The 60,948-nt window shown below is 33.3% G+C and overlaps 5 protein-coding genes and 1 non-coding gene across 7 annotated transcripts; 4 read left to right on the forward strand and 2 right to left on the reverse strand.

The window, feature by feature from the left end:
* The first annotated feature begins 12,073 nt into the window (after window positions 1-12,073).
* LOC105768081 (homeobox-leucine zipper protein ATHB-15) lies at window positions 12,074-19,009 on the forward strand. Its single transcript, XM_012587820.2, has 18 exons — window positions 12,074-13,481; window positions 13,707-13,866; window positions 14,073-14,173; window positions 14,265-14,355; window positions 14,554-14,649; window positions 14,738-14,851; window positions 14,933-15,016; window positions 15,118-15,273; window positions 15,380-15,454; window positions 15,607-15,713; window positions 15,798-15,990; window positions 16,278-16,463; window positions 16,611-16,691; window positions 16,827-16,961; window positions 17,054-17,379; window positions 17,752-17,857; window positions 18,401-18,550; window positions 18,686-19,009. The coding sequence occupies exons 1-18, from the start codon at window positions 13,273-13,275 to the stop codon at window positions 18,830-18,832; spliced, it is 2,517 nt and encodes an 838-aa protein (XP_012443274.1). The 5' UTR covers window positions 12,074-13,272; the 3' UTR covers window positions 18,833-19,009.
* Window positions 19,010-19,411: 402 nt separating this feature from the next.
* LOC105768084 (uncharacterized) lies at window positions 19,412-20,735 on the reverse strand. Its single transcript, XM_012587823.2, has one exon. It carries the CDS (start codon window positions 20,580-20,582, stop codon window positions 19,971-19,973), a length of 612 nt encoding a protein of 203 aa, XP_012443277.1. The 5' UTR covers window positions 20,583-20,735; the 3' UTR covers window positions 19,412-19,970.
* Window positions 20,736-24,870: 4,135 nt separating this feature from the next.
* Window positions 24,871-25,485, forward strand: LOC105768083 (uncharacterized). The gene has a single exon (XM_012587822.2). The coding sequence runs from the start codon at window positions 24,871-24,873 to the stop codon at window positions 25,483-25,485; it is 615 nt and encodes a 204-aa protein (XP_012443276.1).
* Window positions 25,486-32,666: 7,181 nt separating this feature from the next.
* On the reverse strand, window positions 32,667-32,739 carry TRNAK-CUU (transfer RNA lysine (anticodon CUU)). The gene has a single exon. It is a non-coding gene; the product is annotated as a tRNA-Lys (tRNA).
* Window positions 32,740-35,383: 2,644 nt separating this feature from the next.
* LOC105768082 (casein kinase 1-like protein HD16) lies at window positions 35,384-43,103 on the forward strand. The gene is made up of 16 exons (XM_012587821.2): window positions 35,384-36,129; window positions 39,300-39,431; window positions 39,531-39,604; window positions 39,693-39,762; window positions 39,870-39,925; window positions 40,031-40,102; window positions 40,324-40,418; window positions 40,502-40,568; window positions 40,658-40,787; window positions 40,901-41,119; window positions 41,295-41,437; window positions 41,677-41,851; window positions 41,984-42,074; window positions 42,160-42,317; window positions 42,405-42,593; window positions 42,681-43,103. Exons 1-16 carry the CDS (start codon window positions 35,701-35,703, stop codon window positions 42,738-42,740), a joined length of 2,160 nt encoding a protein of 719 aa, XP_012443275.1. The 5' UTR covers window positions 35,384-35,700; the 3' UTR covers window positions 42,741-43,103.
* A 5,884-nt stretch (window positions 43,104-48,987) lies between these two features.
* On the forward strand, window positions 48,988-57,981 carry LOC105769919 (ABC transporter G family member 35). 2 transcript variants are annotated; one of them, XM_012590882.2, is made up of 22 exons: window positions 48,988-49,137; window positions 49,407-49,802; window positions 50,579-50,788; window positions 50,938-51,022; window positions 51,114-51,273; window positions 51,383-51,459; window positions 51,600-51,653; window positions 52,095-52,185; window positions 52,596-52,897; window positions 53,030-53,628; window positions 53,756-53,916; window positions 54,057-54,166; window positions 54,419-54,572; window positions 54,679-54,825; window positions 54,925-55,097; window positions 55,203-55,535; window positions 55,630-56,004; window positions 56,100-56,233; window positions 56,322-56,549; window positions 56,671-56,842; window positions 57,014-57,268; window positions 57,360-57,981. In XM_012590882.2, exons 2-22 carry the CDS (start codon window positions 49,420-49,422, stop codon window positions 57,630-57,632), a joined length of 4,476 nt encoding a protein of 1,491 aa, XP_012446336.1. In that variant the 5' UTR covers window positions 48,988-49,137; window positions 49,407-49,419; the 3' UTR covers window positions 57,633-57,981. The 2 variants fall into 2 exon arrangements, with proteins under 2 accessions (XP_012446336.1, XP_012446337.1); XM_012590883.2 differs by having other exon boundaries at window positions 49,007-49,137; window positions 49,412-49,802.
* Window positions 57,982-60,948: the final 2,967 nt, after the last annotated feature.

Consider the following 60,948-nt stretch of genomic DNA (forward strand, 5'->3'; position numbering starts at 1 on the left):
AAAAACTAATGTATGATGTATTTAAATAACATAATTAACCATAATAGTATTATATTTTAAAATTGTATTAATAATAAGTTTACAAATATTGTCAAAATTTAATATTAAAATAGTACATCAAAATCAGATCTAATTTTATTTAAAATTAAGTACACAGAAAACAAAATTAAAATTACAACCGAAATTAAAGGAAAACAACAAAATCGAACTAAATTGACAAGCGATTCAACACTCAGGGACCAAAACAGTAAATAACCACAAAAATTCGAGAGTTCAAAATTGGTCGATGAAAACGGCGTCGTTTGCCTGTGGATTGCAATGAAAGTAGAATAAAATTTGCGGTACGATTTAAAAACCTTGAAGAAAAAACTGATTTGAAATAAAATCTAATTCAGATGGACTAATTACGGAAATAAACCATTGAACAAAAAGGCGCGGGTCCTACCCCGGGTCGGGTTACCGCGCGGATCTAAAAGCCTTGAAACAACGTCGTTTTGAAACCACCAGATTGGTATCAAACAGCGACGTTTCTTCCTCTGCATATAGACTAAAGAAAAACCTAGAAACAGCAGCCTCCTTTCATTTTCAAGAAAACCTAAAACTATAGTACCCTCAGCGCCATTCCATGCCCATGCCAACCAGAAGCCCTTCAACCTCCATCCGACTTCGATTGCGACAGAGTAGAATGAGAATAGGCCATCCGGTAAGCTTTTCTTCCTCTTTTCTTCTATTTGCTTTATATATATGCCTATATGAGGTTAATAACAAACGAAAAAAAGAAAAACCATCGGAGAAGAAAAACAGAACGGAAGAAAACCTTTTCTTTTTTCTATTGTTTTTCTCCGTATTTGATACAATATGCGTGTGTTAAAAAGGGGAAAAGAGCCACTTTTTACAGATTCAAAAACGGCTTTATATAGCTGGGTCCAGAAAAAAAATCCAAATACATCATTTTTTCTCTCTGACCTTTATACTATTTGCTCCTTTTTGCCTACTATTTTCTTTCTGCTATTTGCTCCTTTTTGCCTACTATTTTCTGTCTGCCTTTTCTTGTTTGCTTGCGCCCTTTGTGTGTTGTTGGTTTTCTGCAGGTGTACAGAGGCCGTACGGTGACGTGGAGGGCAGTACATGTGCCAGGGAAGGTCCTGGTGGCTACGGTGCTGGAGGCTCGCGTACGGGGAAACGGCGTTGGGAGCTTCTAGGGTTCCCAGCTTCTGATTTTGCTTTAGGCCGCTTCGGTTTTGGGTTAGGGGTATTCGGGTTTGGTTTTGGGTTGGTAATCTTATTGGGCCATTCGGGCCATTATAATTTTGGGTTTAAATTTTCTGTAAATAGATTGTTTTTGGTTTTTATCATTTGGGTTTGTTTTGCTGGAATGGGCCTGGGCAAAATGGGCTCGGTGCAGATATAATTTTTTTGTACTATTTAAATTTTGATTTAATTTAAATTAAATTTACCAAATTAAACAGATAATCTAACGATTGATTGCTAACGATGCTTTCATTGTGTCGGCAATGTTAATATGTTGAGCTTTTGATAGTTGAAGTTGAAGGCCACTCAATTGTCATGTGTAAATCCTTTTTATGATTATTTTAAATTTAAGTCTTGGGCATATATTTTAATTTAATGTAGTATTTTTTTTAAATAATTAGAAAAGAGGAATGTGAGGACTGAATATACCATGGCATTGAATTATTGATTCAAGAGTCAAGTCCACTTTGGGATAACGATAGTTTCCAATTTTCAATGCCAGTATAAGTGTGACGGAAGATTTATCAATTTCACTGTAATTTTCAATCTAATAGTTAAATAATTAAATTTTAATAATTACAATTATCCAATCTCATTATTGCTCCGAACATAATCAGAGTGGATGGAAAATATTTCTAAATTAATAAATTAATTAATCCATATGACTGAATTGTGAGCATTGCGACCCTGGTTAAACAATGCGATTAAGTCTCAAATCAAAATGTTTAAAGCCTATAATATATTTATTGGATTTCCCCAAAAAAATGCTAATTGGTATGGGTGTATAAATATATTATAATTGGGGAATGAGTTCTCAGTTTGTTGGCAATTGAGTACTCAAGTTCATCATTCACCTTGTGTTATTATATGCGTAGCTTTTAAAGCTTTATTATGTGTTGGTGTCAAGTGTAAATTTTAATTTGAATTAATCTATTTTATTTAGATTTTTCTATTTCTTAATTTATTTCGGCTGTAATAATAATTTAATTTTACTTGTTTTGACATTTTGTACCCAATCGTACTTTAATAGTTCAATTCTACTAAATCAGTATCTATATCGATATTCGTACTCTAATTGTACCGTTAGTGTAATTTTAAAATATATATTATAATTGGATACATTGTTTTATTTGATACAAAATAATGATAAAAGCAATGAATTAAAACAAAATTTCAAGCTATAAAAGATCACAAATAATAAATATAAGAATAATTATAATTAGGGCCTAATCAATATAATTAAAAATTCTAAATATATTAAAATATGACTCATAAAACTTATATCAAAATAAAATTAAAAATAACGCTCACACATTCTACTTAAGTAAAACTTAAATCTATGACCTCAAATTTTCAAATTAATTGAACCAATGTAAAATGATTTTTAAATATGTAGAATTATAAGGTATAATCGCATATTGTAATTATAAGTGATACACATTCGTAATTATGACTTGAATAAATTAATGTAAATTGTGATGATATATTTTGATCTTATATCGAATAAATCTAAACAAAGTTCACATGATTAGATTTAAACTAAATTAAAGTTAGACTGAAATTTCATGCATGGTTTACACAATGCGAGACTTTAAAATAAAACATTTATATAATTTTTGCTCCTTAAATTTGACAATCATGTCTACTTGAGTCACAGTACTATGTTAGTCCATTTTGATACTTAAATCGATAATTAAGTTTATTTTGATCCCTAAACTTGAAGAACATAAATTTTAATTATGTGATATTTTAAAATTTAATTTATAAATGATGACATGATACCATCTTAAAATGTTATATTTTTAAATTTTAACAAAATTCAAATTAAGAAATAAAATAAAGTTAATTACAACTTCAAATACTCAAATGAGCCTAATTACGAAAGTAAAAAAAAATCGTATTAACCCAAAATAAATTATCAAATTCGTTAATAACTCAACTTACAATTAATTCAAAATATCATAAGGAGATTTTTTAAGAAAAATCATAAAAACAAAATACTCCAATACCCAATACGGATGCGGTAAAAGTATGGAAGGGGGAAATTTTAATAGGTGCCACGTCATCGATTAGATCAGCGCATCAAAATTCAAATTCATGAACCCACCAGATTCGTTGTCGGATCATGCGTGTCTCCTAGTTCTTACCTAAAACGTTTGAAGTGTCCTACAACAGAACATTAATACCATGTGTGCATCACGTGCTGATGTTCTCATGTGCATGATTTCCGTGGATGACGATGACGCTGCTACCTTTTCACTTAAATTATACGACGGATGTGGTATGGATCAATGTACGTAGCTGATGTTAAGGGTCGTGATGATGATCCAAGTTTTGTCCGCATGATGGACGGTGGATCATGATTACACTCCCAATGTTGGGGAGAGTTGTGGGCTCAATTTAAGTAATTACTACTGCTACGTGTATAAATTAAAGAAACGCCAGTGGGTCATTAATGAAGTTATGTTATAAATTATAAAAAATACTTTGAAAATAATTGTATATATGTAAACGGTAAAGAGTTTAATAATTTCGGTCCTGGGTAAATATTTAAGATGTGTTTGATTGGGTGGAAAAAAGAAGGATGAGAAGAGAAAGTAGAAAAGTTGAAAGAAAATAAAATTGGAGTGCCTTTAGTTAAGAGAAAAAGCGAGAGGAAATATAACAGGAGAAGTGACCATATTTTATCCTAATGTATAAAAATTAATTTTCTAAATTTAGAATAATAAAAGGAAAGAAGATGAGAGAGAATTGTATATTAGTTCAAATTATACAATTTCCAATTGTTTTATTTTATTTTCTTCTACTTTTCAACTTTACAAAGTAATATAAAAAAAAAATTCTACTTTTCATCTTTACTACAAAACACATCAATAAAAAATATATTTTCATCCTTTAAAATATTTACTCTTTCAGTTTTCTTTCATTCGTGCCAAATAAAACTTCCAAAACGAAAAGGACGTGAATTCTAGAAGATATAGGCTGGTTTAATTTATATAAAAATCGATGGGGGGCTAAGTTAAAAATAAGAACTTCAATGGTGATGACCAAGCTGTGTAAATTGCGGCTAACTAATCATAGATTGACTTAATGTATACGAAGCATCATTTTCAATTTAATGATTTCCAATTCAAATACTATATCCGTTTTATCCAAATGGTTGATCACAAGGATATGCTGTTTTTTGGAGTCAAAATACAAACTAACAAACGCTGTTGCAAGTGCATAAAATTTAGATGTCTTTAATTAATTCTAGTAAATTAATAATTATACGACTAATTTCAAAGTACCATTCATACTTTAAATTATTAAACAATAAAAATAAGTAAAGTTTATTGATCACAAATTTCATCGCTCACACCGCTTTATAGATGTAGATAGTCAAAGCTCAATGAAAATACTTATTTTATTATTAAAATATTATATTTATGAAAGTTTTTCCGAGTCGTTGTCAAGCTATCATATTTTAAATAATTTTATTTGCTCACTCACATATTATATTTTAAATCGTCATATAAAAGTGTTTTATTTATTATATAACAATTCAACCATTAAAAATAATTATAATATCTAATTTAAATTTTGCAATTAAGTTTAATTGAAATTGAAAAATTGAAGGATTAGGGCCAAATATAATTGTGCTCCACATGCTTAAAGAAGAAGGCTTGTCTCAACGGACGGTGAAAACTTGCATGAAGGGAGAGCTTGATTGCAAGTTTTATTTATTTATTTGTTTATTTTTTATGGGGGGGGGGGGTTGTTTGCTACTATAACTAATGAACAAACTGATGGGTGAAAAAAAGTTGAAGTATCCATCTTTGATTTGCAAATAAGGCAAGGGGACAATGAATACTTGTGGGGCATTTTTATGTACGAAAAATACTAGTATGAATTATGACACTCTTCATTATTGGTTAGGTTGGTAGATTTTGACTTCTCTATCGTTACTACTATTACAGTCTTTTTGAAACTAAACCTACATTCACAACATGTACATATATTCCATTTTGTGAAATATCCCTTCAGGTTAATGTACTACATGTCATAAACCTTTGGTGTTTTTTTCTTCTTTTAAGCGGGAGCACAAAGTTTGATTCGAAGGTCTAATGCCAACAGCATGCATACGGTAGCTCTAAGGCAGCACACAGAATATAAATTAATTTATGATTTTTTTTAAATGTGGTTTTCTATTGGTGGTGGACGATAAAATTCATAAATAGAATATTCAGTATATTGATAATTGATTTTGTCACAATTTCACAATATATCTATAGACGTGATTGCAATCACAATTAAAATCAACAAAAGAATTGAGCCTCTACTGAATTAGAAAGATTGACGACAAATCTATCCTTAAAAATACTTGCAAAATCAGCCCTATTCAAATTTTAAAAATTACTTTGAATATAAATATAAATAATTTTAAGAAGTTATATGGTTAAATATAAAATGTTGTATATATAAAAATAATAATACTGTACCAAGATGAATGTAAAATTGGAATTAAAACTCTTAAAAGAAAATATTTAATTCAAACTATCATACAATAGATTTGCTATTTGCTCTTTCATATTAATCACAAAATTTTCAAGTCTTAGAAAAGTAATTCTTGATTAAAGAAAAGATTGATTCTTTTTCACATTTTTTATTAAAATCAAATAAATATATTATGAATTATCAAACTTATTTTAAAAATAGAAAATATTTTAATTAATTTAAAATTTTCAGCAAGCTACCGGTGTTATTTAGGGTACAGTTATGCTTTAATCACAATATTTTATTTTTCCGAAAATGCGATTAATCACAACCTTACATGTATTAAATCTATAATTTTGACCATTAAATTGTGAAGTACTGAAGTCAATACAATACAAATATTTTCTGGCTTTATATGGAAAAAAGGAAAATAAAATAAAATAGCAGAAGAGACAGAGACAAAGACGCATTCAGCGATAAGGCCTGGTAACGCCTTATTGTCCCCACTGCCTCACAAATATTCCATCACAGTCAGGCACCCACCCCCATCCCATCGCATCCCTCACGTCCATCATCCTTTCTTTTCCTTTTAATAGATTATTTTATACCGTATAATTAGGGTTATCGCGTAAATACGGTAATTAAGATGAATAAAATTTGATTTGATTTGAAAAATAAAATATTTAAATTTAAATTGATTAATTTGAGTTATTTGATTTTTTCCGAGTCAACTCATTTCAAGTTGAGTTAAATTTTACAAATCAAATAACATATTTGTATAAATATCACTTTAATCTCTCAATTTTAAAAATAAACAATTTTGTCTCTTTCTCAACAAAATTACAAAATAATCAAACTATTTTTCAAAAACTCAAAATAATTTGTAACTTTTAAAATATTTATAAAACTCCAAATTTTATATTTTTTAAAATATATATTTAAAAAATCTAAAGAATATATAAAGAAAGTTAAGATTTTAAAAATTTTCCAAAATAATAATTTTGGGATCTAAATAAGTTACTTAATGATTCAAGTTTATCATATTAAACTGTCTTCTTCTTATTTTCTTAATTTGCTTCAAAAGTTTTCAAATATATGTTATTTCAAATCTATGTGATCTAACATGAAATTAGTTATAATAACGATATTTTAATTTAACATTTCTAATATCTTAATTTTTTCAATCTAACTCGAACAATTCCACTCATTCGACTCAATTCGAAAACAAATCAAATTAAGTTAGGATGATAAAATAACACCCATAAACTCAATTAATTCGAAAATTTTTCACTCGATTCGTTCAAACGATCACCTCCAACGATAGCCATACACCATACCATACGTATATATTATGTTCAGATGAATTTCATGGCTAAACATTTTATAATCACTGGAGTTCTTTTTTTTTTTAATAGTATTTGTATATGAATTTGTCTTCGATATACCGACCTATTGCTGAGGGGAGATTAACTCACTCAATGATAGAAGTTTTTGAAGTGTCGTTCTCTAAGTAGTTGACTTAGACTTCAAACAATTGGTATTTGCTGATGCATTTGGAGGCAAAAAAAAAACTTGTGACTATTTTTGTGGTTGAAACAATGGCCACATTTTCAGGCACCGTTTCATTACCGAACTTGTTTTTTTTTCAGAGTTGATAAAATTTAGAAGAAAAGCATTGAACTGTCTATTTTGAGAATATTTGGACAAGTTGGTTTATTGCGGTTTAAGTTTGGTTACTTGCGAGTCAATATATGTCACTTTCTATAGTTGAAGACATTGGATTACATTAGAACTCTTGTGGAATTATCATTCTATGCTGATTTTTAGCTTCACTTTACAAGAAAGTGATTAGACTATAACTCTTATGTAAGTAAAACTTAAGTAGTATATAAACTTAAGTTTTATCTAGGTTAAAGTGAATGGAGAGACCTAGAGATTGAGAGTGCATAAATTTGTTGAAGTTAGGAACATTTTATGCGTGCATTGTTTTTGTAAGCAAACAATGTTACAATAGAGTCTCATGGATTGCAAAACTAAATTTTTAAGAGGAAGATTAGAGGGAGAGTGATATAGTATTTGTACAATAGTGAGTTTGCTAAATTGGTGAGAGTTAGATTAGTGTTAGAACTTAAATAATTGATTGTACTATAAGAAATGTAATGAATCATTGCTTTGGGCAAGACCCTATAGATGTAGATTGAGGTTAATTTACATAAACAATCTTGGTGTTCATTATCAGTTTTGTGCACATTTGATTTTGTGGTTAAAATTGTGGTCACGGTTCCAAGCACCATTTTTACCATAGTTTTTGATTTACAAAGCAAGTACCCCCTCGTTTCTACAGCATTGTTCTCGGAGAGTCTATACTTGGTTTTAGCCTCGATTTTTTTTATCTCTATACTCCGAGTAGAGCTCAAACGGTCAAACGGGTCCAAAAAGTTTCAGTGCGCCTAAGTCTACCAAAGAAATGTTTTATCATTCTGGCGGCTAGTCAAGTGATAGTGTTCTTACTTTTTAAAGGTTCGAGTTTGAACCCTGTCGAGACCAAAATGATATAACATTTCCTTGGTGGACCTATATGCTCCCGTCAAAACTCCGTGAACTTGTTAGGGCTCTACTTATAGTAGAAAGATAAAAAAACTCGAGATTAAAACCGAATATAAACATTTCGGGAACAATCTAAATTATTCGAGGTTAAATTATCAAATACAAATTATAGTAATAATAGTATAAATAATATATATCCTGAAACATTAACTATGTTAACTTTTTAAAGTAGGAGTTGAGTACAATCTCCCAAGATTATCACTGTTAGATGCTTATAAATAGGCTTACAATTACAATTATGATTCTATCTGAACATATATAATCAGATTCAAATGTATGATTTCAAAATTCTTCAATGTTTTTCTCACAATTAAGTAAACACCACTGTTTATAATTAATAAAAATATTCCAAATCGGTGATTAAATTAGTGAAGTGATTCTTATAATTACAAATTGAAATTCAAATACAAATCACATCAAAAGGTGGCAATCGAGTATGACAGGTTTGGGTCACTTTGTGTCAACGAAATTTGTAATAATTTTACATTTATTAAGGTTTTTTTAGTTTAAATTTTCTGGAATCGAAATCCATTTACATTTAAGTTATTTCAAAATTTGAGAATTCTAGGATTCTTATTAGTCAATTATGATTTAATCTCCTATGTATATTTTTAACTTTTTTTTTTCTATTACAAATATGGGATTATAAAACAAATATAAATATATATTTAAATAATTATATCATGAAACACAATAAACAAACTAAGGGTGAGTTTGGATGGGCGGTGCTTTTACCTGCGGTTAGTGTAAAAACAGCGGTAGCGGTGAGATTAGATACTGTAGTGGTACTGTAGTGTGAGAGAAAAAGTAAACTAAACGCACCCAATCGCTCATCCAAACCCACTCTAAAAAAACCAAATATTATAGTTGGATATAGTGAGACTGAAACTTGTGTGCTCCAAAAGTTAATCACTAATGTGAAACGTTCATTCGCAAGTTTCCTAAAGCTATGCCATGTTATTAACAATGTTTTCAAGATATGAGATATTTTCTTCAAATCAAATCTGTCAAACTTATTAAATTAGATAATGTTAAAAAAGTACAGCACAAAAATAAATTAAATATGACATAAAAATAGCTAATTTTGTTTTAGCTTAATGAAAAGTTGAAGCAATAAAATTGAGTGGCATCATATATAATTCAGGTATGAATTCTCATTTTAAAATTTAGTTTATTTTAGAAAATAATATTATCTAAAAAATAAAGTAAATTCAAGTACGACGCCATATAAACAATGAGTAAATTTTCCTTTCTGATTCTTATACCACATTTATAAATATTTAAATGCACCTCTCCAAATTTATCAAAGATTAGGTTATAAAGAATAACATAATAATATCATGTAAAATATTTTTATAACAAAATCTCATGTCATGTTATGTGATGATGATTCGTGACCTTTAAAATTTAAGCTCCTTCAATTATTAACTAACTGGTATTATTTTCTTCGAACCCCTCCCCCAAAATGGTATTATTTCTTAAAATTATTATTATTATATATAGAAGTATATAAATTGAATATATATAAAAAATAAACAACTTATTAATTGTGGTGTTTTCATATAATAATGAAATAATTTAAAATAGATGACAAATATTGAATCCATAAAAGCAGTGACAAAATATTTACATTTAAAAATTCACCATTAATTTTGAATTCTATTCTTGAATAATTTGTGCTTTAAAAATTAAGGATTTTTGTGATAATAAAAGGAAAGAGGGTGTTTAATTATTTAGTTTTCCTTTTTAGTGAATTTTTTCTAGAGAAACAAAAAGAAAATGGTGGTGAAGTGGTTGTATTAAATGAAACAGAGAGGGGAGAGAAAGCTTGGAAATCGAGACGCATGCAAGACGCTCATCATGATGTCTTCTCTGACCCACGCCCCCCCTCCCCCTCTCTTCGCCTTCTTTTTTTCCTTACTGTATTTTTTCTATTGTTTTGTTTTCTTATATGTAAGCATTCCCTCTTAAGACTCTGATTTCCACCTGTGTTTCCTTTACCCCTTGTTTTTCTTATTTTAACGCTTTTGCCACTTCACTCTTTTCAATGTTTTAAGGCATAAGTGATTTTAGCTTTTGGAAATTGATTTTTTGAATGAAAAAAAAATCATCATTTTTATTATTTAAATATATTTTCGACGATTTAATTTCTACCACATTTTTTCATTGCAGCGTTTAACTTTAAGAAGTGTTTAGTCTTAAGAATATAAGATTACTTGTGATGATAAAATTACCGAAATGTAAATTTGTATAATGTTTTGCAGAGCATGTTACCTTATTCTTATGCATATTGGGTGAAACGTAAAACTTTGTTACTTGTTGGTGAAATATAAAATTACCAAAAATCTCATTTTATCGAATTAATCTTCTAACATGTAGATAAAGAATTTGAAACAACTTCAAATGTTATTAATATATATATTTTTCTTATAAATTCGCAAGCATTATAGTATATATATATCTTAAATATATATTTAATTTATTTCTAATAAATTACCAAAAATTATTTTATGCACTGTTGGTAAAACTAAAAAACTCTATAAACAATAGTGACACATTGCCATTTATCACGAGGGAATATTAAAACAATTAAAATAAATTAAAACGGGTGTCATACTAAATTCTATTTGTGAAGTTAAACAGTTTTATTAGTAGTGAACAAAATATTAACCCATGAATTAGTTGTACTTATGAAATAAAGAAAAAAAGTAATCCTATTCTTAGTTCAGCTATGAAGTTGTATCTATTAAATTTTTAAGTTTTTATAGTATAAATATTTATTAGTAAAATTTATTTAATAAATTTAAAATACTCTATATTCATGTCGTTTGAAGAATGTAGTATTTTTAAAGTAATATGAAGTTGTCATTGACATTATTGCTAGAGCAAGAATACGTAAATTGAGCGTGGTAAAACACATTTATCTTCCTATTTATGAGTGAAAAGTATTATTCATTTATTATGTTTAATTCAGAAAATCCAATCTTTTATAATGTTTTGTTAAAATCACCTTTTTTCGAAAGGAAAAGTAGCAAAAGATGTGATTTTATTTCTAAAGGAGGTTTAATGCTATTAGAAATAGTTTCGATAGTATGGGTATAAATGATGTATATATTTGTGTTTAGTTATTTCTATGGACTGTTTTCAAGGTTTCAAAAAACTCAATCCAAGTTTTTTAATAATTGTGCTGATTTAGATGATAAAATAATAATTTTAATTATATTTAAATACAATTATTAACATTTATTTATAAGTCTTCAAATATTTATTCTATTTTACTTATTAATTAGGTGACGTAATGTTATATCGAGAATGCATAACATATTATTTTATTGTTAAATTATGAGTACAATTATAATTAAATATAAATTCATATAGATTTCTACTTAGCTTTAGGTAAGTAAAATTGTTATTTGAAGCATATAATAAAATTTCAACTTAAAACCTAACTCTACCACCAAAACGAGACCTCATTGACTAGAGAAACAAACTTGAATGTCAAAAAAGAAGAGGAAAATCTGGGAAAGTCACATTTCTACTTTTTATGTCATATAAATGCAAGGGCAACATGGTAATCTGAAGCACATCTCCTGCCAAAAGAAGTTATAATTAGAAAGAGTATTCAGTATTGTGTTTGAAGCAATCGATAGGGGCAAAAACGTCATTTTCCCTTATAAAACAAATAAAAAAGAAACATTAAAAAATTTCTCATACATTACCGCCATTGGTCTGCACTTCTGCACAGTGGAGTAGATGACTCTCTTTCTCTCTTCCTCTGTTTCACTTCACATTAAAGAAGCCCAAAGTGATGAACCAATCAAAATCCTTGTTGATGTAAGAACCAAATAATACAAAATAGTTAGAAAAAAGAATAAAAAACCCTCTCAAAAGCAAAAGCAAGAGCCCATCAAAGCACTGCTCTCTCTCTCTCTGCCCATTCCTACTTTTTTTTTTTCCTTCACACACCACCATAAACCATTCACCAACAACAATATCTTCCACTGTTGTTTTTTCCTTTTTCTTAATCTGTTTCTGGTGTTGTTTTGTAAATCAATTTCTGCCTTTTTTTTGTGTGTGTGTGTTTCAGAAAAAAGAAGATAAAAACTGTGATGGTGAAAAAGTGAAGCTATGTTTTTTGGTTGATCGAATAACCCGAAAGACAGAAACTATGTTTCAGAGGTTAGGGACGGTTTGGGTCTTCACCGAAATGGAGACCGGTGAAACGGTTCCGTTAAAGGTGGTTCTTTGGATTTAGACTGGGGAGATCTCTGTTTTCCAGAGAGAGAGATAGAGAAAAAAAGAAGAGGTACTTTGAATCCTGAAAAAAGGTCAAGTGTTGAAACGTTTCTTTTGTGTGTCTTTAGGTCTTTTTAGCTTTAAAGGTGATGTCTTGGTGTCTCAGAATCGGAAGGCTGGCAGATTCGAATCGGTAACTCGCTCCAAGACCATAGCTTTTTATTTTTCTTGTTTGGCGGAAAGAAATGGTCGAGGGAATCAGATCGGTTATTTGGGAAAGGAAGCTCTGATCTCGAAAGATATTACGAGATTTTTCTCGGTGTTGGGGCTGTCCTCAAAGAGTGCCAAAAAAAGCAAGGTCCAAGGCTAAATCTATACCCAGTCAGGGTATCGTTGTGCCTTGTCGGGTTCTGTCATTCTCTTCTTTTCTCTTTCATTTCTCTTTTGCACCATCCTTAACATTTCACAGTCAAGCATTAAACAATTCCAAAGTGTTAAGATTTCACGCACTTATGAAGAAAACCTAGTTAAGAGCAAAAGAAGGGGAAAAAAAAACTAGGTTCAAGGAAAAAAATCGTTTTTTGCGGTTGCTTGCAGTTTAAGGAAAAAGGAAGTTACAAAGTTTGTGTGGTTTTAGGAAAGGGGGTGGCTTTTTTGGGGGTTTTTGGGCAACTGAAAAATTTTGAGGGTGAAGCTTAAAAGATGGCAATGTCCTGCAAGGATGGTAAACCTGGGAGCCTGGATAATGGGAAATATGTAAGGTACACGCCTGAGCAGGTTGAGGCCCTTGAAAGGCTTTATCATGAATGCCCCAAGCCTAGTTCTATTCGTCGTCAGCAACTGATTAGGGAGTGCCCTATTCTCTCCAACATTGAACCTAAACAGATCAAAGTTTGGTTCCAAAATAGAAGGTTTGTCTTTGGTTTTGTTTATTGTCATTGCTTTAAACAAATTTCTTTGCTTCAATGAGTTTGTTTTAAGTTTAATGATTCAAGAAATGAATGAGAAGCAAGTAATGAAATGTGGATTTTTTTAGTATTTATCTTGTTCTTGGTTGGTCAGATGTTTCTTTTCAGGTGAAATGCGAATTTTAACATTAATAATACATCTGGTTCTTTATGTGTTGGATTTGTCAGATGTAGAGAGAAACAGAGAAAAGAGGCATCACGCCTTCAAGCTGTAAATAGGAAGCTGACAGCAATGAACAAGCTTTTGATGGAGGAGAATGATAGGTTGCAAAAGCAGGTGTCACAGCTAGTTTATGAAAACGGATGCTTTCGCCAACATACTCAGAATGTGAGAATTTATGCTTTTGTTGTCTGCTGGGTTTCTACTTGTGGTTCTTTTCATTTACTTAGATTTTGTATTTTTTTATCTACTTTAGAAGTTTTAACTGTTTGCCAACTCATCTAAATTGGAGTTGAGTATGCATTTTTATCTACTTTTGATGAACTTCATTAACATCGGAACTGACAAAGAAGGGTCGGATTGTTTTCCTACAGGCTACACTTGCAACCAAAGATCCTAGCTGTGAATCGGCAGTGATGAGTGGTCAACAACGTGAAACACATCAGCATCCTCCAAGAGATGCTAGTCCTGCAGGGTTTGGTTCTTTTCTTTCATCATGCTTTTTGGCAATTTTGTAGTGTTTGTGTTTGTTGGTTATAACTGATGCTTGTATTTTCTTTTCCCAGGCTTTTGTCCATTGCAGAAGAGACTTTAGCAGAGTTTCTTTCGAAGGCCACTGGAACTGCTGTAGAGTGGGTCCAAATGCCTGGAATGAAGGTATATGATGACGTCACCACCCCCTAATATTTGATATTTTATTAATTACTTTCGTGCTACAAATTAACATAAAATTCAAGTAGAACTTGTTTTCAAGATAAAATATAAGCTTCTTTGTGGGCTCCCTCCAAGTTGATTCTTTTAGCAGCAATGTTTGACTTTTAATCATTCTTCTTATCTCGTTTTGACTTGGAACAGCCTGGTCCGGATTCCATAGGAATCATTGCTATTTCTCATGGTTGCCCTGGAGTGGCAGCACGTGCCTGCGGCCTTGTGGGTCTTGAACCTACAAGAGTAAGTATAACTGTCTTTGCAGTAGCCTGCTAAAACTTCCTCTTCATGGTAGTTGATCTTTAAAGTTCAATAATCAAATCCCTTCCAGGTTGCGGAACTCCTCAAGGATAGGCCTTCGTGGTTCCACGATTGCCGAGCTGTGGATGTTCTAAATGTGCTGCCTACTGCCAATGGTGGAACCATTGAGCTGCTGTACATGCAGGTCAGTGATCATTACTGTTGTGGTTGTCAGGCTTCATTGTTACATTGTTTTTTAATGATCACTTTACTTTTTTTGATACAGCTCTATGCGCCGACGACGTTGGCGCCTGCTCGTGACTTCTGGTTATTGCGTTATACTTCTGTTCTAGAAGATGGAAGCCTCGTTGTATGTGATTTGATAACCTGTTTTATTTTGGGTACTAAATAATGATTGACACAGATGCACCTACTTTTTTATTTTCTTAAATGCTTTCTTTTAATGCATAGGTCTGTGAGAGATCTCTGAAGAATACTCAAAATGGCCCTAGCATGCCTCCAGTGCAGCATTTTGTGAGAGCAGAAATGTTGCCAAGTGGATACCTTATTCGACCTTGTGAAGGGGGTGGTTCAATCATACATATTGTTGATCATATGGATTTGGAGGTATACATCTCTTCCCTTCTTTCTGCCTGTAAATTGTCTTCAATGTTTTAAGCTATATATGTTACCTAAACTTGATACTTAATTTGGAATGTTTCTTATCAACCAGCCATGGAGTGTGCCTGAAGTGTTGCGCCCACTTTATGAATCATCAACAGTGCTTGCTCAGAAGACAACGATGGCAGTAAGATTTATATTTTCAGTTAGCTTGTAACAGTTTTGCCTGTTTTTCTTTTGGTTGCTGTTGGATCTTTTTGAAGGCTTGTCTATTCAAAATTTCAATAGTTGTATCTTTAGAAAAAGGGATGAAGTTCTTTTTTTCTGATTTTTCTTTAGGCTTTACGACAACTGAGGCAGATAGCTCAGGAGGTTTCTCAGTCTAATGTGACTGGTTGGGGACGACGGCCAGCAGCTTTACGGGCTCTTAGCCAGAGGTTGAGCAGGTTAGTTTTGAAGTGCTTATTGTGAAGTGTTTTCTTTATGTTACAATTGATATGCTAGTGATAATTTGTTAGATGATTCAATAGGGGTTTTAATGATGCTGTGAATGGGTTCACTGATGAGGGTTGGTCAATGATGGGAAATGATGGCATGGATGATGTTACCATCCTTGTGAACTCGTCTCCAGACAAGCTAATGGGCCTCAATCTTTCGTTTGCTAATGGATTTCCATCTGTCAGCAATGCAGTGTTATGTGCTAAGGCCTCGATGCTTTTACAGGTGAGGATGCTTCAGATGCTTTTCCTGATGGAAGAACTATTTTTGGAAGTTTATACCTTTTTTAATTAATTCCCTATAACTTGTACTGTCTTGCGGTTTGTGCTTGTTCATGGTGTGATGCTCACTTTGGAGGGCCTTCCCCCTCCTCCCATCCATTAAAACTGAAAGTCTTGATAGTATCTGAATATTATATGACATTTGCGTTTTTGCAGTTATTATATCAACGTCTTTATTTGGCAAGTAAATTTCATCCTTTTCCTTTTTGCCCTCTGGTGTATCTCTTTTAGAATGTACCTCCTGCTATTCTTCTTCGTTTCCTGCGGGAGCACAGATCAGAATGGGCTGACAGCAGCATCGACGCCTACTCCGCTGCAGTTGTTAAAGTTGGTCCCTGTAGCTTACGTGGATCTCGAGTAGGAGGTTTTGGCAGTCAAGTTATACTTCCCCTGGCTCATACTGTCGAACATGAAGAGGTAAGAAGTTGAATTGATGGCAAAACTTTTTTTGGTTTGCATGTTATTAGTTTCAAATTTTCAGCTTTTGTGAATTGATTATATTGCCTTTCGGTTTGAGCTTATAATTCTTAAATGTTCCGTGACCTTTTTTTATACTATTATTAGTTCTTAGAGGTCATTAAATTGGAGGGAATTGCACAATCTCCTGAAGATGCACTAATGCCAAGAGATGTTTTCCTCCTGCAAGTAAGTGTTCTTATTTTTTTTTTATTCTGCTTGTCAGCGGCTTCTTGATTGCTGTTACTCTACTTTTCCTCGTTATCGTTGTTATTTTTAAGTTTTATCTTGCGTGATTTACTTTACTGTGGTATTGTTTTATAGCTATGCAGTGGAATGGATGAAAATGCTGTGGGCACCTGTGCCGAGCTTATATTTGCTCCGATTGATGCTTCTTTTGCTGATGATGCACCTCTTTTGCCTTCTGGTTTTCGTATAATTCCTCTCGATTCTGGGAAGGTTTGCATCTTTTCCTATGTTAAGTGTGGTCTTTTCTTAGTTATACTGTATCTTTTGTGAAGTTTCTTAATAAGCACTGGAAATTGATGCAGGAAGCCTCTAGTCCCAATCGGACTCTTGACCTTGCTTCTGCTCTTGAGATTGGGCCAGCTGGAAATAAAGCATCTAATGATTACTCTGCTGCTGGTGGCTGTATGAGATCTGTGATGACCATAGCATTTGAGTTTGCATTTGAGAGCCACCTGCAAGAACATGTTGCGTCTATGGCCCGACAATATGTGCGTAGCATTATATCTTCAGTTCAGAGGGTGGCATTGGCACTTTCTCCTTCATATTCAGGTTCACATGCTGGTCTTCGCACCCCGTTAGGTACTCCTGAAGCACAGACTCTTGCTCGTTGGATCTGCCAGAGTTATAGGTACCTCAACCTTCCTTTTATTTCCAGAATGAAACTTATTCCTTGTAATTTGTTGATATTAAGTTGAGTTGGGGTTTCAACCTCGAACGGGATATTGTCAAATTCTAGATCTTGACATTTGGTCTGGGGTTTTTAGTACCTTAACTTTTTCTTGTGTGGTTTTAGATCAGAAGTCGATTAATGTTGGTCTCTTATGGTTTCACCCTTATTAATGGTAGATTTGAGAATCCGACTTGTTGAATTTGGTTGCTATTATTGCACCGATGTATCCTATACCGTCGGTTTGGAAAGTGTTGCATGCGCTCGATCTTTGTGATTGGAATGACTGCCATTACCTTTTGAACAATGCATGATTTGTCTATTATTTTGCAGGGTCTACATGGGTGTAGAGTTGCTCAAATCTGGCACTGAAGGGGGTGAATCTGTCCTTAAGACCCTGTGGCATCACTCCGATGCTATCATGTGCTGTTCTCTCAAGGTATGTATCTGGTGTTATTGAAAAATTAGTTTGGTGGCAGACACCATATTGAATTGAACCTGTATATTTTGAAGAGGATGATTTTACCTTTATGGTAAACGCTGCTTGTTTTTGTTAGAACCGGCAGTTATTAACACTGCACAATTTTCTGACATGGAAATGATAAACACAGAATGACCGAATTATAGGAATGTGTCTAAATGACATGAAATATTAACGTGTCAATTTTTATTACTATATAAGACCTTAATCATGTTTGTAATCAATAAAAATGACAAACGCGGCAACAATTTATGATAAAACAGATAAAACTTGTTTTTTTTCTTAATGACAAGTAATATATGAAGAGGATGAAAACCCTGGAGCCTTTTTCCTTTGTATGATTTTTCATGTTAAAGAGGTTTTTCTTTGAATTAGCAGCCAGTTTTATCTATTTATTTATTTTAGTGTTGGTCTGGATACCCTTTCTCTTCGTTTGTTGGTCATTATGTTTTTATAAATGTCAGTCCTAGCATATATTTGAAAGTTTAGTTGTTTTTGCAGGCTTTGCCGGTTTTTACGTTTGCAAATCAGGCTGGCCTTGACATGCTGGAGACGACCCTGGTTGCTCTGCAGGACTTGACTTTGGAAAAGATATTCGATGAACACGGACGAAAGACTCTCTGCACGGAGTTCCCACAGATAATGCAGCAGGTCTAGCATTTTGTTCTGATTTCTAACTTGAGTGAACATCAGCTTCAAACACAAAAAACCAACTAATGTATAACTAGATTGAACCGACTTGTATGCTTTGTTTTGACATGGTTGTTTTGTTTTGGTGGTGGTTAGGGTTTTGCTTGTCTACAAGGTGGGATCTGTTTGTCAAGCATGGGAAGACCCGTTTCATATGAGAGAGCAGTAGCTTGGAAAGTGTTGAACGAAGAAGAGAATGCTCATTGTATCTGCTTTATGTTTGTCAACTGGTCTTTTGTCTAAAACTCTCACCCCAAAAAGGGGAGACAAATTATCCTATCATGTTTTGTTGGCTTGATGTTTATCTATCTGTAGTCCGTAAAACTTTTTATGCTAAATCTTCATGTCTGTTATTCCTCTATACTTTTAAGACGACTGCTTAATGTTATGACAATCTTATGCTCCAATCAGTTGATTTTACATTTTGTGTAACCGTTTTCACTGTCAAGGATTTTTATAGTGAGTGCAGTTAGGTCCGTTGTGGTTGGTTTGGTCCTATCCGATACCAACAAGTCCACTGAAAGAACCAATGTTCAAACAGTCAAGCTGAAATAAGCTTTTGGTTTTGGTTCTGGGTCGGGAGTCATGTCACAACTATTTAGGATTTGTTGGATGGTTGAATCAGTTGAAAATTTGTTAGCCGATCAGTCAGGCATCAAATCAGTTTTAGCAACTGGAAAGTTGGTTGAATGGTTTTTGGGTGAAGTCGGTCCGGTCAAAACAGAAAGTTACGATAACATTTAACCTTTTGTTTTATTCTTTAACAAAATTTCATTTACCTGATTTTGAATTAGGTAAAAGTAACAGCCCTGAGATGGAAGAAGCTTCCAAATGATACGGTACAGACATTTATTAAACATTTAAGGATTTATTACATTGAAACGAGATGCAAGCTTACAATTGCTTTGCTAGAACAAGTAGTAGTTAAAAAAAGCTTGAGCCTATATCAGTAAAAGGATGCCGACTCTCCACAAATATTAGTTAACAACAAAATCTAGCTCTCAAGGTAATTACCATGCGGTGAAGCGAAAGGGGTGCAAAAGAAGAAAAATTGGAACCTGCCCTAAAAAAAACCTTGGATAAAAGGTGGTTAAAATTTTTTGTTATAAGAAATACGTCGCACCAAAAAAAAAGGGAAGGAAAAGTAAGATCAGAGATTATATTATACAAAATAACAAAACCAATAGGATTAGGATAGAAAAATAGCTCTCCTTGACTTGAGTTCCATCTATAGAACTTTGGACCAAACCCCAAAAAACTGTCTGGTATGATGATGAGTAAAAAAGGTTTGGTCCTTACGGAGAAAAAAACGTAAGGCACAAGGGGGGAGGAAAAGTTCTATATTATGAAGAGATTGGGCTATAACAATAATATATGATAATCAGTTTGAAAGAGTGAGATCATTGATCTCCCTTGTAATGGCTGGAATGCAACTAGAACTCCTAGCGATCCCACCATTCTTTTGAGCTCCTGGTGATCTATCCCTAGGGTTAAAAGACTTGGCCCTAAGACTTTTCCCTTCCGATCTCGAACTCTTCCTCAAAATCTCCCTCATGGCTTCAGCTGTCAACAGAGCTGGATATGCCCTCCCGAACTTGTTAAACCTAGCGCATGTATTCATGTGTGCACTTAAAGCTTCCTCTATCTTGCCCCCGTTTTTCTCCATTTCTTCTTTCACTGCCTCAGCACATAACCCACATATCCATTTCCCCAAGAACTTGTTCCGGACTCGCTCGATGTACTCCGGGGTGCACTCTTCACTCATCCCACAACACTCGCACTTTGCATCCTCCACTTCCGATATTGGCGGCAGCTGTTTCTCATCCACTGCCACCGCAGCTGTTTCTTTATAATTATCCAACACTTCCTTGCTCAGCTGGAAGGTGATATCGGATACGGTACGGTGGAGGCTGTCGTTTGAGAGTTTTGGTGGCTTCGGGAAGTTGTTTCTGCTTGTGTAAGTGCTAGTAATAGCCTCTCCAGGTGGTGCCATGTTGAAAGAGACCGAAAAAGAAAAAAACCCAAAGTGTTGATATTGGGAAACTTCGTATGAAACGACCGAGTAATAATGATAAAAAACCTTAGAGAATAGGTTGAAAGATTCTTTGTAAAATTCAGATGGCGGTAGATAGGGGGTATGAAACTATGTTATTTATAGAATGTGGGAACTCTTCCTTTCGTGTCCAATTAACAGTGAACGTATGTGTGGATCTTGTGGACTCACATGTCTGTATCTACATACACAAGGGCCAGTTCTGCCTTAGAAACATGCTAGATTTTTCAGGAAATATGCCAACTTGCATTAAACTTTTTGGGTTTAAAAGCTAACTGTTTATCTTAATCTCAGAGAGAGAGGAGACGAGCCATCGTTTTCATATCATGGAAAAGTTTTTAGGATATTTTTTTTCAGTGTTCATCTTAACCACTACTGTTCCATTTGGGGCAGTTGGGTTGGGTCACCATCAGGTGATGCAATTAATTATATCAAGTTTATTGGAGAAAGAAAAAGAGAACCCTAACTGTGATGTGAGTGAAGTTTTTCTTTTTCTTTTTGAATAAATAGGCATAAAGACTTCAAAAATTAAGAAAATTAACCTATAATTTCATGTTTAATTTTGTTGGGAACATGTCTATTCCAAAATTATACAGAAAGAAAACAAATTTTATATGCCATGAAGTACTGCTATGTGGAAGATGAAAACCATTGTGCTTACATTATAATTGCTACCTATCAAAATTGTACTATATGTGTCAATAAACTGTAACCAAAATTAAATTGAAATAATTTGTTTCCATAAAGCATGCAGAAAGAGATGCAAATTCACGTGAGAGCCTAAACTTTAACGGTATTATGCATATTATAGCCCCAACCACCTTAGCTTTTTGGAGACAACAAAATTAAAACAAAGACATTTTGGTATTATGAATCGATCCCTAAAACTATTACAACCCGAGAGCTTCACGGGAGCAGTAAGCTGAATAACCAAATACGAATATCCTTATTTGTTAAATCTAATTAATAGCCGCACGAGAGAAAAAGGGAGTAGGAGATTAAGGAAGGTAGTTGAAGTAATATGATAAATTAATTCACATTTATGTTGGGAAAGGAATCTGAAAAACATTTGAAATTAATTACCTTTGGATGTGTGGGTTCCAATTGGCCAAGAGTTGGACTTAATTTTAAAAAAAGAAGTTTTAGGGTTTGGGTATAATAGTTTTAGAAGGTGGAAATTTTTGCACGGTTGTAGATGAGCAGCCACATGTGAATATGACAGTGAGTTGACACCAAATTAATTACGTGGGAAAGACTAGTTTTATAATTAGCTTTCAGGCATTGCGATCGGCCACCCCCCCTTTGGTTATTTGTATTTGTGAAGACTCTAGTTTTTTGTCAAGCATTGCGATTGTCCAAATAATTTTGGGTCATGCATGCATTTACAATTTGAGGGGCTGTTTTGGTGACCTCTCCCATGAATATAAGATTCCTCAAAGAAAGGTTTATTATAAGCAAAGATATAGCATCTTTTGAGTTAGGGCAATATAATACTTATATCCTTGGTGTTGAAGAATGTCCAAGCTCGAAAGATACGTTTAAGAGCTCTTGGATCTAATGTACCTCTGGTTTTTGTGTATGAATGTAAATATATATATATATATATATATATATATATATAAGAAACAACCATATATTTGAAGTGTTATAAATTTATTGATCTGTGGGTAAAATTGTGGAAGAATACTTACCAAAGCTTTAATTATTTCGCTGCGCCCTTGAAGGTAATTAATCTGTTTATAAAAGTGAGTGCAGCCCTTGTGAACGTACGAAGCATCCATGCGAACTGTGCCTTGTTTATCACTCATTTCGCTTAATTCGGATTTCAAAAAGAATATTTCGTAATTTGGGCCAACTTCGTCCAACACATGAATACCTTGAACAGAAGGAAAAAAGTGACGGAAAAAAACTGAAAAACATCATTGTCTTACTATCCTCACCACCAAGTTTTTTATTATTATTATTTAAGTTCGAGTTTGACCTTATTTTGGTAGAAACTATCTGTCCATTTCTCCGAGTATCTGCTAACTCTCTTTACATTAGCAGGCAGTGAAAATTATGTACGACTGAAATAAAATTATGTTCAACATGATGCTTTAATATTCCCATCGCTCTACATCTCAGGCTTATTATATAATAGATTTCATGGTCGGACGAGGAAACCAAATGCAGCAGTGAGTCAAAAGCAGAGCCATTACAACCCAGATCTTAGTTTAGTTGGTTTATATATACAATTATCTTTAATCTTTAGCCTATAATGAATCTTCCTTGTTGTCAAAAGTAAAGCGATGGGTTATCAAAATTCAAGGTATGTATGAGTGAATGAAGTATCATAATATTTTCTACTTTATAAAACTCATGTCTACATATATGTAATGTACCAAGTATCGTACACAACTATTATAGTCCATTGGATATATTTTATCACTAAATTATAAATTTAATTTCAAACCAAACGAAAGCATCCAAAATTTTACAGCTAAGAATGTGGTTAATTTATAATTATTTAAAACCCAAAAAGGAAAAAGGAAAGAGGGTGCAAACTGCAAAGTGAGCATTAAAAGTTGTAAAATACTAAATAATTGCAAGAGGACGAACAACCTTACAATGTTGGTACGTTCTTGGTGATATGAAAGGAAGAAGAAGAAACGATCTAATTCACCCGCACGTTTTTTTGTCGATCCTCAATTGATAATACAAACAAGTCTCGCAATGAAATTGAAGTCTTTGCACATTTATTTTATTTTGTTTTTGTCAAAAAGGAGACACATTTGCTTTGTTAAAAGCCATTGCTTTGCCTTTGTTTATAGGCTAAGGAAACTCCATCATGCGTTGAAAGTCTTCTTGGATGGTTGAAATTCCAAGGAGGGCATTGCAATTTTATAATTGTCTTCTCTAAAATACCCTTCCTACCTTTTTATACATTGTTTGATTAGCCTAAAGTTGAAATTGTATATTTGCATAAAGTTGGGGGATATTAGTGGAATATATATATTGCAGCCAGTCTATACCTTGCTTCAAATTTGGCTTTCTTTTCAACTCCTTATTTGTTTATTCGGACAAATATAAAGTAATAAATTTGGTAAAATGTCAAATGTGCACATTATGTATTCTCTTTACAGAACATTGATTGTTTCTTTTTCTGTCATGTGTTTATTTTGTAATAAACAGAAATATTTATATTTGACATATGATTATTTATATTATTATAATATTTTAATTAAGTGGCATCAACTTGATTAAAGTAATATATACATATTTTTATAATTTTTAAATAATTAATATTTTAATGATTTGTCTGTTTCCTAAAATAGTATAGTTTTTGCTCATAAATGAGTGGGATGAATTTTAATGTCTAAATTTATATAGCATCATTGAATTGAGTCATGCGAGTTCATTAAGTAAAAAATATTAAAATTAAAAGTTCTTACAATAAGCAAATATACATATTTATTTGTATAACCCTATATGATTTACTATAAATTTACACATAGTCAAATAAAATCTATAAAAAATGTTATATAAAATCATATAAACAAATATATAATAAAGCTAAAAAAAAAACTCATAGAGTAATAATAAATCTATAATATTAGCAAAAGGAAAAAATGAACCATGGAAAAAACACGTGATACTGATAGAAAGACAATAATTTTTGGGAGTTCTAGTTTTGTTGGTTCACCATTTGATTCTTATGCATAATCCATTCTCCTTTAATATAATGCAAGTTATGGTTGTATACTTTGATTATAAATAATTTAAAAAGTATTACCAGCTTTGATTATAATGTACTGTTAACTAAGGGTGGGTGAATTTTAACTATGGTCTAACAGCTAGATGGCACTTTTCATCACCCCCAAACTCAGATCAGCTTGAACCCACATAATTAATCACCAATGCAACCACCTTAAACCCCCAAAACAACACACAACATCCTCCATATGAGTTCAATTTGGTTGTAGTGTCTGAAAGGAAACTTAACTCATGGAGTTACTGCTTATATGTCTGATGGGATCATTGAATTGAGTCGCACACACATTTACCTTTTTTAGGTTCTTTTCTTTTAAAATTACAATTCACCTCGTGTTAATTAATTTATTTCTTTCCCCTTTAAATACCCCATTCTCCCCCCGTCTAACCCAAACAAATTCTAATTTCCTCTTTCTCTTTTCTCTCTCTCTCTCAAACCACAAAGAAGAAAGAAAAAGGATCGCAAAGGCAGAAGAAAATGGAACAGAACGTACCTGTCATGACCAAAAGAGTATGGAGCATTGTAAAAGCAGTTCTCTTCATGATGAGGAAAGGTCTTTTATCTAAGAGGAAGCTCATGGTTGATCTTAACGTGATGCTCAAACGCGGCAAAATCGCCGGTGCCAAAGCCATTGGCAACCTCATGTTCCACCACCACAGCAACCGCCAGGTTTCATCATCCTCCACGGCGGAGGCGACTGCAACGGCAGTCCAGGAGTACGAGTTCAGCTGCAGCAACACCCCCAACTACATCTTCCCTTTCAACCTCGCCGCCAAGAAGAAAAACAGCTACTACCACCATTTCTTCGCCTGCACCCACGCGCCTCCTACTCTCGACGACGACAACGTGGCCACCATGAACGCCCTTAAGGTTGCCTTGGAGATGATCAACAAGAACGACGGCAACAACAGCGTGGTTGCTGCTTCCCCCATGTTACCAGGGTTCGGACAAACCCCATTGGCGAGGCAACTCAGAATAACGGACTCACCGTTTCCTTTGAGGGATATGGACGAAGACGCTGACTACGTCGACAAGGCTGCTGAGGATTTCATTAACAGGTTTTACAAGGATTTAAAGCAACAAACTAAGTAAGAGATTGGCTGAGCTATAAGGGAACTCCTTCCTTTGCTGTGTTGTTTAAGATCATTTTCCCGATTGGATGTTATATGTGGTTAATTTTTGGGATTTTAAATCTGTGGTAGATAATATATCAAACAAATAAAAGAAAATTATGGGGAAACCACTATTACCGACGCATATGTCGTTCCTAATGCATGTTAATCGATTGGTTGAGTATATTATGTATTGATGGATTCTATCGGCTCAGTAAATTAAATTTCATGGCATGAAATGAGATAATAGCAACGAATTTTCCTGTCAGTAAAAGCAAATATTTGTTCATAGTATAACTTTTTGCATGAATAAGATCGAAGATTTCCCGCTTTCTTCCTGCCCTTAAAATGTTATCTACAAGATTATCTAACTTAAACTATATGCAAAGATTTATTGTTTAGCTTCAGATTCACTAACGAACGTAAATAAGAAAAGAATATGAGGTTTGAAAAAATAAAGAATCGTCGTACTAAACACCAATCATAGGCAATCATTTTTTGAACTATCAAATCAGTAATTTTGGCCTCGTGTTAAAACCAACATGAGAAACTGGTCAGGGTTTTCAATCTCCGGTGCCTTGAAATATTGCATCCAACACCACAATTCCTTGTTTCAATGTGTCCCCTTTTTCTCCTTTAAAAAAAGTTAAAACACTTGTAACGCAAGCAACATTTCCAAAAAAGAGAACCCGATGAAGAAAAGCTCAAGTTTGCCATGAAACTCCAAGTGCAAAACAAAGACAGCTACCACAATTGAAGGCATAAATAAATCAAATGAACCCCACTTTGAGGAAAGTGCCTCGCTTTTTTTCTTTAACTACTTTTTCATCCATTAACATCTAATTCAATCATAATCACTTATTTAAATTATTTAAATGTGAAAGGTAACTTTTTCTATATAATGTTTACAATTACTCATAACTTCTCTCAACTCTTAATTAAGAGGACAAAATGTGCTTTGGCACGTTCGAGCTCACGTCTTCTTAAACTAACAACAATGTCGATACCAATCGAACTAAGACTCAAACGGTTGTGAAAGTTAACTTATGAACAATGATTAAACAAGCATTAAATAATAATGGAGTGGCCACTATCCAAAACAATAATAATGAGGTGGAGCCAAACACGTGGAATGCACACAAACATTCAAAGGGATTTTTTTTTTTAATCACAAGTGTTATCATAAACACTTTGGAATTCAAATTTAATCCAAATCTTGATGAAAAATAATAATTTAATTTAAGTAAATTTAAACAAACCTTTTACATAATAATAAAGTTCGAAATCATTTAGAAATATGCATGAGCAAATCCATATATGAGGTGATGTTTTAATAAAATACGTCAAGTTTTAGTAATTAAGATTTGGCGGTAGGATTAATACAAATCAATCAACCATAACGTACCAAAGGTAATGAGCATATGGCTGTGAAGTCTATATTAAAAACATGGATATACAAGGAGAAAATAACGGCTGCCTTCTCAAAATCAAGGCCAAAAGTTTTAGATGAAATGTATGAAGCTATGCCAATTTCTCCAATGAATATAAACTGATAATGTTTGGAGAAAAGTTGGCTATCGTTTTCCTTACTACAAATTTATTATTTGTTTGCTTTAAGATTTATGATTTTTAAGAGTTACTAGGGTTTTAAATTTAAAATTAATTTTTTTGATTAAAATATTAACTGTTAATTTTATAAATAATGATGCACACTATTTTGTTTCTATAAGTAACGATAGAGTGCAACCTATAATGTCGTGGATCTTGAAGAAATTAGCATCTATAAATCAATGATTGCTTCATTTCATCCAAAACAAATTACCAGAAAATCAGAGTCCAATAACTGTACCTTGATACTAAAAATGTTTTCATTAATTGGAATTTCTTTTAGGAGAATTTGTCATATTTTATATGGGAATAATGCATTACTCAAATTCTTACTGTATAGAATTTCTAAGGTTACATGTAAATTTACGCCTTTAATTCTTAATTAATTTTTAAATCATATGCTTTTAGTTGTTATTACCTATCATTTTAATTATAATAACAGTTCATGATAAATATTAAATTTAGTGGATTGATTTTAATTTAGTTTATCTTTATATTAAATTTATTTGTGATTTGTATTGAATTGATTTTATATATTTGTAAATGGGTTGTACTCATTTTTTTCACAAATAAACTTAATTGAATATTGAACAACATTGGGTAATTGACAATTAAAGTATGGAAAGTTGTTGTTATGATGGTGTAATCCAGTCTTTTCTTTTCCTAAAAGAGAAAAATGTGAGCAGCCGTTAATAAAGTTTCAAAAGAGAGAGCAAAATTGGAATCCAATTTGCCTTCTAACAGGTAGCCCTTTTTTCAACAAGAAGCAAGTTTAGGGGTTGTTGGGGATCTTGAATTCAACATGAGAATCCTTAATGGTTAAGTTGGCAAAGAAAATTTAAGCTTAGAACTTCCCCTTTCATCTCCATTCTAATTAAGAAAAATAAAATCTAGATACAAATCTTTCTTAAAAATTTTCAGTTAGACCAAATAATATTTATTCATCTTATTTTTGGATAAATCTTAAAATTATATATAAAATTTAATTTAATGTGTAATTTAACTTTGATTATACGCATCAAATTTTAATTATGGTTCAAATGTATATACATGAAGCTTTAATCATATACACATTTAAAAATATAAATACATCAATTTATTTTTACACTTGATAAATATAAGTATTTTTGTATGCAATATATAAACATAAAATGATATTATATCAATAATTGTGATAATAATTTGTGAGAATTGGATCAAATCAAAATTTCATTTGTTTGTATCGATCTAAAACAAGCTTCAAATCTGCAACGCACATATTATATGTAGTATTAGTGTAGGTATTATCACAATATACATTTCAAGCTATATATAAAAGCTATCCACAAATGGAAGGCGTGCGATATCTTAATTTCAAGATCTTGAAAGGGTTTACCAATTAGAAATTAAAACAATTAAAAAACAAGGAAAAGAAAACGGTGACATTGTTTATCTCGAGAGTCAGACCAAAGATCACTAAAACAAATTATTACTTAGCTGATGGATTTGCCATTTGCGTCCCATGCTTTACTTTTCCTATGCCTTCATCATGCTGATCAAACTTTCCTGGAGGCCTATATCCTCTTTAAATTCTCTTAAGTTATTGTGTGCATGACTTATCGATGCATTACTTTTAAATCAAATATAGTTTGAATTTGTTTGGAAATATTCTGGTGCATTTTTGTTTCCTGTATTTCATGCAGTCAACTCTTTATTTGTCATATCACTTTTGTCAAGTGATGAGTAAACTGAGAGAGATAATCAATCATTGATTTGTAAATATTTGTTGTCATTTTTCCGCAGGTTCTTTGGACATCTTCAGAAACTACAAATCAAATCAAGAAATTAAAAGAAGTGAGTTCCTTAAGTTATGTTAAAGTAAGTCACCTGCTTGGCAGTTGGCACTAGGTGTATATTTTTACCAATTTTTAGTTTGCATCCCACTTTCCAATGGCTATCTGCCCGTCTTAGAAAAAAAAAGAAGCGAGAAGAGAAAGAACAATGGGCAATCAAGTTCTATGGCTTCAGTTGGGGGTATTTTTCGAGATGATAAAAGTGAGTGGATATTGGGATTCTCTCACAGCATCGGGGTCGCTACAGTTCTTCTATCCGAACTATGGACAACCTTCGATAAGTTGACTCTCGCTTGAGACCATGGTTTCAAGCAGATTTTTCTTGAAAGTGATAGTAGAGAAGCGGTTGAACTGATAAATAGGCAGGATTTTCTATCATCACTTGGTTTAGTAAGGGATATACAACAGCTTTGCAAGAGACAATGGGATGTACGAGTGGTTCATGTTCCACGCCAGGCGAATAAAGCAGCGGACATTATGACGAAGCTGGCGCTGAGTTCTCGGCTGGATTTATACCAGTTTGGTGCCCCTGTTCCAGAGGTGTTACAGCAGATTAACCAAGACGCCAACAGCTCCAGTTCTTCAATGAGTTTCTTTCATTAGCTACGCAATTTTGATTTTCTTGCCCTCCTTATCTGTTTCCAAAAATGTAAAAGAAAAAACAAAAACAAAAAATTGTTTTGCACTAATTATTGAGAGATTTCTAGTTTTAGTCAAAAGTAAAAAAAAGAAAAAGAAATCACTTATTAATCACTCAATGGGTTAACGTGTCACATCAACAATTTGTTCAGGGATTAACAAAATTTTTAATGACACTGATTAATTCAAACAATTATCTTAATATTTTTTGAACAATTTCATTATAGGTTCTGATATCTACTCATTTTGACATAGAGAAAGTATTGTATGAAATTGTGATTCCACATCATCCCTATCCATTTTTAATAGAAAAATGACAAATCAGATTTTTCTTCCTGAAAAAATTCAAATCCAACTAAAAATCCTAAAAATCAGGAGGAAAAATCTGATTTGTCATTTTCCTATTAAAAAGGGATAGGGATGATGTGGAATCACAATTTCATACAATTCCTTCTCTTTTGGCATAATGATTTGTCATTTTCTATTGAAAAGGATAGGGATGATGTGGAATCACAATTTCATACAATCCCTTCTCTTTTGATATAATGCCTAGAACTACTCATAGCTCTTCCCCAAGCTATAAATAAGAGGATAATGCGTTTCAGCATATTCGAACCTACATTCTTTTGTATTAACAATAATTATCTTAATCAAAATGACTAAATTAAAAAAAATTTAAAGTAACCAAAATATGATAAACCCTATTTTAGAGCAACATTAAATAATAATTTACCATAGAATTATTATTGTGTTATCTACATTTGAAGTTAATATGAATCCTCTTGTATCAATCTTTCAAATCTGTATTATTTATAGGAATAATAAATTGGAGTATCAAAATAACTTACATATTTAACTATGGTTTAATTTCGTAGTTTTGTATTTTCATAACAAATAAAAATTCAATAAATCTAAACCATATTTAATTATTTCGAATATCTGATTAATATTATTATTTAAATTGAATAAAGATAATAGGGTTTCCCCGAAAAGAGAATGATATTTGAATGGTATACGATTGATTAAAAGAATTAGAAAAAATTTAAATTTTAATCTTGACTCAAAAGGTAATTATTAAATTTATTAACCAAATTAACGTATCTGAACTAAATCTATAACTTATACATAGTACAAGGACTAATAAGGAAATTTACCTATTCTAATTATCCAAAACTAAAAAGACAAGAAGAATTAGAAACTCAAAAGAACAAACACTAGTATTGGCAGAGATTTGCAAATAATGATGAACTACTTTAGTTTCCTTCTTTTTAGAAATTATAAGATTTCGTCCAGAAAAGAAGGGCAACAGATTCTCTAAACTTTAATTATTTTGTCTTTTCTTTTTGGAAAGAGAAAATGAATTGAGTTCATATCCTTATCCACAATTAATTAAACATCAAAATAGCATATGGTTTATAGATTGACAAAGGATTTATGGATTAGAACCAATTTCTTTTATCCACATTGGGATCGAATAATTGATCATGCGTTGTCCACTTTAAAATTCAATGTTGATTAGTGTTTTTAGCAACACTTGATATCTAATGCAAGACTACATGATGCAATAAGAAGCTGAATTTCACTTCACTTACAAATTATTTCTTTTATCTGATTGGTAATGTTTAAGAAACTTCTTTTAATGTTTAAAATATATTAAAAATTTTAAAAAATATATTTTTTTTATATTAATACCAACATTATGATGGTAATGCTGATGAGATAGTGAGGTGTACCGAGTGTTTTGTCATTAATATCTGTAACAATGTGAGAAGGTGTGGCGTAACGAGAGGCAGTCGCAATTTTACATGGCAGATGGTAGCCACCTAGTGCGGGTTGGATGAAAATTAATACAAATGGATCAACTAGTAGTAATGGATCAACAATCGATGGTGTCGTTCGAGATTCACATGGAACTTGAGTACATGGTTTTAGATGATTCATTGGGAAGGGATATGCAATTAATTTTGAATTGTGGGCTATTTTACAAGGGTTAGAAGTAGCACGATCCAAGAGATATAGTGAAGTAATTATTGTGAGTGACTGTTTGCATGCTTTGGAGATGATTAAAGATAAATTGGAGAATATTTCATTAGTGGCAATTATTCAAAAGATACAAGAAGCATGTGGTTCTTTTCAATTTGTGAAGTTCCAACATGTTCTAAGGGAAGGTAACAAGGTGACCGGTTGGTTGGCGCGATCCTACCCTTATTCAAATTCGGAATTGGATAGCATTGAATTTCCTGATTTACAAGTTAAAAGATTGTTATTGGAAGATAAACTAGGTACTCCATATGTATGGACAAGTTAAAAGGCACTTGGTGCTTTCTTTTATTTATAAAAAAAGGTATTCAAATTCTTGGATTAATTTGATATCTTTATCGTATTAATCCAAAATGTTATATTTATTAATATATGTTTAACAATTGAATTTTTTAATCTTGATTTGAATAGAGGAATGGTTACAACTCTTATCAAATACTGATTTGGTATGAGTTCGTATCATATTATCTCCATCCTCTATCCTTAATATTATATAAAAAATTAAGTAAAGAATTAATCATTTTAGCTAATATACTAAAAGGCCTTTTTAAAAATCATTAAAATTATTTTGAATATTTAAATTAATTTGTATTTTATGTTGATTTAAATTTGATGAGAAAATTTATTAAATTAAAATAAAATAATATTTTTAAAAGTAAAACAAAATAATGTTTTCAAATCAAGTGGAAAATGATTTGAATTAGAATTAAGTTGAATGTTGACACCAAAATCTAAAACCTTTTATTATTATCATCATCATGTTTTTAGGAAAAGGAGAGGAGTTATCAAAGACAAAAAAACCTGATAAAAAAAAGATATTTCTCTAATTAGATTGGTCAGAAAATTTTATAATATCCCTTAAGTCAATAAATTCCAAAATTTATTAAAAAAAAAAGAGTGGATAAGAAGAAACATCATATAACGGGAGTACCATTAAATTGGTGGGCAGATCCATATACCGGTTTGGAGCATCGAGGGAGCCAGCATTATTGATCATTCGGCCCAAAAGGAAAATAGTCCAATCGCATAGAATAATGCTTTTCGCCCACCGTGGGGCTCGAACCCACGACCACAAGGTTAAGAGCCTTGCGCTCTACCGACTGAGCTAGACGGGCTGTTAGTTTTCGATTGTAAGGTTTTTTTATTAAGAAAGGATTAGTTCTGCTTAATCTGTAGTCAAGCAAAACAAATTATTTCTTATTAAGAAACTAAATAACATTATTGTGGGTATATATACACAATAGAGATAAGGTAATTGCTACCATAGCTAATTAAATAAATTGGCAAACTCTTCAAATTAATTTTGAATTAGATGACGTGACTTTAAAAATGATAAATACATCATGTAGAGTGATTTCTCGAGAAGCACAAACTCTACCTAAATGTATGGGTAGACACATTCTCAACACACTCAAGATAAGCAAATAAAGACTTTGAGTAACATACACGACTACATCTCAATTTATTAATGGAACTACTGATATGGGAGAATAAACATACCCTTTATGGCTATGCTAACTGACGTTGTAATGTCAGATGTGGAGACAACTATCAATTAGCTAGAAAGCGTAGCTATAAGTTGTTTGCATTGTGATGGAGTCAAGGGACTTGCATTGGGTAATGAGGTTTCAATCAAGGCGGTAACTTGATTTGCTGAAGCAAATTGTGAGGTTGTCCAACTAGCAACCTTGTTTGATGGCCGTGCGCTTAGTTGATAACTTGGAGGGTAACCGTTAGGATTATAGCACTTGTCCTTAGTGTGACCAAATAAAGTGTTGTTAACCGGTGAGGTCAACAAGGGAATAAGATAATGGTTATACAATGGAAAGTTAGGCGAAGGTTAGGAAGGAGATCATCTTTCTATGGAGAGTTTGGGAGTTCAAGAATCAATGGTTTGTACTATAAGTTGTTTGCATGACATTTTTATACTGGGGGACAAGTTTAGCTATGTATCCTAAGGCTATTGACACTGAAGTCTGATTTGATATTATTGGCAGTGATGGTGATTCTATGTCCTAGGATAAGAAGTTTTAGGACGAAGAGGCAAACAATTTCCTTGAGCCTTCGCATGGTCTTCATGTCATCTTAACGGAGATGTCTAACTTGAGGTTCGTTAGTCTAAAGTTCACCGTGTTGTTAACTTCATTGAGAGACATGTGTCAGGTTCTCTTATGGATATATCGTCAGATTTGTGAGGTTTGCGAGTTACGCTACTTAAGATACAATAGGTACAATAGCTGCAATGAGAGTGTGTCTTCCTTCTATTAGAATTGGAGTTAGCCTTGACCAATGTTGCAACATCAAGTACTCTTGGTGTGGAACTTCTGAAATATTGGTGAGGTAAGTTTCGAACGCACAAATGGAACAAGAATAGAAAACACCAATTAATAAGACAAGGCTCCAAGGTGTGTATTAGGCTACCATCTTTAAGGTTTTATTCACTCTACCTATTTTTACTGTGTAAAAAAGTTACAAACGAATGAACCTTGAGGATACAACGAAGTTTGATGACTATTTACGTTTTGCATTGAGGAAAAAAATACAAAAAAGTGATAACAGATGAATCAAATTTTAGAACATACAAACAAAAATGACAAAAGAGCCACAGGAAAAAAGAAAAGAAAAGTGGGAGTCAAGGGATAAAATAAAATATAGAGACAATACTGAGAGTTCACATACTCTCAACAAACAACATTTTATATGCTTTTCCTAACAGAATCAACCACCCAAACATGGCTCAAACAACTTTTTCATATATTTATCAATTTCTAATTCAAATGAAATTCGATTTAATTATCCTGGCAATAAAATATGCAATTAATAAAATAAGATTACAATTTCATTTTTTCTTAATACCAAATCTAACTTAGTGTCTTCGGAGCTAGTGTTAACATTTCTTCCTAAAAATCTCAATTGAATTGCATCTTTGATGCTCCCTAATCCCTATTATGGCTTCCTGATTGCTTTTCTTTCCTTAAAACAATCTTTAATTCCTTTCAAGGAGTTTCAAGCAAGTTTCAGAATAAAAATGAGCAATAAATTTCCTATCCATTATAATCTATTTTCCCATGTCATAATATGTTTCTGCACTTAACATAATCTCAAAATTCTTTCCCGTAATTTTATTGAGAAAGCACGAAAATAGGGTGTTGAGTGATGAGTCATCAACTATTTATATACAAAATTTGTGATCAAGTCAAAGGTGCTCTTTGTTATCTCTCCTCCCCTTCTCCTTAGCTCCGACTCTTTACCAGGGGAATTGACACTCCCCCACCAACTTTTCCTCTTTGTTGAAATATTAATAATTCTACAAATTCTGTCCCACACACACAACATTCTTTGAGGCTAAAAACAGAAATTTTGATATTAACATCCATAAAACCGTGAGTTGAACAGCAGAGCAGAGGATCTTTTAATTTTTTGTAATTCGCCGGCCTCAATCCAATGAGTGCCATAAACCCGCACCAACATGACCACACTTCAAACCAGAATATTGATTTAATATTATACAAAGGAAAAAACCACGTTGCAGCGTAGCACAGTCGTTGCGGGGGGCAAGGTTTTGTCAGGAAGTAAAAGTATTATAAAACTCTCAACTCCTTTTCAGTAATTTCACACTCTTTTCCAATTCTAATAATTTTAATCGAAAAACAAAACCCTAATCCAACCGTCTATTTTACCTCCATCAACGACCTACAATTCCCACATAAACTGAAATAAAAACAAAAAAAATAAAAAAATAAAAAGCCTTTTCTTCACTTTCTTTGTGTACAGTGCCAGATCTCGCTACTCTCACAATCATCGAATCTCCAATTTTTCTTTCTTTCTTTCTTTCTTCTATTCGTCGTTTTTTCTATCTGTTCGGTGCTTTTTAACCCACCCCTTCTTTTATTTTATTTACATAATATAATTCTTGAGCGTTTCTATTTTCTTTTTCTTTTCCTCTGAAAATTGGTGCTAATTGGGCTTTCAGTCGGAGAAGAAAGAGACAAGAGAAGAAAGAGACAGAAGTGTGAATTCGATCTTTAAGGTTTTCCTTGTGGGTGATGAGAATTGGGGGAGAAGAAGAATGAACGATGCCGGTACTGCGTAGCGGAGCACGCAGGGGACGGGCAGCAGCACAGAAGCAACAGCAGCAACAACTGCCGAATCCGATCGAGGCGGGGGAAGCGATTGCGACGAGGACTAGGCGGCGGCGGAGGGCGGCAGAAGAGGCGGCCGCAGCAGCAGCTTCGCCATTGGAAAAAGATAACAACGACGAAGGCGACAACAGGAATAAGAAACCGCGGGCGCAGGGGGTCAATGAGAAGTTAGCTGTCGCGGCGGCTGGGGAAGCGGCAGTTAGAGAAGAGGAGAAGAATACTAAGAATAGGATTTTAGAGGAAGAGAAGAAAGAGGAAGTCGGGGAAAAGCCGATGGATGAATTCAACAGCGGAGGAGGGCGGGGAAAAGATAAGGGTAATGCTGGTGAGGATGAAGGCAGCACCGCGCCGCTTCCTGAAAAGGTTTGAGATTCCCTTAGAAGTTCCTTCTTTATGGTATTATATTGCTTTCAAGCTGGTAGATTTATTCATTTATTTTTTTATGCAGAATAAGTTTGATTTTAGGATTTCTTTTACTAACCTTGATTTCGTTTTCGTTGTAATCTAGACTTATATGGACGGTCCCAACTTCCCTTTTTTTATTAGCATTTTCCATGTTTGTGTTCAAAGTATATCATTTTTGCATTACTGAAAAAGAAACTGTTCTTAAATTCTTATAGAATATATATTTATGCATTTCTGGAAATTAGTGGACTTAAGATATTTTGCATAAGATTGGTATAGCGTGGAAGACAACCAATTGTTGAGATCAGGCATGTTTTTTCAAGCTTTTGCAGTGATTTAAAATTACAGATCTTTCCACATCTAGGGGTACCGTACAGTTACCTTTAAACTTGAGTGAGAAAAACAGTTTCTATACCTAGGTACTGGTTTGTCCATGAACACAGATTTAACTATTTGAAATATATAGAGAATTCTTGTTGAAATTAAAAGAAGGGAATGTGTTTAAAAAATGGACATAATATTGTCTTTTACTGAATTTAGGGTGGAATATTTTAGTTTTCCCTTTTTGGTGTTACCTGGCAGACGTTATAACTGAAAAGTGGTACGGATATAAATAGGGCCGTAGTTACTGATCCTGTTAAAGCTTGTTATTGGGATAATAGTTTTGTTAAATGAGATCGAGATGTGGACATGCGTGCATATATTAGATTTTGCAGTTATAATGTAGGAAATGGAGTTTTGATATTTGAAGTGTTTGAGGTAGATGTGGAGTAAACAAATAAAATTCTGACAGCACAATTCCCAAAGCAGTATGATTACTATATCATTTTGGTGACCTATCTACGACGAAAGAATAAGTTTTTCTAATATTGTCGTGGTATATGCTTTCTCATCGACTGTATTCCTTTCTATTGCTGTTTTACTTTTTCTCTTGGCATAGCCTCAGTTGCTCTGAATACAAAAGATTTTCTTTGTTCTGTTTGGTCATGTTGATTTATGCCCATTGGCATGATTATCATATCAATGGATGGTTTATGTGCTGGCTTTTCAACTGGGATATGTAGCAAGGATACATCTATGGTTTTTCAGTACTTTTATATTATATGCTATAATGCCACCTATTAACACTAGGGGTGAGCAAAACTTGAATTGACTCACAAAAATTGAAAAAAAATTCAATTTACGAGTTTGAGTCGAGTTAAATTTTTACAACTTCAATAACCAAAACGGCGTCGTTTTGGATGTAGGAGTAATTTCAAATTTAAAGCCTTAACTTGCCACCCAACATCGTTTTACTCTTATAGTTGAAAGTTAGAACTTAACGTTTTCTGCCAAACTTTCTGTCCATTGCCATTTTCAAATTTCTTTCTCGACCATACTGAAAACCTCGAATTAGGAACCCTAAATTTTTTTTCTGCTAAACATTCTGCTTACAAGGTCTACAGAACGGTCTCTTGCCGTTACCCTCCTCCAATTCCGACAACGACAGCGCTCTCATGCTCGCACCATCTCTCTCAAGATCAAAGCTTATCGCCTCTTTGTCAGAGAGAAGGCCCTTCACCAAGTATTAGGCGCCAGAAAACGTACTCTTATCTCATTATTTTAATCCTAACTCATTTCTGATTCTTTTTTTGAGGAATTTATGATTTGGGTATTTTACTAACAGAAGCATTTCTGTTTTCTATGTTTCTGGACTTGGAAGTTTGTTGATTCTGTACATGGAAAGTGATTAATTATTATTATTTTCCCATTATCAGAATGAAATTTGCTTTTGTTCTTTTTTCTGTAGTGCATATCGAATCCTTGCCGGGTGCTATTGCATTTGTTCTTTTATTTATAGTCTGCTTGGATTTCAATATATTAATGCTTTAGTAGGGTTCTAATGAATGGTATTTGCTGCTTTGTAAAGTGTCGAATTTGTGATGTGAAGCTGTCTGCTTAGTCATTGGTTCATCACTGCTATTTGAAACCTTAATCCATTTGAATTAGAGTAGCTTGCTGCGAGAGGTATATGAAAAAGTCAAAAAACATATTTGTATGTTCACAAAAGCTCAGGTACATCGAGCTCGAAGTCTTGTATTGTGGTTGAACTTATTTTTTATTAGATAAACTAGGCTAATCAAGTAAGTTCACAAGTTCAAGTAGTTGGTTTTTATCTCCAAGTTCAATTCGAACTAGAATAATAGAACTTCATCGAACTTGAGCTTAATTTTAATTTGCGAGTTCTGATTTGAGTTTAGCTATTAGAAATGCTATTATGAATGGTATTTGCTTTTGCTTCGTGAAGTGTCAGAATTTGTGATGTAAAGCTGTTTGCTTAGTTATTGGTTCATCATTGTTTCTGTTAAGAATTAAGAAGAAATGATATTATTAAATCAGGCACATTAAAGTTTGGATCCTTTTTTATCTTGTCCTGCTAGTGAATTCTTTTGCTTTTTGATGATTAAAATGACCAGTAGCTTTGAATACTCTCAGGCTAATAGAGCAACTATTTTCTTTCTTTTTTAACCATACAAAAGTAGAAATAAAAGTGTCTTTTGGTGGTATATATATATATCTGATGATAAGAATTCACCATCTCTAACTCGAATAGATATATTTGATTCAACTTGACTCTAATTTCATGTAACTCAACTCAATTTGAAAACTTTTCAAATTGAGCTTGGTTGATAAAATAGGATTCATCAACTCAGCTAACTTGAACTTTTTTCACTCGATTCAACTTGACTCCATTGAACGCTCACCCCTAATTAACACCATATTTGCATTTTATTTTAGTTATGCTACATTATTTCCTTGAAGAAACTAATGATCTTCTGCTGATAAGTTGATAATAAAAAAATATTTCCCCATTCTCTACTAAACCGGGGTTGGCTACTAGTATTCTTGCTTTTATTGCCCTCTTTTTAGGATCATGTTTTAAGTAAGATAAATAAGAGCAAATTGAAAGATGTTTTGATAGTTTCTACTGTGTCTTCTGTTGCCTTATCATCATGCTTTTACTGTTCTTCCTTCTTATTTACCTTGCATACATCTACTATTTATGGTATAATGATTTTGTTAGAACTTTTTGTTTCATAATGTCTTCTAAAAGTTAGGTTCTTCCTCCTTATTTACCTTGCTTGCAGGTTCAGGTTGGAGGTTCCCCATGGTATAGAATTGAGAGGAAGTTGGGCAAGGGTGGCTTTGGACAGGTCTGTGTCGGTCGGCGTGTTTCAGCCACAAATACAAATGATAGAAATGGTTCTGGGGCTCTAGAGGTAAGCCATTGATTCATTTTCAATTTTTGTAGAAATGACTTCTGATCTTCTTTAACAATAACAAAGAGTTTGATCTTTACACTCCATATGTTGTTTTAGGTTGCCTTGAAATTTGAGCATAGAAGTAGCAAAGGATGTAACTATGGACCACCGTATGAGTGGCAAGTTTACAAGTGAGTGGTTGCAGTTTTTTATTATATATATATATATATTTAAAATTAGTTATATTTACAAATATTTACTTACTCCTCATTGGTGCAGCACTCTTGGTGGCAGTCATGGTATACCTCGAGTTCACTATAAGGGTCGTCAAGGTGACTATTACGTTATGGTATGTGTGCATTCTATTGTCTCATTCATCTTTTTCCTTTTCAATCTGGCCTGCTATTTCTGTTTAGGCTTTCAATTGCTTTCTGATTAAGACCTTTATTTATGCAGGTTATGGATATGCTGGGTCCAAGTCTGTGGGATGTTTGGAATAATAACTCTCATACGTGAGTGCTAGTAAACTAATATTATTTAATCGTTTACCAGCTAGTAGGTTTAATATTTTTTTATGTTTCATTGCTTAATTAGAAAATGTTCTTTACTACCTACAGGATGTCCATAGAAATGGTTGCTTGCATTGCTATTGAAGCGATATCAATATTGGAGAAAATGCACTCTAGAGGGTAAGCAAATTAATCCCTGAAACCCCCTAGCCCTTCTAGTGTTTGGAAGTATTGTATCCCCATCCCCTCCCCTGTGATTGTCGCATAGCTTAGCAAGGGTCTTTCTCTTGCTCCAATGATAATCTATCTCTTATACCAGCTAAAAATCTTAGTTCTTAAGTTGATCGTATCTTGCTTCTTCAAACTTATTAATGGTTTTTTTTCTCTGATGATTTGGACAGCTATGTGCATGGAGATGTAAAGCCTGAGAATTTTCTTCTAGGTCCTACAGGAACTCCTGATGAAAAGAAATTATTTCTTGTTGATCTTGGATTAGGTAATTTGTAATATCCTTTGTTTTGTTTTGTATTCCCAGATAAATTAATTCCTCATCAATCCTGACCTGTTTTGGCAAAACAGCAACCAGGTGGCGAGATAGCTCAACTGGTTTGCATGTTGAATATGATCAGAGGCCGGATGTTTTTAGGTACTACAACTGCTAACATCAAGATTACTGTAAGGTGTTAATGTAAATTGCTCTGCTATCTTACGTAAAGGTGCACATTTGTTTTTTAGGGGAACAGTCCGTTATGCTAGTGTGCATGCTCATTTAGGGAGAACGTGTAGCAGGAGAGATGATCTAGAATCTCTTGCATATACACTTATTTTCCTTCTTCGAGGTCGTTTGCCTTGGCAAGGATACCAGGTTGGCCTCCCATACTATCAACCTTGTTAACTCCAATTTTTTCTTTGCAATTGGTCATGCATATAATCTTGTAAGTCTTTTTTTTTTAACACCTGTTCTTAACATGATGTCAGGGAGAGAATAAAGGCTTCCTTGTATGCAAGAAGAAGATGTCAACATCTCCAGAAGCCTTGTGTTGCTTCTGTCCGGCGCCTTTTAAACAGTTTGTTGAACATGTGGTCAACTTGAAGTTTGATGAAGAACCTAATTATGCCAAATATATCTCTCTCTTTGATGGTATTGTTGGTCCAAATCCGGATATCCGTCCAATTAACACAGAAGGTGCACTGGAGGTATATGTTATTCTTTCTTGATATAAATAATAAATCTTGAACCAGGCTTTTTTTTTGCTTTCAAAGTAAATATTGTTAATGTTAATTACTACAAATAAAATTTTACATGCCTTTTTCTGGGCAAGTGAATTTTGACATACCCGGCATTTTTTTTCCTTTTTAATCTCTTCTGAAGCTTATCTATCAAGTTGGTCAAAAGAGAGGCCGGTTGTCTATGGATGAGGAGGAAGATGAACAACCAAAGAAGAAGCTTCGTTTGGGCATGCCAGCGACGCAATGGATTAGTGTTTACAATGCTCGTAGGCCAATGAAGCAAAGGTATATGTCTCAGGTTATCTGCTGTGTTCTACTTCAGTTTTAGGACTGCTTTATGATCTAATTGAACCTATCATTCTTTTGGCTTTTTTATGGTAGGTTTCAGACCTTGGTTCATTTTAATTTTTGCCTTATTCATCTTTCTCCATTATAACACTATTTGTAAATAATTAGTGATCTCATTGCGTCATTATAATAAAATGTTTCGAGGATAAAGAGTTTAATTTGTAATTTGGTTGCAGGTATCACTATAATGTGGCAGATGGAAGGCTTGCACAGCATATTGAAAAAGGAAATGAGGATGGCTTATTTGTCAGCAGTGTAGCTTCCTGTCAAAATCTATGGGCCCTTATAATGGATGCTGGGACTGGTTTCTCTGCACAAGTGTATGAACTCTCACCATATTTCCTTCATAAGGTACGTATTTTTTGTATTTTCTATTAATGTGGAGCAAATCTCTAGCTTTAATGTGTGTACTTTATTTTTTGTTTATGTGCTTTTTGCAATTCTCTAGTGGTGATTGATTTGAATGTTTTGCTGTGGCTGAAGGAATGGATAATGGAGCAGTGGGAGAAGAACTATTATATCAGTGCAATAGCAGGGGCTACAAATGGGGGCTCCTTAGTAGTAATGTCAAAAGGTTAGTGTCCAGGGCTCCAATATCAGATTTTCTTGGCTGGATCTTTTTGGCTTCCTCATGCTTAGCTTTGATTGATTGCATTCAGGTACTTCGTATTTGCAGCAGTCATATAAAGTGAGTGAGTCCTTTCCTTTCAAGTGGATTAACAAAAAATGGAGAGAGGGTTTCCATGTCACTTCAATGGCCACTTCTGGTAGCAGATGGGGGGTAGTAATGTCCCGCGGTGCTGGATTTTCTGACCAGGTGCTCATAAATTTAACTGACATTTTATCCAAGTGCACACCATAAAAGAAGCGTGTATAACAAAGTGTTATTGTATTTTAATTCCAGGTTGTTGAACTGGACTTCCTTTATCCTAGTGAAGGAATCCATCGACGGTGGGATAGTGGGTATCGTATAACAGCTACAGCAGCAACTTGGGATCAGGCTGCTTTTGTTCTTAGCGTGCCAAGGAGGAGGCCCGCTGATGAAACACAGGAAACTCTGAGAACTTCAGCATTTCCTAGCACGCATGTAAAGGTGAAATACGCATAAATTTTGCAACTTTTGGCTTTCTATATGACTTATTTATTTTCGGTGTCTCTAAATTTATTCATGATCTCGCAGGAGAAGTGGGCAAAAAATCTATACATAGCTTCTGTCTGTTATGGGCGAACAGTTTCATGAGGTTTCTCAAATCTTTGGTCAGGGTCTCCACTCACCCTGGAGACATTGCTCTGTTGTCCATATGATAAAAAGCTGGAACTGTCGGCCCTTGGAATTTGCTCTCTTTAGGCTTAGAGAAATTTTGACCAGTACAGGCTTTTTCATCTTTTTCTGATTTATTTATTGTAACTAAAATATAGAAGGTACTAGATGAACTTTGGTGTTGCGCCCCTCCATTCTATTGTATGGAATGGTCTTCAATTGATGTCCCCCAAAAAGCCCAAAATGACGGGGCCTTATTAACTATGTATAGTCTCTTGATTAATAAGTACAACTTGGTTTAGGGCAGGTTCTAATGACAAGCTTCTCATAATTATTTGGTTTTGTTGGTTTGCTTTTTTGGCATGAAACATTTGCCAATGCTCTGCTTTGATCCTACTAGGGTAATGTCTGACGAAAAGGCTCTTTCATGGAAGCCAAGGTTTTTTGGGGCATGGGGTCAGAGAAGTCAATGCGATATAAACCGTAATCACCATATACAAGGTGATCAAGAAAGATCGAATCCTGAGGTGAATTGTTTTCATAAACAGGCTAAACACTTATAATTGTTTAATGAGAAAAAACACTTAACGGATTGGTGCTCAAATTTACCATAGGGTAAACTATTATTAAAAAGCTTTCTTTTAAGTGTGATACTGAAATACTACCTCCTGTTCTTAAAATGAATTTTAGCATTGATAGAAACCCGTACAACATATTAGACAGGTAGATCACGTTTAATAATAGATAATAAATCATTTATAGTTATGAAAGTATTCTGTATGAACTACCAAAGATTCTTACAATTAGAAGGCAAATAAATTGCATTAAGTGGTTACGAACCTAAATTCTGAATTGAATTAGCAATAGGCTCTAATATTAATAATTAAATTAATCACTATCATTACCTATAAATCTATAGGTCATTCTTGCTTTTCCATTCTAGGGGAAATAAAATGTCTCGAGGATGACAATGAACACAGCACCAACTTTTTTTTTTTCTGTGAATCGTATGGACTATGATTACAGTGTGGACTTTTTGGGGTCTGAATTTGATGATAAATATTGTCAAAATTAAGACAAGTTCCCAGCATCTGGTTCGTATGTTTTAACCAGTTCATTTCAAATTATGGGTTTTGGTTTCTTAAGAAAATAATTGTCACATGTTTTCTTTTCTATCGTGTTCCGTGGCAGTCATAGCAGACGTGCCATGCTTATTATCTGTGGCCTTGTATTTCATTTGTGGATCAATCCTGAGTTAGTTGTAAGAATGTCATGATGATGTAATGAAATTCGTAGGTGACGAGTGCCTGACGGAAGATGAACCACCCACTTCTTTCACCTTTACTAACCAAACTTAAACATGAACATAAATAATGGGAATGAGATATTAAATAGGCAAGGGTAATTTTCACCAACCACTTCTTCATACCATAATCTCATGTTCATACTACAAATAAAAGCTTTCACCTAACAACATATGATGGAATCCGAATTTTTCCCCATTGTTCAACCTTTGATCTTTACAATTTTGATTTTAGTACAAACCTAATTAACATCCTTTTCCAACCTTGTATTTCTTTCAACTTCTTTTGTTTTTCTTCATTGTTTATATTTTAATATTTCATCTTTGAATAAAATAATTATAAATTATAAATTCAGAAATCAAATACGTATTCAATAACATTCATATATAAATTCATTATCACTTCGCTTAATTTTATTATTAAATATTTTTTAATTTAATAAACTATGGAAATGGTTCCTTTGTTAGATTTTCTTCTTCTTTCATTTTAAACAAAATCAAGTTAAGTCCTTTTGGATAGATGGTATATTCCAAAGTGTAATAAGTTTAGTTTTGTTTTGTCTTAAACTATAATATCTAATTTTAGTATTACAGTAACTAATTTTATTGTCACAACTATTTCTATATTAACCACAATAAATACATCGTTCATTCAAAAGGATGGATTTAGTATTTTAATTAATTCGGAATTGCAAAAATGAATGTATGGTGTGAGAATGATGGAGGCTGACGCTGATGGTACAGATCCCCTTGTCAACATATTTGGAACCATCCCAGTTGAAAATTTTGACTTTGAACGTCTTAAAGTTACTGCCTTTTTCTATCTATTTCCTAAAATAAACAGAGAAAGAGAAACAACCCATTTTGTAAACGGGTAAAAAATGGGTCCCAATGTCCAACATCCCTCTACCCTAATTCTTTTATTTCCAAGTTTTTGGTGTCAGATAAATTTACTTGGAGGGATTATTTAAATGTAGTGATAAATCACTTGGATTCAACCTCCTTTTGATTATTTCTTCAAGTCTTGTTTTGGAGGGTGGGTTGCAGTCAAACCATTTGAACAAATCCAAAATTTACTTCTACTCCTATTGACTTTCTAATGATATTGAAGGTTGTAAGTCAGCATGTTTTTGCTTTCAATGCACCCACTCTATATACTTTTGCTCCAAAATTCCTCATAAACCAATCTTTATGTTTGCATTCTCAATAATTGTCCATGATTAGGGATTATTCAAAGTGAATCCAATATATTATTGGGATGGAATGAAATACTATTAGATGGTATATGGTAACCATTTTTTTAAACATTTTCAGTTATTTTGATGGATCGAGATAGAGTTGTTAGTATGTTTTCTTTTTAGAAGAAAAAATAGTATTCAACAAGTAGGTATATCAATTGCTATCTTATTTATTACTTATGCATTAAAAGTTATAACTGACGTTACTCTAAATAGTATATAAACTTTCATGCCAAGTTAATGTCAATTTCAACCACTTCAATATGACTATTGCCACTCATCATTAATTAATTTAATAATACATCTACTTTGAATGACAAATCCACCAATCAAAAGAGGATATATAGCATATTATGTTCCCTTTGGATTTTCTCTCTCGTATCTCTCTTAAGAAGAAGACTCTTTCTTCTGTCCTCCTCTCTTGACTAAGCTCTATTAAAACTCTTCATAGTCTCTCCTCCCTTAGCTCAATCACTTGAATCTCTTAGATCTATTGCCTATCAAATGAATCACTTTCAACCTTTTCATTGTATTTTTTAACAATAAAGACAAAAAATATTTTGGTTAATTAAAGTCGTTTAGAACAAAGAAATAAATTCAAATTTCAATTAAGGGATTTAGTAATACTAAAAAGAAGAATAAAATAATTACGAGTAATGGCATGCTATTGCTATATACAATGTTTCGACCACAAACATTATAAACATTGCAGATAAGCCTTTCCTTTTTTCGTTCTTATACAAATATGGAAGGTTTACCTAAAAAAACAACCCTTTTTGCCTCATTTCATCTGCACTTGCATCGACCTAACCACCGCACTCTTTTCATCACGCAAATATTTTTCTACTATGCCTTTGTGTTTGGTTACCAGTTAAGGTTGAGAAAGGCGATTTTAGTTTTGTTTAATCCACCATCCTTAGCCTCTACTAACCATGTTGGTCTTTAATGTTTTATGTTTTAATTAACATATACAACATTATGAATCGTTTGATTTGTAAAATCATCTTAAGAAAATGATCCGAAATAAATTTGATATTCGAATAATAAGTATAGATATCAAGCAAGCTTTCTGGTTCTAGATAGTAATCTATATATACATATCCTAGAAGAGAAAACATGTAGAGCATGTGGATGGAGTAGGTTGAAGTTTGTTTCAAACATCATTTTCAACAAATCCAAAACTGTTGGGGGTGAGATCTGCAATGGAAATGTTGTGGTTTGATACTATATATATATATATGTCTGGTTTCCAAAATTCATATCATCTTCCTTTTCAATATTTTTGGTTGATCCACTCCTAATCTTTCTCCTACCACAATCCAATGTCAAATGGAAATGAGAATATCTTGACATTACTTTTTCTTTTTCTTTTAATTTTTTTTGGAAAAAACCAATTAGTCCTTTTAATTGCAACTTAGGAAAAGTTTTGGGAACATAATCTTAATTTTCTTACACGTTTTTGGGTAGCATCACTTTGCCTAGTCTACATTTATTTATTACAACACTTTTTATATATCAGAACATCGATTTATTGTTTTGTTATCTAAACCTAATCCAAAAACTCCTTTTTACTATAAAATATTAAAATTTAGTTTAATTTGTTGTTATAATTTAAATAATAAATTGGATTAATATTGGGATGGACGAATAAGTCTTGCAAACAAATTTTATAATTTATAAATAAAAATTAAGTCCCAAACAAAAAATTTTTAACGGTCATATCTGTTTTTTTTTTATACAATGCTTAGAACTATTTAATCCCTCCCTAATTCTTAAATAAGAGGATAATGCGCTTCACCGCACTCAAACTCATATCTTTCTGCACTGACAGCAACGCCTCGTAGACAATTAGGCCGTGTGATTTTAATAATGGACATTCTTTTCCAACTAATAAAAACACAAAGACCAAGTCAATAAGCTTATTAGTCACATGCCAATTTATATTTTCTCTTCATCTTCCTCTCCTTTCTTCTTCATTGGTCTGTGGGTCACACTGAACAACTGGACATTAACACTTTTATCCTAGTGCTTTCATTAGTGAGCTAAAGAAATATAGCACTTAAGCAAAATAATAGTTTTAATTGATGATGATGATTACATGCTTACTGGAAACGTGATCCAACGAATTGATAAGCTTTCTTTTTATTTTAAAAAGAAAATAAATTCCTTCTTTTTCTTATCATTGGTGAAAATTTCTTAATATTCTATGTTATCATTTGTGAGATTTTGGTAATATTTGAATTTCGTGATTGCATTTTTGGAGCAAGAAATAGCATAGTTAATTAAGATATGGTTATATGTATATATTATGTTAGAAGAATGATATTCCAAAGGTGATTGGAAAATATAAGAAGGGAAATTCACCAACCCTCTCCCTCTACTTGCAATTTTAGAACAATAAGCACCCAATTTGCACAAATCACTTTCTACTCCACCTGCTTTCTCTCACTTCAATCCCAAGTGCACACACATTTTGAGTACTTTCTACTTCGAATAATTATGGCACGTTCGTCGTTGTAATAGCATGCATATTCTTCGTTCAATTTTTATTATAATATTATTCAATCATTTCTTATATTTTATAGTGGTGTAACCTGATGGTAAGTTTTGGAATGTGTTTAGGAGGTTTAATTAAATGTTTCAAAATTTTTAGGGTTTATTAAATATTTCTAAAATCCTAACATTTAATTAATATTTTTGAGAGAATTGATGGTAAACGTCTTAAAATTTCTGAAATTTCGAAAATAAATTTCTTAAAATATTAAGAGTTATAATAAAATAATTCAGAAATTAAAATTTAATCCTTATTTTTTATTTTCAGGAATTTATTCTCTCTATTTTTCATATTTTAACATTTAAGTTCAATGGTTAACTTTGTTAAATTTATTGGTGTGACACTTTAAAATTAAAAAATATATATTTTCACTGTATAGTTATCTAACTAAAAAAATGAGGTTATAATAAGGCTTTATTCACATTTTAGCCTCCAAACTTTCCCTGTTTTCTTAAATAGGTAGCTGAACTTTTAACTCCATTAACTAAAAGGCCTTGTGACTCTAACGAAGTTACGCCCCTGTTGATTTATACACACCTTTTTCTTTAATTTTGCTTTATTTTCCACTATTATATATATTGGTTGGAGGAGGGGGGCAAGGCCCAAGACAAAGCCGACGACTGCGCATCACAATATTGTAATACAGAGCATTGTTGAGGGTGGCTATCCACATGCTTAAACTTAATGGAATTCAAATATTTCCTTCACAACTCCTTATATGGTAACAAAATGTAATCATGCAAATTATAAGCAATTTAAATCAACCCAAAAAAGTAATAAAAAAAATATTGCATTTTTGGTGAGAAAATTCAAATTCCAACTTCAATGGAAAGAAAAGATATCATTATTGGGAGTTACCTAAAACTCACATGAAAAAAAAAATAAAAACCCAAAAGTAAATAAAAGAAGTGAACAATGAACAATGTTAGTTGAAAACAGAGGAGGCTGTTTGGGTGGCACCCGTAATTTTGACTTTCCAATTCATTGATAGGACCCTATTGGATTGCGGCCTATCAGATTTGAACACTCTTGATTCATAAATAATTGAAAAATATGACCTCAGACTAAGAAGAGCCCGTCTTACAATTGCAGCACGAATATATAAATATCGCCACTAACTCTGGAAATAGACTTCACTTGCATTGCACCATCTTCTCTTATCTCTACACCTTACATTACAACCAGCGAAGGTGACAAAGAGAAGAAGAAGAACGACAACAAAGTGCATCCAAAAGTGTCAAATTCATAAACAACCCAAAGCTTGGGTTTTTCTTTTCCACAGTGAGTTCATTTCTAGCAATTCCCTTGCCTCAGCTACTTTTTGTTTGTTTGTAGAGAAAACATAAGAGAAAATCCATGTGGTGGGTGGTACCTCAGTTTTTGGTGTTTTCTTCGTTAGTTCCTTTTTGTAATTTTTTGACGTTCAGATGTTATTGCTTACAAAGCATTGAAAACCTCATTTCAACCAACATAAACAATTGGTTTTCTTTAGGCTTTTATATTAATCAACCAAACAAATATATACAAGGTTAACGAGAATTTGGACCCAGGATAGGGAAAGAGATGGACGGTATGGAAAGAGGAAGAAATCCGAGCAGAAGAACAGGGCATAGCAGCATAGGGAGGAGCCTAAGCAGGAGTAGCTGGAGCATGGAAGAAGTATTTTCAGGTTCCAAGCATTCCAGGAGAAGTAGCCGAGTGGATGAAGATGAAGAAGCTCTAAAATGGGCGGCCATCGAGAAGCTGCCCACATATGATCGCCTCAGAACCAGCATCATGCAATCCTTTGTGGACCATGAAATTGTAGGAAACAAGGTGGAACATAGAGCTGTCGATGTTACAAAGCTTGACATGAATGACCGGCAGAAGTTCATCGACATGCTCTTCAAGGTTGCTGAGGAAGATAATGAGAGGTTCCTCAAGAAGTTTAGGAACAGGATTGATAAGTAAGTTTTATTTTTATTTCTTTTTTCAAATCAAATATCTTGGTTATGACTTATTATTATGTTAGGTTTCCTTTCATTTTTTCCTGATTAGGCATTAAGGAACCATGGCTTTGTTAGCATATCCTTCCATTTTTTAATCCCTTCCGAAAACCCAGGGACAAGGATAGATAAGGCTAATTGTACTACGTTATGTAGAATTTGATTGAATATTGAAAACAAATATACGTCTCAAATACAAAGTCCAACCTTTGATTTTAAAAGTTTATCCTATGTTTAAAACATATCAATGTAGAATACAAATATTTTAAAACTTCAACTATAAATATATATATATATATATATATACACATTATATCATACATTTTACACTTTGGCTTGTTTTAAAAAATTAAAGAAGCTTCTTGTCTTATGTGGTCTTTTCCCACTAATTGGCGGTTGGAGAAAAGTTTATTTTGTTTGGGATATGCCTAAACTTCAGCACTGATAATTACAGTCTGTTAGTCTTTAATTGTTTTGTTAGCTGAAAGTAGTATATTCTCATCACGCAAACCCACACATTTGCATATTATTGCCCAACTTGCCTTCAGCCTGTCATTTTATCATTCACAAGACAAAGTAATTAAATCAGAACAAGAATTTTTGTAAATCCAGTATGTTTTTGTTGTGTTGGGGCATCGTGAGTAATTAATAATTCATATATGTAAACTTTACATGAATTTTAATCCCACACAAAGGAATAATTTTTAAGTAGAATGTTGATGGGATGATAATCACAGGGTTGGGATTCGACTTCCAACAGTAGAAGTTAGGTTCGACCACTTGACCATAGAAGCCGACTGTTACATCGGCAGCAGAGCTCTTCCTAGTCTTCCAAACGCAGCTAGAAACATTTTTGAATCCATTCTTGGAATGGTTGGAATCAAACTGGCCAAGACAACAAATCTTACCATTCTTAAAGATGCCTCCGGAGTTATTAAACCATCAAGGTATACTTTTTTTAACTCTTTCATTTCATTTTTGGTACAAAAATCAGATTGTAAGTTTCTTAAAAAGTTTATATGTGATGTATTGATAGCAGCTAATGAAATTTGTCATTACATGGCATATAATAGATTTATTTGTTTTTTTGTTATAGGATGACACTCTTGCTAGGTCCACCTTCTTCCGGGAAAACAACCCTTTTGCTGGCATTGGCGGGCAAGTTGGATCCAAGCTTAAGGGTTAGTTTCAATCAAATTTTTTTTTTAAACTTAATTTCTGCTCATAAAATATTCAAGATTAGCATGGCTGTTTTTTTGGAATGAAACACAGGTTAAAGGAGAAGTAACATATAATGGATATAGATTGAATGAATTTGTTCCTAAAAAGACATCTGCTTATATCAGCCAAAATGATGTTCATGTTGGAGAAATGACTGTGAAAGAAACCTTGGATTTCTCAGCAAGATGCCAGGGTATTGGGACCCGATACGGTAAAAAAAAACTAACAAAAAATAGTGTATACCACAATTTTTCTCAATACCAAATTTTATGAAATGGGTGATGAATTACTAAAAATTGCAAGTGTTTTGTTTCATATAGATCTCTTAAGTGAGCTTGCTAGAAGGGAAAGAGATGCTGGAATTTTCCCAGAAGCTGATGTAGACCTTTTCATGAAGGTAAACAAATTCTTAAATTCCACAATCTTACAAAGACAAATATTTGTCGTCATTCGTGTGGATAATGTTAATTCATATTTATTAATGTCTTAGTTTTACATTGTTTTCATATCATGCTTTTAAAATATGTGAAATTTCAGGCAACTGCCATGGAAGGAGTTGAAAGCAGCCTTTTCACTGATTACACTCTCAAAGTAAGTTCATCTTAAAAAATATTATATTTATTAGGTATGAAAATTGGCATTTACCATCGTAGAAAATTTTTTCACTCGGTCATTGAAAATTTTTTGTTATTTCAAAAGTTCAACCAAGGTCTTCTATCAGTTGATATTTTAGAATTTCCTTGCAAAGATGTACCCTCACCTACTGTCTTTTGACTCTTGCTCGCCAATTATAATATACCGTCGGTGGATATTATGGGTCCTATCCCTTATGCAACTTTGTTCTCGATTTCAACAATTTTGGTGGTGATGAACAATTTTTCTCATTAAAATATGTTTTTTCCTAAATTCCCACTTCCATAGAAAAAAAATGCAATGAAAAGTACAATCATCAATCATGGGAATAATAAGCATAGATAAAATGACTATTTCTAACGTCATTTTTTCTTTTTGGTATGTGGTTGAATTGGTCAGCTTTTGGGACTTGATATATGCAAGGATATCATTGTTGGAGATGAGATGCAGAGAGGAATTTCTGGAGGTCAAAAGAAAAGAGTAACAACAGGTTGATTATTTTGAGTCCCACAAAGACCTTCTTAATTATCAGTATTAATTTGTTTTTAATCCATGATTATATCTTGCTTATCTCATCTAGTAAGCAATTAAAAATATCATCCGCTTCCAACTTACGTGTGAGAAACACTAAACAGCGAAAACCCACCTTACTTGATCTATACAAACTTCCAATATTTCAAAGGACTGAAAAACTAAGCCAAATGCAAGTGATTGACCAAATCTCAAAGTTGATTCCCCACCAACCCCTCCAATGTGGAAATATACCCTTATTTTTTCTGAATAGGGACACGGCTACTTTTTCCACTGATTTTAGCTTCATTATTTTGTTTTTTACTTTCTTATTGGCGTTTAGGTCATGTAATATAAAAAATAATAATGTAAAGGTTTGATGAATAATAGGGGAGATGATTGTTGGACCTACCAAGACACTTTTCATGGATGAAATATCAACGGGTCTTGACAGTTCCACGACATACCAGATAGTTAAGTGTTTGCAGCAGATTGTGCACCTAACAGAGGCCACAATCTTGATGTCCCTACTCCAACCTGCTCCCGAAACTTTCGACCTCTTTGATGATATCATTCTTTTATCAGAGGGCCAAATTGTATACCAGGGTCCACGTCAGCATGTTGTTGAGTTCTTTGAGAGTTGTGGCTTTAGATGTCCTGAAAGGAAAGGCACTGCTGACTTCTTGCAAGAGGTACAACTATACACCATTTGATATTTCACATTTTAACTTCCTTAGTAACAGTAAATTCGGGTTTAGTTTAGTTTAGTTAAAACATAACTAACTGGTGCAACATAAGCTGACAAGGCAGTGAAACTGTGACAGGTTACCTCAAAGAAGGACCAAGAACAATACTGGGCAGATAGGAGTAAACCATACAGATACATTACGGTAACTGAGTTTGCAAACAAGTTCAAGCGTTTCCATGTCGGAATGCGGTTAGAGAACGAGCTTTCCGTGCCTTTCGACAAATCAAGAGGCCACAGAGCGGCATTGGCCTTCAAAAAATACTCGGTCTCCAAAATGGAACTTCTTAAGGCATGTTGGGACAAAGAATGGCTATTGATTAAGAGGAATTCGTTTATTTACGTTTTCAAGACTGTGCAAATTATCATCGTGGCAATCATCTCATCCACGGTGTTTTTGAGGACTGAATTGCACACTAGGAACGAGCAGGATGCGGCAATCTATGTTGGTGCACTTATATTTGGAATGATCATCAACATGTTCAATGGTTTCTCTGAGCTTTCCTTGATGATCAGTAGGCTTCCAGTGTTCTACAAGCAAAGAGACCTTCTATTCCACCCTGTCTGGACTTTCACTCTGCCCACTTTCCTACTCCGAGTTCCGATATCTATTCTAGAATCCACTGTTTGGATGATTGTAACATATTACACTATGGGATTTGCACCTGAGGCCAGCAGGTGACTTGAATTGCACCAATTTATTTTCATCTCATTAGACTAATCCAGCTTTTTTCTTTCTTGACTAACAAGGTAAATAGCAGCTCAAATTAGTATTAACTGGCTAACCCCTAAAATCTATTTCCAGGTTTTTCAAGACCTTCCTGCTGGTGTTTTTAGTACAACAAATGGCAGCTGGGATCTTTAGACTCATTGCTGGAATATGCAGAACTATGATCATAGCTAACACTGGTGGGGCTCTCACTCTTCTCCTTGTGTTCTTGCTGGGAGGCTTCATCATTCCAAAAGGTAAGCTTTCAAATCGTAAAAGAGAGCATACGTAGAAGACGGTTATTGAAATTCCCTATATTTGTAAATCTCCGGTTTCTTATGATAAGGAAGCTACATTAACGAAAAAAAACTAATATAGAGTGGTTTTCTTTTGACAGGTGAAATCCCAAAGTGGTGGGAGTGGGCTTACTGGATTTCACCTTTGACTTATGGTTACAATGCCTTTACTGTGAATGAACTATTTGCTCCAAGGTGGATGAACAAAAAGGTATTTTATTCAGCTTTCCTAGAAAGCAAAAGATATCATATATATATATATATATATATATATATATATTGTTAGAGTTGTGAGACTCGAATATCATATTATTGTTTTTCAACATTAGTAAATATGCTGTGGTTTCTTCCGATGGTTTTTAACTTAAAATCTGCGTGTTCAGCATTCAACGTATAGTATATATATATATAGTCTCATTTGAAAGAAAGCAAGTTACAAGCGGAATCTTTGTCCACAATGCAGGCCTCGGACAACATTACGAGCTTGGGGGTACAAGTGCTCAGGAACTTTGATGTTCCAAATGATAAAAACTGGTACTGGATTGGTGCAGGTGCTCTTTTAGGGTTCGCAGTTTTGTTCAACGTTCTCTTCACCTTTGCGCTCATGTACCTAAACCGTAAGTTCTAACATTCAGTTAGGCTAATGTGTTCCTTTTGTTGCCTATCTGTATTTTTTTTCCTTTAGGTAGCTAATCTTGTACATTTTCTTGGTTGGCATAACAGCCCTTGGGAAGCCACAGGCCGTAATTTCAGAGGAAACCGCTGAAGAGCTGGAGGCTAACCATGAGGGTGAACCAAGGTTAAGGAGACCAAAATCAAGCAAAGATTCGTTATCTCGATCACTTTCATCTGCAGATGCAAACAACTCAAGTAAGAAACATAACAAAATGGACAATGTTGATTTTGTTTCTCTTAGCTCGGTTACCAATGTTTACTATTGTGTCAATCATATCGAATGAAATCTTTTAGGAGAAATGGCAATCCGGAGAATGAGCAGTCGGACGAACCCCAACAGAATGAGCAGGAATGATTCTTCGATTGATACAGCCAGTGGTGTTGCTCCCAAGAGAGGAATGGTTCTTCCTTTCTCTCCTCTAGCGATGTCCTTTGACACTGTCAATTACTATGTTGATATGCCACCAGTAAGATCCCTTTTCCCTCTTATTACTTATCTCAAGAGCGAAATAAGTACATAAACCTTATAATTGTTACCATAGAGCATGGTCTAAAGTTCAGTTATTTAACAGGAAATGAAGGCACAAGGAGTTGCAGAGGACAGGTTACAACTACTTAGAGGAGTGACTGGTGCATTTAGGCCCGGAGTGTTGACTGCACTCATGGGAGTCAGTGGTGCAGGGAAGACAACACTGATGGATGTTTTAGCAGGAAGAAAGACCGGTGGATATATCGAGGGTGATATTAGAATTTCAGGGTTCCCCAAGATACAAGAAACCTTTGCAAGAATTTCTGGATACTGCGAACAAAATGATATTCACTCACCCCAAGTTACTGTCAGAGAATCCTTAATTTATTCGGCTTTCCTACGGCTTCCTGAAGATGTCAACAAGGAGGAAAAGATGGTAAGAAGTCTCCTTTCCGTATTTTTCAGTGAAATAAAGCATGGAATTAGTTGTTCAATTTAGTCTCTAAACGATATTTGCTGTTATCTTTTAGATATTCGTGGATGAAGTGATGGAACTGGTAGAATTAGACAATCTCAAAGATGCCATAGTAGGGTTGCCAGGAGTCACAGGGTTGTCAACAGAGCAAAGAAAAAGGTTGACAATTGCAGTAGAGCTTGTTGCTAATCCCTCAATAATTTTCATGGATGAACCGACATCTGGCCTTGACGCGAGAGCAGCAGCCATTGTCATGAGGACTGTCAGAAACACTGTGGACACTGGAAGAACAGTTGTCTGCACTATTCATCAGCCTAGTATTGATATCTTTGAAGCCTTTGATGAGTTGCTACTGATGAAAAGAGGAGGTCAGGTGATTTACTCTGGACCATTAGGCCGGAATTCTCACAAGATCATTGAATATTTTGAGGTATGTAACTATAGCATGATCTTCAATATCTAATACACTAATCTAAAGATAAAGAAGGCGGCATTATCTGATTCCCCTCTTATTCATCACTGCAGTCAATTCCTGGAATCCCCAAAATTAAAGAAAAGTACAATCCAGCTACATGGATGCTAGAAGTGAGCTCCGTAGCTGCTGAAGTTAGGCTCGGAATGGACTTTGCCGAACACTATAAATCGTCATCCTTGTATCAGTAAGTCGAGACATAAGCAATAGTGACACTAATTCAATTGTTTTACCTTTTCTTTATGCTTTGAGCTAACATTTGAATCCGATAACAGGAGAAACAAGGCCTTAGTAAATGAGTTGAGCACATCACCCCCAGGAGCAAAAGACCTCTATTTTGCCACTCAATACTCACAATCCGCATGGGGTCAATTCAAATCATGCCTTTGGAAGCAATGGTGGACTTATTGGAGAAGTCCAGATTATAACCTTGTCCGATACTTCTTCACTTTGGTCTCTGCCCTCATGGTCGGTACTATTTTCTGGCAGGTCGGCACTAAAAGGTCAGTACCTATTTCATGCTTATAATGCTCACATTTCTTGTTATGTCTACTGTATAACCCAATGCAAGACAAATGGCTTACAGACTCATTACATTTTCCTTTTATTTGTTCAATCGTTCAGGGACACCACAACTGATCTTACAATGATAATTGGGGCAATGTATGCTGCGGTCTTGTTTGTTGGAATTAATAATTGCTCAACAGTTCAACCAGTTGTAGCCATTGAAAGAACAGTGTTCTATCGTGAAAGAGCAGCCGGGATGTATTCTGCATTACCTTATGCCCTTGCACAGGTGAGAAAAAAAGGGCATTGGTTTCCCGACTTATGATTAGTTTTGTTTGACATCGATGCTATTTCATGATATAAAAAATATATACAAGTTATTGCTTTCAATCTGTAAAAGTTCAAATGACAGACCTACATAAACTGCTAAATAATCAAACTTTAATTATATGGCATGCAGGTGTTTTGTGAAATACCTTATATTTTTGTCCAAACAACATACTATACACTCATTGTGTATGCTATGGTGGGCTTTCAATGGACGGCAGCAAAGTTTTTCTGGTTCTTCTTTATCAACTTCTTCTCCTTCCTTTACTTCACATTCTACGGAATGATGACTGTTTCCATCACACCAAACCATCAAGTAGCAGCTATCTTTGCCGCAGCTTTCTATGCGCTCTTTAATCTTTTCTCTGGCTTCTTTATTCCAAGACCGGTAAGTTTACTTGTTTCACAAGAAACCGAGATTTTTAACCCTTAATTGGATCCACAATCAAAGCTGATACATTCCTCTCTTGAAATTTCAGAGAATTCCCAAGTGGTGGGTCTGGTATTACTGGATTTGCCCCGTGGCATGGACGGTTTACGGACTGATTGTGTCACAGTATGGAGATATCGTAGACACCATTAAAGCACCCGGCATCAGTCCTGACCCTATGGTTAAAGATTATATTAAAGATCAATACGGGTATGATTCGGACTTCATAGGACCAGTTGCAGCTGTTTTGGTCGGCTTTGCAGTGTTCTTCGCCTTCATGTTTGCCTACTGCATAAGGACACTCAACTTCCAGACCAGATAGATAACAAGGGATGGATGGTACATGTGTTTACTTGTTACAAGCAAAAAGTGAGTGACCTTGTAAATATGGAAAATAGAAAGCCATCCTCAAATATGGTGTCGAGTTTCATTACTACACTGTCGAATTTAAATTCGCCTAAGTCTAATAGTTTAGTTTGCAAGACTGTTTCAATGACTTGTACTTGGAAGTGTAAAGTTTTGTTGCATATAATACTAGATATGACCTCAAGGGAACCAATCAGAATGTCAACTTCATTCAGGCACTGCAACATTAGCTCCCCTGATTTATCATTAATACCATAATTTTGGAGTTTGAATTTTGATAAACATTTCCCTTGTTTGTTCATTTATCTATTTATAGCAGTAACTTTAATGTTAAAAAGAATCCAATAATTGACAAGTTTGAATTAAAGGAAAATGGAATCAAATAGATGGTCTTGATTGCATTGTTTGAGAAATTTCCAAGTGTCAAGAAGGGTGTGCGTCTTTATTTGGAGTGTCAACTCTTTTCCTGCTCAAACCTTTCAAACTCTTTTTTACCGTCAATGTAAATATACACGAATCATGGATATAGGTGCTGTAAAAGTACCAGCCAAAAATTGACAAGTGGGCAGTGAGCTTTGGTTGCTCTGGCCAAAATTTCAGAGGAAGTTTGGTTGTTGAGTTCCACATAATTAACAAACATGGCTCAGTGTCAGATTTTACAAACAAGTGGCGGCTCTAATCGCCACAAGAATTTGGTCCATAATGAAAATGGTCCCCCAAAATTTTGACTAAAAATGTTATTTGTAAAATCTCCTACATTATTAGATTACCATCACCCCAGTTTCTAACGTGGCTAACGTATTGAGTACAAACCAAAACCTAGTTGATGAGCTTATTGGGAAAACGTTACACCACATCAAATTCAATTCACATTTTAAATTCGAGTTTCATCTTCGCTTAATTTCTTGATTTCACATCGAACCATTATTTTGTAAAAAAAGAACACTTTATACTTCAAAATAGAAATACAAATCTCGTTAAAAATCCCATATCATTGGAATTTTAATCCTTACTCAATGGGGTCCACATTCTCTGTCATCTCAAACAGTTTACCCAGAATTTTAATCCTTACTTGTAATTTGCCTCGAAATTTACCCAGAAATACCAACAAATTAAAATCTTGCCTTCACTTTTACTCAACAATCAACTGGTTTTTTCATCCCTTGAATACTGCTTATATGCGATGATGGGGGGTTTGTTAATCAAAACAACTTATTATTTTTGAAAAAGTACAAAATATTAATTTGGCAATCAATTATATGAGGTACATTGGAGCTGAAAGGATAAACAAAATTAAATAGAATTTAAAATATCCATAAAATATTAAGAAAATGCAAAAAATATATATTTAAGGTTGAAAAATCACATTGATGAATATGGATAAAAAAATTCAAGGCTGAAACCGCAAGAAATACCCAATTTAGGAATCAAGTGTTAGTATATCCCTCTGAAGAAAGAAAGAAAAAAAAGAGTGAAAAACTGAAACAAAAGATTAAAATCAATGCATGAAATGGAAGATTAATAAAATTGGAAGTGGAATGATATGGAAAGATAAGAGGGAAAAGATTAATTAGATTTGATGTGTTGAGACCATTCAAATATTTTGTGGTTGATATGCATATCATCTTTTTGGTACTATTATTTGTCACTACCCTTTTCTTTCACTTTTGATGATATTTTGTGTACCTCTCATGAATATTCACTCTTGGACTGTTTTCTCTTTTGAGAGAGAGAGAATTATGTGGTCGGTATATATTCACACTAAACTTATAAAAACATATCTTTTATATCCTCATAGTTTTATTTATGAGAAATAAAAGTTGTAATGCTTATGTCACGTTTGAATTCCTTTTTCTGATTTTTATTTTGTTCATCCTTTTTGTTTTTAGTTGAATAATAAAACTACCAACTTCAAAACTAAACGTCAGATACTTGATAAAATTTGTGTTATGTTTAAGGTACATTACGTGAAAAGAATTCGAGTTTAATGTTAGAGATTACATTGTTGGGAAGGCAATCATGAAATTTGGAATAAGTATTTTACATGAACAGTAAAACAAACATATTGGTTTCATCCAAAGAAAAAATATATATTATTGTTTACTTATTTGCTTAACACAAAAAGCTGTAATGGAAGTGCTAAACTGCAGTGGTTACTATGGCTTGGCTGTAACACCCCTTACCCGAGACCGTTTCCGGAGTCGAGCATGAGGCGTTACTTGACTTAACTTAAAAGTTTAGAGCATAAAAATTTACTTTCAAAATTAATTTTTACCATTCATAATAAAGCTGTCCACCTGCGCAGCAGTTACTAAATTAATTATAACTCAAGCTACGAAACTCGAAATTTAGATCCGTAAATTTTACCTGAAACTAGACTCATATATCTTTTTACCATAAAATTTTTAGAATTTTTGGTTCAGCCAATTAGTACATTTTATTAGTTAAAGTCTCCCCTGTTTCACTGATTGACTATCCTGACATCTTCTCATTAAAATTCAATTATCTCTTTGTACAGACTTCATATGATGCTTCCACTTATTTCTACTGAAAATAGACTCATTAAGGAATCTATACATATAAATTATAACTCATAATTCCTTCTGTACAATTTTAATGAATTTCTAAAGTCAGAACAGGGACTTCAAAACATTCTTACCCTGTTTCACTAAAATTCAAATATCTAAAATATATAACTCTTTTGCTTACTCTTTTCTTTCATGTGAACATAGACTCATTCAGCTTTAATTTCATATCTCATTCAGCTTTAATTCAATTTACACTATTTTTGGTGATTTTTCAAAGTTACAACAATACTACTGTCCAATATCTGTCCATTGAAATTTTATTATTTAAAAAATTCAATATAACCCTTTATAATTATCTAACCTTCCTGCAAATTTTAAATCACAATCAATTTCAATATTTCAACTACTTCATTTAAATACTAATAAAGTTCAACCAATCAACCATTTCAAGCTAAAAACATGTATATTTCAATGTCTAACACAACCAACACATTCAAATTTACTTTACATACTTAATCATTCATACTAATACTTTTTACTTCAATTCCCTATAAATGCCATATAAATCAATAAGTTATTTAATAAAATCTACCGGAGTAAACCTGGATAGTGTGATCGTTGTTGTAGATCCGATCCTCCGAAATATATATATACGTCAATCTACAAGAAACAGTAAACACACACCAGTAAGCTTACAGAAAGCTTAGTAAGTTCACAGGCTCATAATAAAATCTTACCAAAATT

This window comes from Gossypium raimondii, chromosome 5, assembly GCF_025698545.1.
Source record: "Gossypium raimondii isolate GPD5lz chromosome 5, ASM2569854v1, whole genome shotgun sequence".
Lineage (NCBI taxonomy): Eukaryota > Viridiplantae > Streptophyta > Magnoliopsida > Malvales > Malvaceae > Gossypium > Gossypium raimondii.

What these genes read in the sequence shown, in the direction of transcription:
- LOC105768081 (XM_012587820.2), top strand. Translation starts at nt 13,273, where the DNA reads ATGGCAATGTCCTGCAAGGATGGTAAACCTGGGAGCCTGGATAATGGG. An exon ending in TTCGCCAACATACTCAGAAT is followed by an intron (nt 13,867 to 14,072) that starts GTGAGAATTTAT and finishes GTTTTCCTACAG; the next exon opens with GCTACACTTGCAACCAAAGA. An exon ending in TCCAAATGCCTGGAATGAAG is followed by an intron (nt 14,356 to 14,553) that starts GTATATGATGAC and finishes GACTTGGAACAG; the next exon opens with CCTGGTCCGGATTCCATAGG.
- LOC105768084 (XM_012587823.2), bottom strand. Translation starts at nt 20,582, where the DNA reads ATGGCACCACCTGGAGAGGCTATTACTAGCACTTACACAAGCAGAAAC.
- LOC105768083 (XM_012587822.2), top strand. Translation starts at nt 24,871, where the DNA reads ATGGAACAGAACGTACCTGTCATGACCAAAAGAGTATGGAGCATTGTA.
- LOC105768082 (XM_012587821.2), top strand. Translation starts at nt 35,701, where the DNA reads ATGCCGGTACTGCGTAGCGGAGCACGCAGGGGACGGGCAGCAGCACAG. An exon ending in CCGCGCCGCTTCCTGAAAAG is followed by an intron (nt 36,130 to 39,299) that starts GTTTGAGATTCC and finishes CCTTGCTTGCAG; the next exon opens with GTTCAGGTTGGAGGTTCCCC. An exon ending in TATGAGTGGCAAGTTTACAA is followed by an intron (nt 39,605 to 39,692) that starts GTGAGTGGTTGC and finishes TCATTGGTGCAG; the next exon opens with CACTCTTGGTGGCAGTCATG.
- LOC105769919 (XM_012590882.2), top strand. Translation starts at nt 49,420, where the DNA reads ATGGACGGTATGGAAAGAGGAAGAAATCCGAGCAGAAGAACAGGGCAT. An exon ending in AGGCTTCATCATTCCAAAAG is followed by an intron (nt 53,917 to 54,056) that starts GTAAGCTTTCAA and finishes TTCTTTTGACAG; the next exon opens with GTGAAATCCCAAAGTGGTGG. An exon ending in AAATCGTCATCCTTGTATCA is followed by an intron (nt 56,234 to 56,321) that starts GTAAGTCGAGAC and finishes ATCCGATAACAG; the next exon opens with GAGAAACAAGGCCTTAGTAA.